This window comes from Hordeum vulgare, chromosome 2H, assembly GCF_904849725.1.
Source record: "Hordeum vulgare subsp. vulgare chromosome 2H, MorexV3_pseudomolecules_assembly, whole genome shotgun sequence".
Lineage (NCBI taxonomy): Eukaryota > Viridiplantae > Streptophyta > Magnoliopsida > Poales > Poaceae > Hordeum > Hordeum vulgare.
This window is the reverse complement of record NC_058519.1, coordinates 131,372,721-131,444,809: the sequence shown is the minus strand read 5'-3', so window position 1 is coordinate 131,444,809 and position 72,089 is coordinate 131,372,721. Positions and strand designations below refer to the sequence as shown.

The 72,089-nt window shown below is 45.0% G+C and overlaps 2 protein-coding genes across 12 annotated transcripts; one reads left to right on the top strand and one right to left on the bottom strand.

Moving 5' to 3' along the window:
* The first annotated feature begins 38,012 nt into the window (after window positions 1-38,012).
* On the top strand, window positions 38,013-38,683 carry LOC123425860 (inverted formin-2-like). Its single transcript, XM_045109603.1, has one exon. The coding sequence runs from the start codon at window positions 38,075-38,077 to the stop codon at window positions 38,681-38,683; it is 609 nt and encodes a 202-aa protein (XP_044965538.1). The 5' UTR covers window positions 38,013-38,074.
* Window positions 38,684-40,677: 1,994 nt separating this feature from the next.
* LOC123425518 lies at window positions 40,678-45,173 on the bottom strand. Of its 11 annotated transcripts, none has more exons than XR_006621852.1 (8): window positions 44,725-45,173; window positions 43,329-43,446; window positions 43,106-43,186; window positions 42,912-43,010; window positions 42,405-42,508; window positions 42,127-42,317; window positions 41,593-41,638; window positions 40,678-41,156 (listed from the first exon to the last, which is right to left on the bottom strand). XR_006621852.1 is itself a non-coding variant. In XM_045109210.1 (4 exons), exons 1-4 carry the CDS (start codon window positions 43,183-43,185, stop codon window positions 40,956-40,958), a joined length of 426 nt encoding a protein of 141 aa, XP_044965145.1. In that variant the 5' UTR covers window positions 43,186-43,321; the 3' UTR covers window positions 40,678-40,955. The 11 variants fall into 11 exon arrangements, 3 of the variants coding, with proteins under 3 accessions (XP_044965145.1, XP_044965146.1, XP_044965144.1); XR_006621851.1 differs by having other exon boundaries at window positions 42,127-42,251; window positions 42,342-42,508; window positions 44,725-45,172; XR_006621849.1 differs by having other exon boundaries at window positions 42,127-42,508.
* Window positions 45,174-72,089: the final 26,916 nt, after the last annotated feature.

Below are 72,089 nucleotides of genomic sequence, written 5' to 3'. Positions count from 1 at the left end.
AACAAGTGATTGTGTAGTGAGATGATTCATAGCAAGCAACAAGTAACAAAAGTAGCAACGGTGCAGCAAAGTGGCCCAATCCCTTTTTTACCAAGGGACAAGCCTGGACAAAGTCTTAAAGGAGGAAAAACGCTCCCAAGGACACACGGGAATTTCTGTCATGCTAGTTTTCTTCATGTTCATATGATTCACGTTCGTTACTTTGATAGTTTGATATGTGGGTGGACCGGCGCTTGGGTACTGCCCTTACTTGGACAAGCATCCCACTTATGATTAACCCCTCTCACAAGCATCTATAACTACGAAAGAAGAATTAAGATAAAGTCTAACCATATCATTAAACTAGTGGATCCAAATCAGCCCCTTACGAAGTAACGCATAAACTAGGGTTTAAGCTTCTGTCACTCTAGCAACCCATCATCTACTTACTACTTCCCAATGCCTTCGTCTAGGCCCAAATAATGGTGAAGTGTTATGTAGTCGATGTTCACATAACACCACTAGAGGAAAAACAACATACAATATATCAAATTACCGAACGAATACCAAATTCACATAACTACTATTAGCATGACTTGTCCCATGTCCTCGGGAACAAAAGTAACTACTCACAAAGCATAATCATCTTCATGACCAGAGAGGTAATGACTAGCATCAAGGATCTGAACATGAACTCTTCCACCAAGTAATCCAACTAGCATCAACTACAAAGAGTAATTAACACTACTAGCAACCTTACAAGTACCAATCGGAGTCGCGAGACGGAGATTGGTTATAAGTGGTGAACTAGGGTTTGGACATGAGATGGTGCTGATGAAGATGTTGATGGTGACGAGTCCCTTCCGATGAGAGGAGTGTTGGTGATGACGATGGCGGCGATTTCCCCCTCTGGGAGGGAAGTTTCCCCGGCAAGATCGTCCTGCCGGAGCTCTAGATTGGTTCTGCTCAAGTTCCGCCTCGTGGCGGCGGCGAAACCACGAAAAAGCACCTCCCTAATTTTTTTCCAGACGAAACCCTTCATATAGCAGAAGAGGGGGGCAAGTGGACCAGCAGGTTGCCCACAAGCCCTCATGGCGTGGCCTGGGGGGGTGGCCGCGCCGTGCAGGCTTGTGGCCAACCCCTAGTGCCCCTTGATGTTTGCTGTGTATCCCTTGCAACGGCGCCATAAATAGTTGTGTCGACGGCACCAGGAATCCTTCAGCTACGGCTACGCCTTAACGGACTTCCTAGCAAAGTATGCAAAGGATTTCCCCCGTGGCCTTGGAGCCTTGCGTTGGTGTTCCCTCGAAGCGGAAAGGGTGATGTAGCACAGCGACGGTAAGTATTTCCCTCAGTTTGAGAACCAAGGTATCAACCCGGCGGAAGAGTATCTCAAGATCCTGCACAAACACAAAAGCTTGCACCCAACGCTATGAAGGGGTTGTCAATCCCTTATAGATTGTTCACCAAGTGAGAACTGAAAACAACAAAGTAACAAAGCAAAGTAAAAGCGGAGGTGTAAACGATGGATTTGAATAGACCCGGGGGCCGTAGTGTTTACTAGTGGCTTCTCTCATGAAAGCAAGTAGATGGTGGGTGAACAAATTACTGTCGAGCAATTGATAGAACTGTGCAGAGTCGTGACGATATCTATGCAATGATTATTTCTATAGGCATCACGTCCGAAACAAGTAGACCGATACTTTCTGCATCTACTACTATTACTCCACACGTCGACCGCTATCCAGCATGCATCTACTGTATTAAGTCAATAAGAAGAGAGTAACGTCTTAAGCAAGATGACATGATGTAGAGGGATAATCTCAAACCAACGATAAAACCCCCATCTTTTTACCCTTGATGGCAACTGCTTGATGTGTGCCTTGCTACCCCTACTGTCACTGGGAAAGGTCACCACATGGCAGAACCCAAAACCAAGCACTTCTCCCATTGCAAGAATCATAGATCTAGTTGGCCAAACAAAACCCAAGACTCGGAGAGACTTACAAGGATATCAAATCATGCATATAAGAAATCAGCAAAGACTCAAATATATATCATAGATAATCTGATCACAAGAACACAATTCATCGGATCTTGACAAACACACCGCCAAAGAAGATTTCATCAGATAGATCTTCATGAAGATCATGGAGAACTTTGTATTGAAGATCCAAGAGAGAGAAGAAGCCATCTAGCTACTAACTATGGACCCGTAGGTCTGAAGTGAACTACTCACGAGTCATTGGAGGGGCGATGATGATGATGAAGAAGCCCTCCACCTCCAAAGTCCCCTCCGGCAGGGTGCCGGGAAGGGTCTCCAGATGAGATATCGCGGAAACAGAAGCTTGCGGCGGCGAAAAAGTATTTTCGAGGCCCCCCTGATTTTTTGCGGAATATTTGGGAATTTATAGGCCAAAGACCTAGGTCAGGGGGCGGCCAGGGAGGCCACAAGCCTGCCCACCGCAGCCTCCCCCCTGGTGGCGGAGTGGGGGCTTGTGGGCTCCCTGGAGCCCACCTGGCTTGGCCCAAAAGCCCCCTGGACTTCTTCCATTCAGGAAAAATCATTTCGAGGTTTTTCTTCCGTTTGCACTCCGTTCCAAAATCAGATCTGAAAAGAGTCAAAAACACGGAAAAAACAGGAACTGGCACTTGGCACTGAATTAATAAGTTAGTCCCAAAAAGATATAAAAAGGTACATAAAACATACAAAGAAGGCAGGATAACAGTGTGATAACATCAAAAATATAGATACGTTTGAGACGTATTAAGCATCCCCAAGCTTAACTCCTGCTCGTCCTCGAGTTGGGAAGTGATAAGAATGAATTTTTGATGGTTTCATGCTACCTAGCATAGGTGTCCTTTGTAATTCCTCTTATGTGACATGAATGTTCACATCCATTAGATTCAAAACAATAGTTTGCTATTGACGTGGAAACAATAATAATTCAAGCAAACTAGCAAAGTAATCATGAACTTTCAAAATAACAAGGCCAAAAGAAAGTTATCCCTACAAAAGCATATAGTCTGGCTATGCTTTGTCATCATTGCACAACGAACTTAAATCATGCACAACCCCGGTATTGTCCAAGTAATTGTTTCATACCTTTACTTTATCAAACATTTTCAACTCTCACACAATACATGAGCGTGAGCCATGGTTATAACACTATAGATGGTGTGGAATGTGGTGGGGGTTGCAAGACAAAAAGGAGAACATAGTCACATTAAATAGGCATATCAATGAGCTGTGGAGATGCTCATCAATAGATATCAATGTGAATGAGCAGGGATTGCCATACAAATGATGCACTAGAGCTACAAGTATGTGAAAGCTCTTAAAGAAAACTAGTGGGTGTGCATCCAACTTGCTTGCTCACGAAGACCTAAGGCAATTTTGAGGAAGCCTATCATTGGAATATACAAGCCAAGTTATATAATGAAAATTTCCCACTAGCTATATGGTGGTGACAAAACGAGAGACTCTCAATCATGAAGATCATGGTGCTCAATATGCACAACTATGGAAAAAGTGGTAGCATTGTCCCTTCTCTCTTTTTCTCTCATTTTTTTAATTTTGGTGGGCTCTTTGGCCACTTTTTTTTATGGGCTTCTTTGTCCTCTTTTATTTCCTCACATGGGACAATGCTCCAATAATGATAATCATCACACTTTCAACTCAAAACTTAGAGCAATTATGACTTTATATGGAATGCCTTCGGTAGTGTACCGTGGCAATGATCTAGCATGGCATAGACATCAAAGGAAACATCATGCTAGCTATCTTACGATCGTGCAAAGGCAATGTAGACGTGGTGGCACATATCATGGTGGTAGTTGCATGGCAATATATCTCGGAATGAGTTTGAAAAAGCCATAGTAGGTAGGTATGGTGGCTGTTTTGAGGAAGGCTAATGGTAGGTTTTGTGCACTAGCGAAAGTTGCACGTCACTAAGAAGATAGTGATGGTGGAAGGTGAAAGTGCATCTAAACCATGGACTCAACATTAGTCATGAATAACTCATATACTTGTTGCAAAAGTTTTATTAGTAATTGAAACAAAGCATTCGACACATACTCCTAGGGGAAGGGTTGGTAGGTATAAACCATCGCGCGATCCCGACCGCCACGCAAAGGATGACAATCAATAGACTAATCATGCTCAGATTTCATCACATAGCGGTTCACCATACGTGCATGCTACGGGAATCACTAACTTCAAAACAAGTATTTCTAGTTCCACAACACCTTACTAGCATGACTTCAATATTACCATAACCACAACTCAAAACTAATTGAGATGAATCAAACTTCTCTAACTATTCAATGCACATGAAGGTGGAAGTTTTCGTATCCCTTCGGATAACTACCCCTTTTGAGACTACTTTCAAAGCATAGATCAACTACCAAGCCATGCACCGTTGTTCTTTAAAAGATATAAGTGAAGCAAAAAGAGCAAAAGTATCTAGCTCAAAAGATATAAGTGAAGCACATGTGAGCTGAATTGTCTACCAAAAGATATAAGTGAAGCTCGACAAAATCACGGTGTGTGCATGTCTCTCTCTCTAGGTGTGCAGCAAGGATGATTGTGACACAACAACAAAAATAAAAGACTCCTACGATACAAGACGCTCCAAGCAAAAACACATAACATGTGGTGAATAAAAATATAGCCCCAAGTAACGTTACCGATGGATTGAAGACGAGAGAGGGGATGCCTTCCCGGGGCATCCCCAAGCTTAGGCTTTTATGACATCCTTGAATCTCTTGGGGTGCCTTGGGCATCCCCAAGCTTGAGCTCTTTCCACTCTTTATCTTTTTGTCCATAAGAACTTCACCCAAAACTTGAAAACTTCACAACACGAAACTTAAACAGAAACTCGTGATAACATTACTACAAGAAAGCAAACCACCACTTCCTTAGGTACTGAAGCAAACTTAAATTCTACTTGTGCTGATGTTGGGTTACTGTACTTTCAATCTTCCATGGCTAATACATGTTGGAAATATGCCCTAGAGGCAATAATAAAATGGTTATTATCATATTTCCTTGTTCATGATAATCGTCTATTGTTCATGCTATAATTGTATTAACAGGAAACAGTAATACATGTGTGAATAAATAGATCACAATGTGTCCCTAGCAAGCCTCTAGTTGGCTAGCTCATTAGTCAATAGATGATCATGGTTTCCTGGTCATGGGCATTAGATGTCATTGATAACGGGATCACATCATTGGGAGAATGATGTGATGGACAAGACCCAATCCTAAGCATAGCACTAGATTGTATTGTTCGTATGCTAAAGCTTTTCTAATGTCAAGTGCCTTTAGCTTCGGCCGTGAGATTGTGCAACTCCCGGATACCGTAGAAGTGCTTTGGGTGTATCAAACGTCACAACGTAACTTGGTGACTATAAAGGTGCACTACGGGTATCTCTGAAAGTGTCTGTTGGGTTGGTACGAATCGAGATCGGGATTTGTCACTCCGTGTGACGGAGAGGTATCTCTGGGCCCACTCGGTAGAACATCATCACGAGCTCAATGTGACTAAGGAGTTAGTCACACGATGACGTACTACGGAACGAGTAAAGAGACTTACCGGTAACGAGATTGAACAAGGTATAGGTATACTGACGATCGAATCTCGGGCAAGTTCTATACCGACAGACAAAGGGAATTGTATACGGGATTGATTGAATCCTTGACATCTTGGTTCATCCGATAAGATCATCGTGGAGCAAGTGGGAGCCACCATGGGTATCCAGACCCCGCTGATGGTTATTGTCCGGAGAGGTGTCTCGGTCATGTCTGCCTGTCTCCCGAACCCGTAGGGTCTACACACTTAAGGTTCGATGACGCTTGGGTTGTAGGGAATTGTTATACGAGGTTATTGTAAGTTGTTCGGAGTCCCGGATGAGATCCCGGATGTCACGAGGAGCTCCGAAATGGTCCGGAGGTAAAGATTGATATATAGGACGGATGGTTTCCGACACAGGAAGTGTTTCGAGCGTCACCGGTAACGTACCGGGACCACCGGGACCACCAGAGGTGGCCCCGAGGGACAACCGAAAGGGGGCAACGACCCCGGGAGGCTAGATGGGCCAAGTGGGGAAGGGAACCAGCCCCTATGTGGGCTCGTGTCCCCCCCCCCCACTCAGCCCATGGCGCTCGAAGAGGGGAGAGGGGGGAACTGTAGCGCAGGTGGGCCTAAGGCCCACCAGAGGGGTGCGCCACCCCTCCTACCTGCCCTGGCCGCCGCCCCCTCTCCCATCTGGGGCTGCCGCACCACCTAGGGGGGAACCCTAGGGGTGGTGCACCCCCCTCCCCTCCTCCTATAAATAGTGGGGGTTTGGGGGCTATTGGAGATAGACTTTTCCCTTTTCCTCGGCGCAGCCCTGCCCTTCTTTCTCCTCCTCTGTGCCGGTGCTTGGCGAAGCCCTGCCAGGAGACCTCGTCTCTCCATCAAAACCATGCCGTCGTGCTGCTGGAGTTCTTCCCCAAACCTCTCCCTCCTCCTTGCTGGATCAAGGTGTGGGAGACGTCATCGGGCTGCACGTGTGTTGAACGCGGAGGTGTTGTAGTTCGGCACTAGATCGGAATCACACCGCGATCTGAATCGCCGCGAGTATGACTCCATCAACCGCGTTCTAGTAACGCTTGCGCTTAGCGATCTTTAAAGGTATGAAGATGCACTCACCCCTCTCTCGTTGCTGGTCTCTCCATAGGAGGATCTGAATATGCATAGGAATTTTTTTGAATTTATGCTACGTAACCCAACAGTGGCATCCGAGCCAGGTTTTCTATGCGTAGATTCTATGCACGAGTAGAACAAAAAGGTTGTGGGCGATGATTTGTCAATTGCTTGCCGCTACTAGTCTTATTATTTTCCGGCGATATTGTGGGATGAAGCGGCCCGGACCGACTTTACACGTACGCTTACATGAGACTGGTTCCACCGACAGACATGCACACCGTGCATAAAGGTGGCTAGCGGGTGTCTGTCTCTCCTACTCTAGTCGGATTAGATTTTATGAAAAGGGTCCTCATGAAGGGTAAATAGCTTTGGCATATCATCGTTGTGGCTGTCACGTAGGTAAGAAGGCGTTCTTGCTAGAAACCCAAATCAGCCACGTAAAACTTGCAACAACAATTAGAGGACGTCTAACTTGTTTTTGCAGGGTTTGACATGTGATGTGATTTGGCCAAAGTTATGATGTTGCATGTATGATGTATGAGATGATCATGTTATTGTAATAGGTTTCACGACTTGCATGTCGATGAGTATGACAACCGGCAGGAGCCATAGGAGTTGTCTTAATTTATTGTAAAAGATGCAACGCCATGTGCTTACTACTTTTACTTCATTGCTAACGGTTAGCTATAGTAGTAGTGATAGTAGTAGTTGGTGTGACGACTTCACAGAGACACGATGATGGAGATCGTGATGATGGAGATCATGGTGTCACGCCGGTGACAATGATGATCATGCGATGCCTGAACTTGGAGATCGAAAGAGCAAACGTGATAATGGCCATATCATGTCACTATATTATTGCATTGTGATGTTTATCATGTTTTTCATCTTATTGCTTAGAACGACAGTAGCATAATAAGATGATCCCTCTTAAAATTTCGAGAACGTATTCCCCTAAGTGTGCACCATTGTGAAGGATCCTTGTATCGAAGCACCACGTGATGATCGGGTGTGATAGATTCTAACGTTCGCATACAATGGGTGTAAGCCAGATTTACACACGCGAAACACCTAGGTTGACTCGACGAGCTTAGCATGTACAGACATGAGCTCGAATACAAGAGACCGAAAGGTCGAACATGAGTCGTATGGTTGAATACGATCAGCATGAAGTAGCTCACCATGGTGTCTAGTCCGTCTCACGTGATGATCGTGCACGGGTTAGTCAACATGGATCATGTATCACTTAGATGACTAGAGGGATGTCAATTTAAGTGGGAGTTCATACTTAATTTGATTAAATGAACTTAATTGTCATGAACTTAGTTTAAAAGTTGTCTTTATAAATATTGTAGATGGCCAACGTCAACCTCAATTTCAACGCATTCCTAGAGAAACACAAGCTGAAAGATGATGGTAGCAACTATGCGGACTGGGTTCGCAACTTGAAGCTCATCCTTGAAGCAGCTAAAAAGGCTTATGTCCTTGATGCACCGCTAGGTGACCCTCCCGCTCCTGCAGCAGCCCAGGACATTCTGAATGTCTGGCAAACGCGGAGTGATGACTACTCTCTGGTTAGGTGTGGCATGTTATACAGTTTAGAAACGGGGCTCCAAAGGCGTTTTGAGCAACACGGTGCATATGAGATGTTCCAAGAGCTGAAGCTAGTTTTTCAAGCTCATGCCCGTGTCGAGAGATATGAAGTCTCCGACTAGTTCTTTAGCTGTAAGATGGAGGAGAACAGTTCAGTCAGTGAGCACATACTCAAAATGTTTGGGTTACACGGTCGTCTGACTTCACTTGGAATCGAACTTCCGGATGATGCTATAATTGAAAGAATCCTCCAGTCTCTCCCACCAAGCTACAAAGGCTTTGTGCTTAACTACAACATGCAAGGGATGGAGAAGACGATTCCTGTGTTGACTCGATGCTCAAGCCTGCAGAAGTAGAAATCAAGAAAGAGCATCAAGTGTTGATGGTCAACAAGACCACTAGTTTCAAGAAGGGCAAGGGTAAGAAGAACTTCAAGAAAGACGGCAAAGTCGTTGCCGCGCCCGGTAAGCCAGATACCGGGAAGAAGAAAAAGAATGGACCCAAGCGTGAGATTGAGTGCTTCTATTGCAAGGGAAAGGGTCACTGGAAGCAGAACTACCCCAAATACTTAGCGGACAAGAAGGCCGGCAACGTTAAAGGTATATGTGATATACATGTTATTGATGTGTACCTTACCAGCGCTCATAGTAGCTCCTGGATATTTGATACCGGTGCTGTTGCTCACATTTGCAACTCAAAGCAGGAACTGCGGAATAAGCGGAGACTGGCAAAGGACGAGGTGACGATGCGCGTCGGGAATGGCTCCAAGGTCGATGTGATCGCCGTCGGCACGTTACCTCTACATCTACCGTCGGGATTAGTTTTAAACCTTAATAATTGTTATTTAGTACCAGCTTTAAGAATGAACATTGTATCAGGGTCTTACTTAATGCGAGACGTCTACTCATTTAAGTCAGAGAATAATGGTTGCTCTATTTATATGAGTGATATGTTTTGTGGTCATGCTCCGCTGGTGAATGGTTTATTCTTGATGAATCTCGATCGTGATGTTACGCATATTCATAGTGTGAGTACCAAAAGATGTAAAGTTGATAATGATAGTCCCACATACTTGTGGCACTGCCGCCTTGGTCATATCGGCGTTAAGCGCATGAAGAAGCTCCATACTGATGGACTATTAAAGTCTCTTGACTTTGAACCATTTGACACATCCGAACCGTGCCTCCTGGGCAAGATGACTAAGACTCCATTCTCAGGAATAATGGAAAGAGCAACCGACTTATTGGAAATAATACATACTGATGTGTGTGGTCCAATGAACGTTGAAACTCGCGGTGGCTATCGTTATGTTCTCACTCTCACCGATGATTTGAGTAGGTATGGGTATATCTACTTGATGAAGCACAAATCTGAGACATTTGAAAAGTTCAAGGAATTTCAGAGTGAGGTCGAAAATCAACGTGACAGGAAAATAAAGTGTCTACGATCTAATCGTGGAGGAGAATATTTGAGTCACGAGTTTGGCACACACCTAAGGAAGTGTGGAATTGTTTCACAACTGACGCTGCCTGGCACACCGCAACGCAACGGAGTGTCTGAACGTCGTAATCGCCCTTTATTAGATATGGTACGATCTATGATGTCTCTTACCGACTTACCGCTATCATTTTGGGGATACGCATTAGAAACTGCAGCATTCACTTTAAATAGGGCACCGTCTAAATCTGTTGAGACGACACCGTATGAACTATGGTTTGGCAAGAAACCTAAGTTGTCGTTTCTTAAAGTTTGGGGCTGCGATGCTTATGTGAAGAAACTTCAACCAGAAAAGCTCGAACCCAAAGCGGAGAAATGCGTATTCATAGGATACCCTAAGGAAACTATTGGGTATACCTTCTATCTTAGATCCGAAGGTAAAACCTTTGTTGCCAAGAACGGATCCTTTCTAGAGAAAGAGTTTCTCTCGAAAGAAGTAAGTGGGAGGAAGGTAGAACTTGATGAGGTAATTACACCCCCTCTCGAACAGGATAGTAGCGCAGCGTGGGAAGTTGTTCGTGTGACGCCTACACCAACTGAAGAGGAAGTTAATGATAATGATCATCGAGCTTCGGATCAAGTTACTACTGAACTGCGAAGGTCCACGAGGGCACGCTCCGCACTACAGTGGTACGGCAACCCTGTGATTGAAATCATGTTGTTAGACAATGGTGAACCTTCGAACTATGAAGAAGCGATGGCGGGCCCGGATTCCAACAAATGGCTTGAAGCTATGAAATCCGAGATAGGATCCATGTATGAGAACAAGGTATGGACTTTGGTGGACTTGCCCAATGACTGGCGAGCCATAGAAAATAAATGGATCTTCAAGAAGAAGACTGATGCAGACGGTAATGTCACCGTTTATAAAGCTCAACTTGTCGCAAAGGGTTCTCAACAAATTCAAGGAGTTGACTACGAAGAGACTTTCTCTCCCCTAGCGAAGCTGAAATCAGTCCGAATCATGTTAGCGATTGCCGCCTTTTATGATTATGAAATTTGGCAAATGGACGTCAAAACAGCGTTCCTTAACGGGAACCTTAAGGAAGAGTTGTATATGATGCAACCAGAAGGTTTTGTCGACCCTAAGGGTGCTAACAAAGTGTGCAAGCTCCAACGCTCCATCTATGGGCCGGTGCAAGCATCTCGGAGTTGGAACATTCGCTTTAATGAGGTGATTAAAGCGTTTGGGTTCATACAGGTTTACGGAGAAGCCTGTTTGTACAAGAAAGTGAGTGGGAGCTCTGTAGCTTTCCTCATACTGTATGTGGATGACATATTATTGATGGGGAACAATACAGAAATGTTGGAGAGCATAAAGGCCTATTTGAAAAAGAGTTTTTCAATGAAGGACCTTGGAGAAGCTGCATACATATTAGGCATCAAGATCTATAGAGATAGATCGAGACGCCTCATAGGTCTTTCGCAAAGTACATACCTTGACAAGATATTGAAGAAGTTTAATATGGAAAACTCAAAGAAAGGGTTCTTGCTAGTTTTGCAAGGTATGAGATTGAGTAAGACTCACTCGCCAACCACGGCAGCAGATAGAGAGAAGATGAGTACTATCCCCTACGCTTCAGCCGTAGGCTCTCTAATGTATGCCATGCTATGTACAAGACCTGATATAAACCTTTCCATAAGTTTGGTAGGGATGTACCAAAGTGATCCCGGTATGGAACACTGGACAGCGGTCAAGAATATCCTTAAGTACCTGAAAAGGACTAAGGAAATGTTTCTCGTTTATGGAGGTGACGAAGAGCTCGTCGTAAAGGGTTACGCCGACGCCAGCTTCGACACAGATCCGGATGACTCTAAGTCACAAACCATATACGTATATGTTTTGAATGGTGGGGCAGTGAGCTGGTGCAGCAGCAAGCAAGAAGTCGTGGTAGCATCTACATGTGAAGCGGAGTACATAGCTACTTCAGAAGCGGCTCATGAAGGAATTTGGATGAAGGAGCTCATCACCGACCTTGGAGTGGTTCCAAGCGCGCCGGTTCCAATGACACTCTTCTGTGATAACACTCGGGCCATTGCCATTGCCAAGGAGCACAGGTTTCACCGGAAGACCAAGCACATCAAACGCCGCTACAACTCCATCCAGGACCATGTCCAGAGTGGAGTAATAGATATTTGTAAAGTACACACGGATCTGAATATTGCAGACCCGTTGACTAAACCTCTTCCACGAGCAAAACATGATCAACACCATAATGCTATGGGTGTTCGATACATCACAATGTAACTAGATTATTGACTCTAGTACAAGTGGGAGACTGTTGGAAATATGCCCTAGAGGCAATAATAAAATGGTTATTATCATTTATCCTTGTTCATGATAATCGTCTATTGTTCATGCTATAATTGTATTAACAGGAAACAGTAATATATGTGTGAATAAATAGATCACAATGTGTCCCTAGCAAGCCTCTAGTTGGCTAGCTCGTTAGTCAATAGATGATCATGGTTTCCTGGTCATGGGCATTAGATGTCATTGATAATGGGATCACATCATTGGGAGAATGATGTGATGGACAAGACCCAATCCTAAGCATAGCACTAGATCGTATTGTTCGTATGCTAAAGCTTTTCTAATGTCAAGTGTCTTTTCCTTCGACTGTGAGATTGTGCAACTCCCGGATACCGTAGGAGTGCTTTGGGTGTATCAAACATCACAGCGTAACTGGGTGACTATAAAGGTGCACTACGGGTATCTCTGAAAGTGTCTGTTGAGTTGGTACGAATCGAGATCGGGATTTGTCACTCCATGTGACGCAGAGGTATCTCTGGGCCCACTCGGTAGAACATCATCATGAGCTCAATGTGACTAAGGAGTTAGTCACACAATGACGTACTACGGAACGAGTAAAGAGACTTACCGGTAACAAGATTGAACAAGGTATAGGTATACCGACGATCGAATCTCGGGCAAGTTCTATACCGACAGACAAAGAGAATTATATACGGGATTGATTGAATCCTTGACATCGTGGTTCATCCGATGAGATCATCGTGGAGCAAGTGGGAGCCACCATGGGTATCCAGACCCCGCTGATGGTTATTGGCCGGAGAGGTGTCTCGGTCATGTCTGCTTGTCTCCCGAACCCGTAGGGTCTACACACTTAAGGTTCGATGACGCTAGGGTTATAGGGAATTGTTATGCGAGGTTATCGAAAGTCTTTCAGAGTCCCGGATGAGATCCCGGACGTCATGAGGAGCTCCGAAATGGTCCATAGGTAAAGATTGGTATAAAGGACGGATGGTTTCGGACACCGGAAGTGTTTCGGGCGTCACCGGTAACGTACCGGGACCACCGGGACCACCGGAGGTGGCCCCGGGGGTCCACCGAAAGGGGCAACGACCCCGGGAGGCTAGATGGGCCAAGTGGGGAAGGGAACCAGCCCCTAGGTGGGCTGGTGCGCCCCCCCCCCCACTCAGCCCATGGCGCAGGAAGAGGGAGATGGGGGGGAACCCTAGCACAGGTGGGCCTAAGGCCCACCAGAGGGGTGCACCACCCTCCTACCTTCCCTGGCCGCTGCCCCCTGTCCCATCTGGGGCTGCCGCACGACCTAGGGGTGGAACCCTAGGGGTGGCGCACCCCCCTCCCCTCCTCCTATAAATAGTGGGGTTTTTGGGGCTGTTGGAGATAGACTTTTCCCTCTCCCTCGGCGCAACCCTGCCCTTCTTTCTCCTCCTCTCTGCCGGTGCTTGGCGAAGCCCTACAGGGAGACCTCGTCTCTCCATCGACACCACGCCGTCGTGCTGCTGGAGTCCTTCCCCCAACCTCTCCCTCCTCCTTACTGGATCAAGGTGCGGGAAACGTCACCGGGCTGCACGTGTGTTGAACGCGGAGGTGCCGTAGTTCGGCACTAGATCGGAATCACACCGCGATTTGAAACGCCGCGAGTACGACTCCATCAACCGCGTTCTAGTAACGCTTCCGCTTAGCGATCTTCAAAGGTATGATGATGCACTCACCCCTATCTCGTTGTTGGTCTCTCCATAGGAAGATCTGAATATGCATAGGAATTTTTTTGAATTTATGCTACGTAACCCAACAATACCCCCCGATACTATCCATAGTTTCATCGAAATAAGCAACCAACACAACAAAAACATAATCTGTTAACAGCAGACCAGTCTGTAGCAATCTGTATGTTTCGTATACGTGTGGTACTTCAAAAATTCTGAAAAATTACGACAGTCTGAAGAATTTGAGTAGCAATCAGTAGAAAAAATAATCAACTCAAAAGCTCTTACAAAAAAAATGAAAATTCTTTTCGCGAGCAGAAAGTTTCTGTCTTTTCCAGCGTGACCAAACGATCATCCTCAAGACTAATCATAACGGTTTTGCTTGGCACAAACGCAAAAAGAAACACAAAAAACACAATCATAACAGAATTATGAAAGTGTGGAAAACACAAAACAGAAAGAAAAAGGATAGATTCGTTGGGTTGCCTCCCAACAAGCGCTTTTGTTTAACGCCCTTAGCTAGGCGAAAGTGATGGAATCACGTATAGTCATCTTTGGTGCTCAAACCATAAGTAGCCCTCATCATAGATTCATAAGGCAATCTTATTTTCTTTCTAGGAAAGTGCTCCATGCCCTTCTTTAACGGAGATTGAAATCTAATATTCCCTTCCTTCATATCGATGATAGCACCAATAGTCCTTACGAAAGGTCTACCAAGAATAATGGGATATGAAGGATTGCAATCTATGTCAAGTACAATGAAATCCACGGGTACATAGTTCTTATTTGCAACAATAAGAACATCATCGATCCTCCCCATGCGTTTCTTGACAGTAGAATCCGCAAGATGCAAATTAAGAGAACACTCTTCAATCTCATGAAAACCAAGAATATCACATAAAGACTTTGGAATCGCGGAAACACTAGCACCCAAATCACACAAAGCATTGCACTCATAGTTTTTTATCTTGATTTTGATAGTAGGTTCCCACTCATCGTGAAGTTTTCTATGTATAGAGACTTCTAGTTCGAGCTTCTCTTCAAGAGATTTCATCATAGCATCTACGATATGCGTGGTAAAGGCTTTGCTATGGCTATAAGCATGTGGAGAGTTTGCAATGGATTGCATCAAAGAAATGCATTCAAACAAGGAGCAATTATCATAATTGAATTCCTTGAAATCCAAAGTGGGAGTTTCATTACTACCCAAAATTTTGACTTCTTCTACTCCACTCTCCACACCTTTATCATCAAGATAGGTGGACTCCGAATCATTGGGGCATCTTTCAACCAAAGTGGATTCATATCCAGCCCCTCCATAAGTAGGTTTGACACGCGAAAACAAAGGTTCAAGAGGAGACACACCAAGCACTTTAAGATCTTCGTGATTTGCATCACTAGAACGCACCCATTTAAACCATTCATGTCTAGCGCGAATTTTGGCGGTTCTTTCTTTGCTCTCATTCATGGAGATACACATAGCTTTCAAAGTTTCATCCAAGTTGATCTTGGGAGGAGCGCATCTAACTTTCAAAGCATCAATATCACAAGACATCCTATCAACGCTCTTAGCCAAATCGTCTATTTTGAGTAGTTTTTCCTCTATGGACTCATTGAAAATCTTTTGAGAGTTGATGAACTCTTTGATATTACTCTCTAGATCAGAGGGTAATTTGTTATGATTTCCATAAGTGTTGCCGTAGGAATTGCCATAATTGTTAGAGGAGTTACTAGGAAAAGGCCTAGGAACATAGTTTCCTCTAAAAGCATTGTTGTTGCCAAAGTTGTTCCTACCAACAAAATTCACGTCCAGACTAGCGTTGCTACTCTTAATCAAAGAAGATAGTGGCATGTCCTTAGGATCTACGGTAGCATTTCTACTAGCAACCAAATTCATCAACTCGTCCATCTTAGCACTAAGCGAGTTAATCTCTTCTATAGCATGCACCTTTTTGCTAGCAGGCGACCATTCAGTGTGCCACTGAGAGTAGTTGGTCATGATATTGTCTAGGAGTTTTGTAGCGTCTCCTAACGTGATTTCCAAGAACGTTCCACCTGAGGCGGAGTCCAAGATATTGTGAGAAAGCGAAATTCAAGCCAGCATAAAAGATTTGTATAATCATCCACAAACTCAAGCCATGAGCGGGACAATTTCTAATCATAAGCTTCATCCTCTCCCAAGATTGTGCAACGTGTTCATGATCAAGTTGCTTGAAATTCATGATATCGTTACGTAAGGAGATGATCTTAGCCGCCGGAAAATGCTTGGATATGTAAGCATCTTTGCACCTATCCCAAGAATCGATACTATTTTTAGGCAAAGAAGAAAACCAAGTTTTTGCGCGATCTCGCAACGAGAAAGGAAAAAGTTTCAACTTAATCATGTCATTATCCACATCTCTTTTCTTTTGCATATCACGAAGCTCAATGAAGGTATTGAGATGGGATGCAACATCTTCACTAGGAAGGCCACAGAATTGCTCTTTCATAACAAGATTTAGCAAAGCTGCGCTGATTTCATACGATTCCGCACTAGTGGCAGGAGCAATCGGAGTACTAATAAAATCATTATTATTAGTGCTCGAGAAGTCGCAAAGTTTGGTGTTTTCAGACATGATGTCTTCAACAAACAAACAAGCACACAAGCAAGCAAGAAACGGGCAAAGGAAAACGGCAAGGGCAAAAGAAAACGGCGAAGGAGAAAGGCGAATGAAAACGGCAAATGTCAAGTGGGGGAGAGGAAAACGAGAGGCAACTAGCAACAAAAGTAAATGCAAGAGAAGAGTTTGTGAGACCTACTTGGATAGATCTTGATTTCTCCTCCCCGGCAACGGTGCCAGAAATACTTCTGATGTTTGTTGTGTATCCCTTGCAATGGCGCCAGAAATAGTTGTGTCGACGACACCAGGAATCCTTCAGCTACGGCTACGCCTTAAGGGACTTCCTGGGCAAGTCTGCAAAGGATTTCCCCCGTGGCCTTGGAGCCTTGCGTTGGTGTTCCCTCGAAGCGGAAAGGGCGATGTAGCACAGCGACGGTAAGTATTTCCCTCAGTTTGAGAACCAAGGTATCAATCCGGCGGAAGAGTATCTCAAGATCCTGCACAAACACAAAAGCTTGCACCCAACGCTATGAAGGGGTTGTCAATCCCTTATAGATTGTTTGCCAAGTGAGAACTGAAAGCAACAAAGTAACAAAGCAAAGTAAAAGCGGAGATGTAAACGATGGATGTGAATAGACCCGGGGGCCATAGTGTTTACTAGTGGCTTCTCTCATGAAAGCAAGTAGACAGTGGGTGAACAAATTACTGTCGAGCAATTGATAGAACTGTGTAGAGTCATGACGATATCTATGCAATGATTATTTCTATAGGCATCACGTCCGAAACAAGTAGATCGATACTTTCTGCATCTACTACTATTACTCCACACGTCAACCGCTATCCAGCATGCATCTAGTGTATTAAGTCCATAAGAACATAGTAACGCCTTAAGCAAGATGACATGATGTAGAGGGATAATCTCAAACCAATGATAAAAACCCCATCTTTTTACCCTTGATGGCAACTGCTTGATGTGTGCCTTGCTGCCCCTACTGTCACTGGGAAAGGTCACCACATGGCAGAACCCAAAACCAAGCACTTCTCCCATTGCAAGAATCATAGATCTAGTTGGCCAAACATAACCCAAGACTAGGAGAGACTTACAAGGATATCAAATCATGTATATAAGAAATCAGCAAAGACTCAAATATATATCATAGATAATCTGATCACAAGTCCACAATTCATCGGATCTCGACAAACACACCGCCAAAGAATATTACATTGGATAGATCTCCATGAAGATCATGGAGAACTTTGTATTGAAGATCTAAGAGAGAGAAGAAGCCATCTAGCTACTAACTACGGACCCGTAGGTCTGAAGTGAACTACTCACAAGTCATTGGAGGGGCGATGATGATGATGAAGATTCCCTCCACCTCCAAAGTCCCCTCCGGCAGGGTGCCGGGAAGGGTCTCCAGATGAGATCTCGCGGAAATGGAAGCCTGCGGCGGCGAAAAAGTATTTTTGAGGCTCCCCTGATTTTTTGCAGAATATTTGGGAATTTATAGGCCAAAGACCTAGGTCAGGGGGCGGCCAGGGAGGCCACAAGCCTGCCCACCGCCGCCTCCCCCCGGTGGCGGAGTCGGGGCTTGTGGACTCCCTGGAGCCCACCTGGCTTGGCCCAAAAGCCCCTGGACTTCTTCCGTTCGGAAAAAATCATTTCGGGGTTTTTCTTCCGTTTGGACTCCGTTCCAAAATCAGATCTGAAAAGAGTCAAAAACACGGAAAAAACAGGAACTGGCACTTGGCACTGAATTAATAAGTTAGTCCCAAAAAGATATAAAAAGGTACATAAAACATACAAAGATGGCAAGATAACAGCGTGAAAACATCAAAAATTATAGATACGTTTGAGACGTATCACCCCTCTGGCGCTTCTTCAGCCCAGTATTTATTATAAATCCGAAAAAAATCCTCGTTGATTTTTACTATGTTTGGAGTTGCGCAGAATAGGTATCTCAAACTTGCTCCACTTTCAGGCCAGAATTCCAGTTGCCGGCATTCTCCCTCTTCATGTAAACCTTGCAAAATAAGAGAGAAAAGGCATAAGAATTGTACCGTGAAGTGAAATAACAGCCCAAGAAGCAATAAATATCAACATGAAAACATGATGCAAAATGGACGTATGAAGGTATCTCGGGGCCCACTCGGTAATACAACATCACAACAAGCCTTTCAAGCAATGTGACTAAGGAGTCAGTTACGTGATCTTGTATTACGGAACAAGTAAAGAGACTTGCCGGTAACGAGATTGAACTAGGTATGGAGATACCGACGATCGAATCTCGGGCAAGTAACATACCGAAGGACAAAGGGAACAGCATACGGGATTAACTGAATCCTTGACATAGAGGTTCAACCGATAGAGATCTTCGTCGAATATGTAGGAGCCAATATGTACATCGAGCTCCCGCTATTGGTTATTGACCGAAGAATATCTCAGGTCATGTCTGGATAGTTCTCGAACCGCAGGGTTTGCACACTTAAGGTTCAATGACGTTTCGGTGTAGCTGAGTTATAGGTGTTGGTAACCGAAAGTTGTTTGGAGTCCCGGATGAGATACCGCACATCACGAGGAGCTCCGGAATGGTTCGGAGGTATAGATTGATATATAGGAAGTCCTGTTTTGGTCACCGAAAAAGTTTCGGGCTCATCGGTAGTGTACCTGGAGTGCCGGGAGGGTACCGGGGACCATCGGGAGGGGTGTCACGCTTCGAGGGGCCTTATGGGCTGTGGGAGGATACAAACCAGCCCCTAGTGGGCTCACATAAGCTCCCACTAAGGCACATGAGGTTTGAGAAGCAAAAATCGAAAGGTGGAAAGTGTTTCCAAGTGGAAAGGAGGAATCCTACTCCTAGTAGGATTGGAGTAGGACTCCTCCACCTCCAAATACGGCCAAACCTTGAGGGTTTGAAGCTGCCTCCACCCCTCACTCCCTCCTATATATACTAGAGGTACTGAGGGTTTTTGAGACACACAATTTCAGCCACGTGCTACCCTCTCCTCTAGTTTGTAGTTCTTCCTATAGATCGGATTTCTGCGGTGCTTAGGCGAAGCCGTGCAGGAATAGATCACCAGCATCACCGGCGCGCCATCACACTGTCGGAGAACTCATCTACTTCCATGTCTCTCTTGCTGGATCGAGAAGGCGGGGGTCGTCATCGAGCTGTACGTGTGCTGAACGCGGAGCTGTCGTCCGTTTGGCACTAGATCGGGATGGATCCTGGTGGGATCGCGCAATAGATCGTGATGAGATCGCGGGACGGGCTGTGATTTGAATCGTGAAGATGTTCCACTACATCAACCGCGTTATATACGCTTCCGCTTAGTGATATACAAGGGTGTGTAGATTCACTCTCCCCTCTCATAAAAGATCATCACCATGGATAGGTGTTGCGTGTGCGTAGGAAAATTTTGTTTCCCATGCTACGTTCCCCAACAGTGGTATCAGAGCGAGGTTCATGTGTAGATAAAATCTCGAGTAGAACACAAAAGAGGTTGTGGGCGTTGATGTTCGATTTGCTTCCCTCCTTAGTCTTTTCTCGATTCGGCGGTATTGTTGGATTGAAGCGGCCCGGCCAACCTTACTCGTACGCTTACAAGAGACCGATTTCATCGACTAACATGCAACTTGTTACATAACATGCAACTTGTTGCATAAAGATGACTGGCGGGTGTCTGTTTCTTCAACTGTAGTTGAATCGGATTTGACCGAGGCGGTCCTTGGAGAAGGTTAAATAGCAAATTGCATATCACCGTTGTGGCTTTGCGTAACTAAGATGCGATCATACTAGATACCCATAGCAGCCACGTAAAACATGCAACAACAAATTAAAGGACGTCTAACTTGTTTTTGCAGGGTATGCATGTGATGTGATATAGCCAAAGACATGATATGATATATTAGATGTATGAGATGATCATGTTGTAATAGTTAAATATTGACTTGCACGTCAATGCTACGACAACTGGCAGGAGCCATAGGGTTGTCATTAAACTAACGATTGTGCTTGCAGATGTGTTTACTATATTGCTAGGTAGTAGCTTTAGTAGTAATAGCATAGATAGCACGACAACCTCGATGGCGGCACAATGATGGAGATCATAGTGTGGCGCCGGTGACGATGAAGATCATGCCGGTGCTTTGGTGATGGAGATCAAGAAGCACAAGATCATGGCCATATCATGTCACTTATGATTTGCATGTGATGTTAATCCTTTTATGCACCTTATTTTGCTTAGAACGACGGTAGTATTATAAGGTGATCCCTGAATAAAATTTTAAGATAAAATTGTGTTCTCCCCGACTGTGCACCATTGCGACAGTTCATCATTTTGAGACACCACGTGATGATCGGGTGTGATAGACTCAACATTCACATACAACGGGTCCAAAACAGTTGCACACGCGGAACACTCGGGTTAAAGTTGACGAGCCTAGCATGTACACACATGGCCTCGGAACACAAGGGACCGAAAGGTCGAGCATGAATCATATAGTTGATATGATCAACATGGAGATGTTCACCACTGAAACTATAGTTAAGTCACGTGATGATCGGACTTGAGTTAGTGGATTTTGATCATGTTCTACTCGAATGACTAGAGGGATGTCTATTTTGAGTGGGAGTTATTAGTAATATGATTAGCTAAACTCAATTATCATGAACATAGTCAAAAGGTCTTTGCAAATTATGTTGTAGCTCGCGTTGTAGCTCTACTGTTTTTGATGTGTTCCTAGGGAAATTTAGTTGAAAGATGATAGTAGCAATTATGCAGACTGGGTCCGTAAACTGAGGATTGTCCTCATTGCTGTGCAGAAGGCTTATGGCCTTAATGCACTGCTCGGTGTGTTGAACCTCGAGCGTCGTCTGTCGATGTACACATTTTTTGATGACTACATGATAGTGCCTAATGCTTAAACGGTTTAGAATTGAGGCATCGAAGATGTTTTGAACGTCACGGAACATGAGAGATGTTCCAAGAGATGAAATTGGGATTTCATGCTCATGCCCTTGTTGAGAGGTATGAGACCTACGACAAGATTCTGTGTCTACAAAGTAAGGGAGAAAATCTCAATCGTTGAGCATGTGCTCAGATTGTCTGAGTGCTACAACCGCTTGAATCGAGCGGGAGTTAATCTTCCACATGAGATAGTGATGGTTCTCCAAAGTCACTACCACCAAGCTACCAGAGCTTCATGATGAACTATAACATATCAAGGATAGATATGATGATCCTTAAGCTATTCACGATGTTTGACATCGCGAAAGTAGAAATCAAATAGGAGCATCAATTGTTGATGGTTAGTAAAACCACTAGTTTCAAGAAGGGCAAGGGCAAGAAGGGATACTTCAGGAAATGGAAAACCAGTTGCTGCTCTAGTGAACAAACCCAAGGTTGAACCCAAACCCGAGACTAAGTGCTTCTGTTATGAGGGGAACGGTCACTAAGGCGGAACTACCCTAGATACTTGGTAGATGAGAAGGCTGGCAAAGTCGACAAAAGTATATTGGATATACCTGATATTGATGTGTACCTTACTAGTACTCCTAGTAGCACCAGGGTATTAGATACCGGTTCAGTTGCTAAGTGTTAGTAACTCTAAATTATAGCTGCGGATTAAATGGATACTAGCAAGGGTGAGATGACGATGTGTGTTGGAAGTAGTTCTAAGGTTGATGTGATCAAACATCGCTCTCCCTCTACCATCGGGATTAGTGTTAAACCTAAATAATTGTTATTTGGTGTTGCGTTGAGCATGAACATGATTAGATCGTGTTTATTGCAATACGATAATTCATTTAAAGAGAATAATGTTTATTCTATTTGCTTGAATTAATACCTTCAATGGTTTATTTTCATAATATTAATGCAAAAAAGATACAAAGTAGTAATGATAGTACCACTTACTTGTGGCACTGCAGCTTGAGTCATGTTGGTATAAAATGCATGAAGAAGCTCCATGCTGATGGATCTTTGTACTCACTCATTTTTGAAACATTTGAGACATGCAAACCATACCTATTGGTATAAACACATGAAGAAACTCCATGCAGATGGATCGTTTGGACTCACTTGATTTTGAATCACTTGAGACATGCAAATCATACCACATGGGCAAGATGACTGAAGGCCTCGTTTTCCAATGGGATGGAACTAGAAAGTAACTTATTGGAAGTAATACATTTGGATGTATTTAGTCCAATGAGTGCTGAGGCACGCAGTGGATATCGTTATGTTCTTCCTTCACAGATGATTTGAGTATATACTAGTGTATTTGCTTGATGAAACACACGTCTGAATTATTGAAAGGTTCAAGTAGTTTCAGTGTGAAGTTGAAGATCGTCGTGACAAGAGGGTAACATGTCTACGATATGATCATAGAGATGAATATCCGAGTTGCGAGTTTGGTACACAATTTAGACAAATGTGAAAATTGTATCACATCTCATGCCACCTAGAACACCATAGTGTGATGGTGTGTCCGAACGTCATAGTCGCGCTCTATTTGATATGGTGCATACTATGATGTCTCTTATCGAATTACCACTATCGTTTATGGGTTATGCATTAGACACAACCGCATTAAGTTTAAATAGGACACCACGTATTTCCGTCGAGATGACACCGTATGAACTATGGTTTGGAGAAACCTAAGCTGTCGTTTCTTAAAAGTTTTGGGCTGCGATGCTTATGTGGAAAAGTTTTAGCATGATAAGCTCGAACCCAAAGCGGATAAATGCATCTTCATAGGACACCCAAAACAGTTGGGTATACCTCCTATCTCAGATCCAGAAGCAAAGTGTTTATTTCTAGAAACAGGTCCTTTCTCGAGGAAAAGTTTCTCTCAAAAGAATTGAGTGGGAGGGTGGTGGAAATTGATGAGGTTATTGAACCGTCACTTCAACCAGTGTGTAGAAGGGCGCAGGAAGTAGTTCATGTGGCGCCTACGCCAATTGAAGTGGAAACTAATTATAGTGATCATTAAGCTTTAGATCAAGTTACTACAAACCTCGTAGGTAGACAATGTCGCGTACTGCTACAGAGTGGTATGGTAACCCTGTCTTGGAGGTCATGTTGTTGAACAACAATGAACCTACGAGCTATGAAGAAGCGATGGTGGGCCCGGATTCCGGCAAATGGCTGGAGGCCATGAAATTCGAGAGAGGATCCGTGTATAAAAACAAAGTGTAGACTTTGGAAGAACTTCTTGATGGTCGTAAGACTATTAAGTACATATGGATCTTTAAAAGGAAGACAGACGATGATGGTGAAAAGTCACCATTAAGAAAAGCTCGACTTGTCGCAAAGATGTTTCCGACAAGTTCAAAGAGTTTACTATGATGAGACTTTCTCACTCGTAGTGATGCTAAAAGTCTATTGGAATTTTGTTAGCAGTTGCTGCATTATTTATGAAATATTGCACATAGGATGTCAAAACATTGTTTCCTCGATGGTTTCCTTGAGGAAAGGTTGTATGTGATACAACCAGAAGGTTTTGTCGATCCTAAGGATGCTAACAAGTATGCAAGCTCCAGCGATCCTTCTATGGACTGGTTCAAGCATCTCGGAGTTGGAATATATGCTTTGATGAGATGATCACAGCTTTTGGGTTTATACAAGGTTTATGAGAAACTTGTATTTCCAAAGAAGTGAGTGCGAGCACTATAGAATTTCTGATAAGTATATGTGGTTGACATATTGTTGATCGAAAGTAATGTAGAATTTCTAGAAAGCATAAAGGGTTGTTTGAAAGGAGTTCTTCAAAGGAAACCCTGGATAGAGCTACTTGAAGATTGAACATCAAGATCTACAGAGATAGATCAAAACGCTAAATAGAACTTTCAATGAAATGCATGCCTTGACAAGTTTTTGAAGGAGTTCAAAATAGATTAGCAAAGAAGGAGTTCTTGGTTGTGTTGTAAGGTGTGAATTTGAGTAAGACTCAAAGCCCTACCACGGCAGAAGAAAGAGAAAGGACGAAGGTCGTCCCCTATGCCTTAGCCACATGCTCTAAAGTATGCCATACTGTGTACCGCACCTGATGTGTGTCTTGCCATGAGTTTGTCAAGGGGTACAAAGAGTGATCCAGGATTGAATCACTGAACAACGGTCAAAGTTGTCCTTAGTAACTAGTGGACTAAGGAATTTTTCTTGATTATGGAGGAGATTAAAGAGTTCGTCGTAAAGCGTTACATCGATGCAAGCTTTGACACTAATCTGAATAACTCTGAGTAGTAAACCAAATTCGTATAGTGGAGCAGTCATTTGGAATAGTTCCAAATGGCACGTAGTAGCATCAATAGGATGAGATAGAGATTTGTAAAGCACACATGGATATGAAAGGTTCAGATCCGTTGACTAAAACCTCTCTCACAAGCAAGACATGATCGAACCCCAGAACTATATGGGTGTTAGATTCATTACAATCACACAGTGATGTGAACTAGATTATTGACTCTAGTGCAAGTGGGAGACTGTTGGAAATATGCCCTAGAGGCAATAATAAACTGGTTATGATTGTATTTCCTTGTTCATGACAATCGTTTATTATCCATGCTAGAATGAATTGATTGGAAACTCAAATACATGTGTGGATACATAGACAACACACTGTCCCTAGTGAGCCTCTAGTTGACTAGCTCGTTGATCAAAGATGGTCAAGGTTTCCTGGCCATAGGCAAGTGTTGTCACTTGATAATGGGATCACATCATTAGGAGAATGATGTGATGGACAAGACCCAAACTATAAACGTAGCATATGATCATGTTAGTTTATTGCTACTGTTTTTCTGCATGTCAATGTATCTTATCCTATGACCATGCGATCATGCAACTCCCTGACATCGGATATCGGCGATGCTAGGTCGACACATATGGGAATCAACGTGATACACTTGTGATCGTAGGGCGAGGAAAGACAACGTCAAGAGCAGAGCTAACGATCAACACCTGGCAAGCCTTTTTACCCAGGTTCAGGCCACTTATGCGTAAAACCCTACGTCCTGCTCGTCTGATCGTATTAAGCTTTTCATTGTTTGTTACAGTGACTGATGATAACCGTCTTCTTGGCCAATCTCCAAAAAGTCTAACCCCTTGTGAATGAGCTAAGGGCCTCCTTTTATAGGCAAATGGGTCACCTACAGTGCTCGATGGTAGGTTCACGAGAAGTTACAGTGAACCTAGAGCGGTGCTTATCCATCTACCGCTATCAGGTGCATTAAATGTACATCTTGTCCTTGTCAGCAATGTGTTGGTGAAGACATGTGTCCAGGTGTTTCGACACCTGGAAGCTGCGCTGGCGCATGCGGAATGCGCTGGAACTTGGGGATGGCAATGTGGCAAGGGCGGTCGCCCACCAGTGCCTAGCTTCGTCATCCACGCAAGGGTACTTGCCGGGGCCTTGGGTCTTCGTCCCGGCAAGGAAGCTTGCCGGGGGCTTCGGTTGTCTTCCCGGCGAGGGAGGCTTGCCGGGGTCTTGTGTTTGGTGCGTTCATCACGTCCACTAAACGGGCGTCGCCTTGGATATCTTCCCGACAAGGCAGGCTTGCCGGGGCCTTGGTAATCTTGGGGGTGCATCTTGTCTGGATATCGCCATACCTTGCCGTCACGGACTCTTTCCACCCGTCCACAAGTCTGGGGCACTAGGGACCCCAGTCTTTAGTGCACTGATAGGAACCCCCGGGCCTGGGCCACACACGCGTGCGGAGCGTTGTTGGGCCAAGCCCAAAAAGGTGCATGAGCCTTCATGGCTGGATCTGCTGGCGGTTGCGTTTCCCCACGCCGCGCATCGGATGCGCAAAGTGGGAGGTCGTGCATGGAGTGGCCTCTCCGCCTCCTGAAACGCCTCTGCCACACGCGTGGCATGCGCAGTCATGGACAGACAGGTGGCAGGCGTGGCCTTGAAAGGCGCGGTAGTGGTTGGGCCCGCCCGTACATGCATTGGTGCAGCAGGGCGGTTCTCTGTTAGCCCTTGAGCTCGAGCGACTAGGCGAGGAGGGTGGTGGCTTCTGGAGTAAGGGAGGCTAGCCCCCACGCCCCGTCCTATAAATTGGGAGGGTTTGCGAGGGGTTTTGCTCACCCAACTCCTCCTGGATCTACCAACTCCTTGGCCTTGGTCTTCAGAATCTTCTTCTGTCTGCTGGTGGCACTTGCCCCTAACCATGGTTAGGGGACGGGGTCGTCCACCGTCGGCCATCAGGGCGGCGAGGGGACCCCGTTCGGATCATGCCACAGCTTCTGGTGGCGCCTCGGGGGAAGATGGCCCGACCGCCCGTGGCGGAGGAAGGACGAGGGGCCGCGGCCGTCGCGGAGGCCGAGGACGGGGAGGCGGAGCACTACTCCAATGCCTCCGCCTTCCCCGGGGCTTGCTCCTGAGGTGGCCCTCCATGTTGCTTTAGGGGGGGCCACGTGTACTTCTCGGCTGCTGTGAAGGTCGCTCGAGCGGCATTGGGAGCTCCGCTGCGAGCGGCGGTGATGAGGGGGGGCGACGGCGGTGACGGTGCCGGGCCTAGTCACAAGCCAGGGGGAATTGAATCGGATGGCGATTCCCCCGGGTGGGACTGAGTGATTCCTGCACTAACGTGGCCCGGTCACGCTCCTCCCCCGTCCCGGAGGGGGATCTCAACCGGATTCGTCGCCCCCTTCTCGCGGCATGACGAGGCCGAACCCGCTTCCATCGGTACAGCGTTGGGGGAGTGAGCGTGGATGCACCGCGGGCCTTGCCGAGCTTCGTCGTCATGAACTCCAATTCCTCCGCGTACGTCGATCCTTGTCAAAATAAAGAGTCATTAGGTTAGGATAACCATGCTTTGTAGGCGGAGTCAAATGTATCCATTCGAATGAATGAAAAGACTATTTTCCCTTTTTCCAATTCTGTCCTTTGTATGATTCGCCTTTGCATAATGTGGGAGCTTGCCGGCAACTACCGGCAAGGCTCCTTGCTACGTTCAGCGCAACCATGGAAATCGCCAAGCGCAGCTTGAGACGAAATCGGGTGCTACGTAGCTACTTGCTCTGTTGATCAGGTTCGAAACTGTTTGAAGGCGCTCTGTGGCCGTTCAGGTCGTTAGAACGAGTTCGAAACAAAGACAAGGTGCACTAAACTTTGGGAAGCTCCCAGTATGCGCAAACTCCACACACAAAGGTTGGAAACTTCCAAAGGGAAAGAGCAGAAAATCTATCTACCTCAAATCTGAATCTTAAGCTTAAAAACTTATATGTCCACGCCGTGGTTGCGAGGCGCTTGAACCTTTTGCCGGGGCGTCGGAGCCCTCGGCAAGCAGGAAATCACCGCTCCTGGCGGTCTTTTCTTCGGCAAAGGCTTCTTGCCGACGGTCCGTGACCGTCGCTTGGAGAAAGAGCCAGCGAGGGTGTAACCGATTTGCTTCTCTCTTGCTAGGCCGTGCTTGTGGAGCCCCCGAGCGCGTCCTTGGGCGACGATGCGACGCTCTTAGGGGTGCAACACTTGCGCTGGAGTGCGCACTGGGGCTTCGGGACCGTATGGCGCATACTCAACGACTGTGCATCGCTCCGCGGAGGTGCGTCCGCCGGAGTATGCGTCGAGGCCTCTATGAAGCGCCCGAGCGCGCCCTCGACAGCTGCGAGTTGGCCCCGAGCGACGCATCGGCCCGTCGGCGCTTCCCTTTGAGTCTCCGCCTCCCTTCCCCGCGCGCGCGTGTAGCAACGCGCTCACACATGCCTTGGGAAGCCATAGCAGAACAGAGCGTCCGCCGTGGTACCCCGTTTCCGAGGGAACGCGGCGTAGTGCCCAAACTTCGAAGAATCCAGTGTCGAGCATGCTCTAATTCACGCCCAAGTCCACCGCCCCCTACCTGGTGCACCAAAGATGTCGGCGATGCTAGGTCGGTACCTATGGGAATCAACGTGATACCCTTGTGATCGTAGGGCGGGGAAAGACAACGTCAAGAGCAGAGCTAACGTCAACACCCGGCAACCCTTTTTATACCGGCCACGGCGTGAGGACGGAAGAAATGGAGGTGCCGACGATGAAGATGGTAAGGTGGATCTTGAATACGTCATGCACGCACGCACACATCGGGGGATCATACCAAAACATGAGAGGCGACTCGGGGAGGATCAGGGATGGAGTTAATTTGATTTGGGTCAGGCGGGTAGCTAACCTTGGTGGCCTAGGAGGTGGTCGCCTGCTGCCGGCCATTGCACGGCGGCAGCACCGTCCAACCCACGAGGAGGGCGATTCGCTTCCTTGTCGTCACTATGAGTGCATGCCAGAGGGGAAGTGGCAGCCCCTACGATGGTGTGGCCGGCGAGGGACGACGACGTGAGAGATCCGGGGCTGGTGGTGGTTGGCGTTGCTGGTTGAGGCTGGGACTTGCGAACAGATCCGGGTAGGATCCCCGAGCGGCGAGATCCACGAGCACCTGGACGGGGAGGAGGGGATGAGCAGGTCCGCATGGATCTGGTGAGAGGCGCATCGGCAAGGAGCTGATAGCTGAGACCTATGGTGCGTGGATCTAGAATCGGGGGATTAGATTTGGGACCGAACAATCGGCGGCTAGGGGTGGAAGAAGAAGGAAGAGAGTGAGGGGCGAGTATGCCTATCGTTGGATCTAGGAGGGATGGACGGTGTTGGTGTGTGATCCGGGAGAGGGTCATATCAACCAATCAAAAATCACCTTTGGCAGCATGGAGGATAGATGGAAGCACCACACATCAACAAGGAACATCGATGACGGCCCAACGATGCCCACCTAGTCGATCCTTGACGGTTTTCATGACGGTCCGTCCATTTCTGTCATAAAGGAACTACCATCTTGCGTTCATTCGCAAGTTGCTCAATTGTGACAGTTTTCATGACAGATTCCTAAAATGTCACCATAAATCCGTCGTGGATTAACAGATTTCTTGTAGTGTATCCAGGTTCGGGCCACTTACGCGTGAAACCCTACGTCATGCTCGTCTGATCGTATTAAGCGTTTTGTTGTTTGTTATAGTGACTGATGATAACCGTCTTCTTGGCCAATCTCGAAAAAGTCTAACCCCTTGTGAATGAGCTAAGGGCCTCCTTTTATAGGCAAAGGGGTCACCTACAGTGCTCGATGGTAGGTTCACGAGAAGTTACAGTGAACCTAGAGCGGTGCTTATCCATCTACCGCTGTCAGGTGCATTAAATGCATGTCTTGTCCTTGTCAGCAACGTGCTGGTGAAGACATGTGTCCAGGTGTTTCGACACCTGGACGTTGCGTTGGCGCATGGGAAATGCGCTGGAACTTGGGGGCGGGTGACACTGTGGCAAGGGTGGTCGCCCTCCAATGCCTACCTTCGTCATCCCGGCAAGGGTGCTTGTCGGGGCCTTGGGTCTTTGTCCCAGCAAGGAAGCTTGCCGGGGGCTTTAGTTGTCTTCCCGACGAGGGATGCTTTCCGGGGTCTTGTGCATCGTGCGTTCATCACGTCCACTAAATTGGCGTGGCCTTGGATATCTTCCCGGCAAGGCAGGCTCGTCGGGGCCTTGGTAATCTTAGGGGTGCATCTTGTCTCGATCCCGCCATACCTTGCCCTCAGGGGCTCCTTGCGCCCGTGCACAAGTCTGGGGCACTAGGGACCCCAGTATTTAGTGCACCGACACCGGAGGAATACCTTATGTGTATCAAACGTCGCAACGTTACTGGGTGACTATAAAGATGCTCTACATGTCTCTTCAAAGGTATCTGTTGGGTTGGCATGGATCAAGACTGGGATTTGTCACTCCATGTGACGGAGAGGTATCTCGAGGCCCACTCGATATTACAACATCACAACAAGCCTTGCAAGCAATGTGACTAAGGAGTTAGTTATGGGATCTTGTATTACGGAACGAGTAAAGAGACTTGCCGGTAACGAGATTGAACTAGGTTTGGATATACCGACGATCGAATCTCGGGCAAGTAACATACCGAAGGACAAAGGGAACAACATACGGGATTAACTGAATCCTTGACAAAGAGGTTCAACCGGTAGAGATCTTCGTAGAATATGTAGGAGCCAATATGGACATCCAGATCCCGCTATTGGTTATTGACTGGAGAATGTCTCATGTCATTTCTACATAGTTCTCGAACCCGCAGGGTCTGCACACTTAAGGTTCGGTGACGTTTCGGTATAGTTGAGTTATAGGTATTGGTAACTGGAAGTTGTTTGGAGTCCTGGATGAGATCCCGGACGTCACGATGAGCTCCGGAATGGTCCGTAGGTAAAGTTTGATATATAGGAAGTCCTGTTTTGGTCACTAGAAATGTTTCGGGCTCATCGGTAGTGTACCAGGAGTGCCGGGAGGGTACCGGGAACCATCGGGAGGGGTGTGACGCCCCGAGGGGCCTTATGGGCTGTGGGAGGATACAAACCAGCTCCTAGTGGGCTGACATAAGCTCCCACTAAGGCCCATGAGGTTTGAGAGGCAAAAACCCAAAGGTGGAAAAGGTGGAAAGGGTTTCCAAGTGGAAAGGAGGAAGCCTACTCCTAGTAGGATTGGAGTAGGACTCCTCCACCTCCAATTTCGGCCAAACCTTGAGGGTTTGAGGCTGCCTCCTCCCCTCCCTCCCTCCTATATATACTAGAGGTATTGAGGGGTTTTGAGACACACAATTTCCGCCACGTGCTACCCTCTCCTCTAGTTTGTAGTTCTTCCTCTAGATCGGATTTCTGCGGTGCTTAGGCGAAGCCCTGCAGGAATAGATCACCACCATCACCCCCGCGCTGTCACACTGCCGGAGAACTCATCTACATCCCCGCTTCTTTAGCTGGATCGAGAAGGCGGGGGTCGTCATCGAGTTGTACGTGTGCTGAACGCGGAGGTGCCGTCCGTTTGGCACTAGATCGGGATGGATCCTGATGGGCTCGCGGGACGGGCTGCGATTTGAATCTCGAAGATGTTCCACTACATCAACCGCGTTATATACGCTTTCGCTTAGTGATCTACAAGGGTATGTAGATTCACTCTCCCCTCTCATAGATTATCATCACCATGGATAGGTATTGCATGTGCGTAGGAAATTTTTGTTTCCCATGCTATGTTCTCCAACAAAAGGTATCTCACATGAGTTCTCGGCAACGTACACAACTCAACAAAATGGAGTTGTTGAGAGGAAGAACCGGACTCTCATAGAGATGGCCACAACGATGCTTGACGAATAAAACACTCCAAAACACTTTTGGGCAAAAGCCGTGGAAACAGCTTGCCATGCCATAAACCTACTTTACATACACAACCTTCTTGGTAAAACGGCATACGAGCTACTCACCGGTAACAAACCCCAAGTTGGATATTTTCGAGTATTCGACTCTAAGTGCTATATTCTTGATAAGCATCATTGATCTAAATTTGCTCCTAAATCTTATGAAGGTTTCCTACTTGGTTAAGGATTGAACTCTCATACTTACCGTGTTACAGCAACTTCACTCAAAAAGTTGAAGAGACGGTAGATGTGAAGTTTGATGAATCTAATGGTTCACAAGTCGAACAATTGCCAAATGATGTACGAGATAAGGAACATTCGGAAGCCATCCAAGATTTATCCATTGGCAAGATTCAGCCCATGGAGGTGAAGGAGAGTACTTCATCATCTCAAGTGGAAGCTCCTACTTCACGTCTAGGAGAACCAGAAAACGACATGGAAGCATCCACAAGCAGTACACGACATGATGAAGAAGAGGAAAAGGTACATCATGATGATCCACCTCAACCTTCCTCACCACCACCTCAAGGAAACGACAACGTCAACGACAACGAGCAAGAAGATGATGATGAAAAAGCTCCACCATCTAACAAGAAGAAGCTGTCACAAGTTCGAGCAAGAGTGGACAAAGATCATCCGTTGAATCAAATCTACGGTGACATAAAAACCAGGAGAATCACTCGCTCTAAATCTAGTTTATCTAACTTTTGTGAGCATTATTCTTTCATCTCTATTATTGAGCTTTTGAAGGTATAATAAGCCCTTCAAGATCTGGATTGGGTGAATGCCATGCATGAAGAGCTACACAACTTCGAGAGGAGTGAAGTGTGGACACTTGTTGAGAAGCGCAACGAAGAGCACAACATTATCGGTAAAAGATGGGTGTTTCGGAACAAGCAAGATGAAGATGTACAAGTCGTATGCAACAAGGCACGTCTCGTAGCCCAAGGATACATGCAAGTCGAAGGTATGGACTACGGTGAGACTTATGCCCCCATTACTAGACTTGAAGCCATTCACATTCTTCTCGCTTATGCCAATCACCATGATATTACTCTTTACCAAATGGATATCAAAAGTTCTTTTCTAAATGGTGAAATTGAGGAGGAAGTTTATGTTAAACAACCTCCCAGCTTTGTGAACCCTAAGAAACATAATCATGTTTACAAACTTCATAAAGCTTTATATGGTCTTAAACAAGCCTCTAGAGCTTGGTACAAATGCCTAACGAAGTTTCTCATTGAAAAGGGTTTTGAGATTGATTCGTAAAATTGACGCAACCTTATTAACTAAAAGAGTTAATGGTGAGCTATCTGTGTGCCAAATTTATGTGGATGATATTATTTTTGGTTCTACTAACCCACAATTTAGTGAGAAATTTGGAAGATTGATGTTAGAGAAGTATGAGATGTCAATGATGTGTGAGCTGAAATTCTTCCTTGGGTTGCAAATCAAACAATCAAGAGAAGGTACATTTATCTCTCAAACCAAGTACACCAATGACTTAATCAGGAAGTTCAACATGTAAGAATGCAAAGGTATGAGAACCCCCATGCCTACTAGTGGACATGTTGACCTCACTAAGGAGGACAAAACAGTTGACCAAAAGGTTTATCGGTCAATGATCGGTTCATTGCTATATTTATGTGCCTCCCGTCCTGACATCATGTTGAGTGTTTGCATGTGTGCCCGATATCAAGCGGCACCTAAAGAATGTCATCTATTGGCTGTTAAAAGAATCGCGAGATACCTCATACATACACCAAACTTTGGCATTTCGTATCCCAAGGGATCTTCTTTTAATATTGTTGGCTATTCTGACTTGGACTATTGCTGGAGAGAAGGTTGATAGAAAATCCACCTCGGGTACATGTCAATTTCTTGGGAGATCTCTTATGTCTTGGTCATCCAAGAAACAAAACTCGGTATCTTTATCTACTACTGAAGGTGAATATATAGCCGTCGGATCATGTTGTGCGCAATTACTATGGATGACTCAAACTCTTAAGGATTATGTCATTCATGTTAGAAAAGTTCCATTGTTATTTGACAATGGAAGTGCTATTAAAATTGCCTACGATCCTATGCAACATTCTCGACCAAAACATGTTCAAGTGCGACATCACTTCATTCGTGATCATGTTGGTAAAGGAGATATAGATCTCAAGTATGTTCTAATGATAAACATTTAGCTGATATCATTACCAAACCACTTGATGAGAAAGTGTTTTGTCTTTGAGGAGTGAGTTGAACATCATCGATGCTTCAAACTTGAGCTAGACTCACTCGGATGCATGGAAGGGCATGAGCTTGATTGCCTACTTCATGATGCTATTGATTTGACACTATCTTATGTCTTGGAAAACTATGTTCCCTTGTATTGTCTCTAACCTTTTTGTAGGTACTTGGAAGAAATACACTACACAATATTGCAATAAACTCTCATCACAAGCAATCTTTTCATGGCCAAGTAGCGACAACCCCTTCTTCGTAGATGGAGGAAGAAGACGGCAAAATCATATCCTTGACTATCATTTGATGAATTCATTCACTCATATCATTTGGATATGTATGGTCTTCCTTGCTTGACTAACCATTGGAGGTGAAAGTGAACCAAAATGATAAGGATTTCTCCCAAGTCAAGATGATATTCATCAACATTGAGCATCCACAACAAGTTCACCTACATGCAATGTCATCAACATCATTCGAAGGTATGTACTCATATCCTTGATAAAGCTTTACACCAATTCATGAGGTAAAGCAACTCAAGTGATATGAAGACATGGAAAAGCTTAATCTAAAAAATGGTAACCCCATTTTTGTGTTTAACGATGAGTATGACCAATGATCAAGCATTCTTGCTTGACTCCTCAAGTCAAATACTCTAAGATAGGTGACCTAGTCGTCGCCCCACATCTAGATGGAGATTCTTGTATGATTCACATTTGTCATTGCATACTTCCTTGGAACCATTCACCCCTCATCTATATGTATGTATATACATATTTCGAAAAACACAAAAAAATATTGGTATTATTTCTTGTCTCGATTTCATTTATCAATTGGTATCTTATACAATTGGTAACTCTTCACTTGGATTTTCACAATTGGTATCTATTCAAGGAGTTGATTGGCAATACAACTGGGTTTCACCAATTTCTTTGAGAGGCCTTATTTCACATACTCGGTTCTACCGGACCTCATTGCCTCGGTGACTCTGAATTTATCACTCCCTATAATTTTCAGATATTTTTCTGGACGTTTTGCCTTGGGGGAGAAAGATTTTCAATGATCCCAAGTTTCATTACCTTCTAAGATCTTATTGAACATTTTGGGAAACAAAATTAGTTTTATCACTATCTTTGAGGGGGAGCGAACTTCTCTAGGGGAGAAAACCTCAATGATCCCATACAATATAAGAGGGAGAATCATCTAGGATCCCTAACATAGGGGGAGATAGTTCAAGGAACTCTTATTCATATTAAAGGGGGGAAATATTCAATGAACCCTTACCTACTATAAAAGGGGGAGAAAAGTCAAATTCGAGGAACCCTTACCAAAGAGAGAAGACTCAAGGATCCCATTTCTCTCAGTGAGCACTTACCTTGTGACCTTTTTGGAAATTAATGCCAAAAGGGGAGAAATATCAAAGCTTCCAATGAACCTATATAAAGGGGAGAAATATCACTAATAAGCTTACACAAAAGAGGGAGAAATATCAATAGGGGAGATATTTGTTCCTAAAGGAAGGTTTACCTAAGGGGAGATCCACCTAAGGGGAGATGTATCAAACCTTACATATTAAGGGGAGAGAGATAAAATTGTTTTAGATATCATTGCTATTGGTTCTTGCCATCCTCTGTTTGAACTTGACTTACCCTATCTACTCCCACTATATTTAAACGCTCTGATTCAGGGGGAGAGGAAATTCTTACATATTCATCCTTAGGGGAGAAAGTTCTAAATTCTCTTGGAGACATATCTATCATCAAATCATATTTGCTCATATGTTCTCCATATCTTGGTATTTTTTAAGCTCTTTGCATCCTTACAATACTATACTCTTGTGTTATCTAACAACTGTTTTCTCAATTGTACTTCTACTGCTAAGATGCTCAAGATCCTCAAGGTAAGTATATGCATCATATCCTTGTTCATGATGATCTCTTGTTTCTTGCACATATTGTTTGCAAGAGGGAGTCTTGAACATGGAAGCTCTTCATTTTCATATGTTTGATGCATGTAGCCAAGATTTATATGACGTGTCTTGTCCTTTCTACTATGTGTGTGCCCATGCATTCCAATGCAACTATCATTTAAAAGGGAATTGCACACACTTAGGGGGAGCTTGTACTAGTCATGCATCTTTCAAAGCTGTCATATTCTAATGCCTATCTTTATTTGAAGATTTGATTGTATGTTGTCATGAATTACCAAAAAGGGGGAGACTGAAAGCACATATGCTCCCTTGGTGGTTTTGATAATTCATGACAACATACATTGTCTCTTGCACTAACACTTTTACCTGGTATATTTCAAGAATAGTCCATAAAGAGCATTGGCTAAAGGCTTATGTGGAGATGCCCCTTGATGCAAGATAGGAATAAGATTGGCTCCTGAATCAATTGGAAAGCCAATACAATTAAAAGGGGGTGAGGTATTAAAATCAACTGGTTGCTCAAGTGCTCAGAGAAAGCCACCAAAAATACTCAGTCATTTTCCCATATAAACTTTATGTCCAAAGCCTCATACACAAAATCGGTACCACCAACTTTCTCATTTTGGCCCTACCGATTTTCATCCCAGACAGAACCCTAGCCAAAGCAACCAAATCGGTGCAACTGAAACCGTGTCGGTGCTACCGAGTTTAGGTGACCAATTTTTTGTTCGCTTGGTACACAAAATTGGAATTTCCGAGTTTGGGTATCGGTGTCACCGAGTTGTGTCATCTGACCGTTGGCCACCTTTTCGGTGTCACCGAGTTGTATATATCGGTTCCATCGAGATACAAAAGTTGCCGCCTTTAGTACAAATCGGTACCACCGAGTTCACGACTTCGATGTCACCGCGTTGGCCACTTTAGGTGTAACGGTTGGATTTTGGCTGCTGCCTATATATATATAGCCCTCCACCCATATCTCATTCGAGGGAGAAGCGCTCCGATTATACACTTGATTACCAGATCCATTTTTCTGATAGAGAGCCACACACTCATGTGTTGATATGAAGATACTCCAATCCAACCATTTGAACCTTGATCTCTAGCCTCCCCAAGTTGCTTTCCACCAAATCAATCTCTCCTACCCATGCATATTCTGTGAAAGAGTGATTTTGTGTTGAGGAGACTATCTTTAGAAGCACAAGAGCAAGGAGTTCATCGTTCTACCACATCTATTATCTTTTGGAGTGTGGTGCCTCCAAGATTGGTTAGGTGTCGCTTGGGAGCCTCCTACTTCGTGTTGTGGAGTTGAACCAAGATGTTTGTAAGGGCAAGGAGATCGCCTACTTCGTGAAGATCTACCGTGAGTGGGGCTAGTCCTGTGTGGACGGAAGTCGTGTTTGAATAGACAAGGCCATTTCTTCGTGGACCCCTTGTGGACTCTTGCAGCCGTTACCCTCCGTGGGTTGAAGTCTGCACTAACATGGACGTACGGTAGCGCCACCTATCGGAACCATGCCAAAAGTCGCCGTGTCAGCCTCTTTGCGTTTGATCTCCTAAACTCTATTCCTTACTACATGTGCAAAGTCTTTATTTTTCCACTTTCATATTTGTTGACTAGCATGTGTAGGATGTACTAGAATTGTTAGAATCGCTAAAATCTGCCAACCATTAATTTGGGAAAAGGCTAAGATTTTAATCTTGTCAAGTAGTTTATTCACCCCTCCTCTAGACACACCTTCTATCGACCCTTCACGATGACCTGTCTGGTTCTTTATCCTAGACCATCGACGACCCCGTCTGGGCTCCACAAAAGCGAAGGAGCCCCCTCCTCGCCAGCTAGAGCACCCTTTTTGCCACTCCAGCAAATGGCACGGCCGGCCATATGGAAGATACAGGGGAATAATATGCCTCCGAACAGGCCGTCGGACATGAGACTAGTGTAGGACACCCGTGTCGTGAGAGTGAAGCTCCGCGCGATCCGTATGTGCACGTACCTTTATTTTTAGTTAAAACATATTTAAAATGTAAATGTTTTCGTCCAGTTTATATGAGATACGTCGTGTTTGCACGAATTTATGTGTAAATAGTGCTGAATGACGACCTCTTGCATCAATGTTTATGGATTGATCTTTTCATGTCCATGAAGAAATGCGGAAGAAAATTTACTGAGTTACCGATGTCCTTACCAACTCTGTACGAGGGGAACCTGAAAAGAAACGAGTACAAAGAACGCGTCAGCGTGTGGTCCAGATAATAAGGAGTGACGAAAACGCATGAATTGACGCCCGAAGCCGCTATTAAATTGACAGCAAGAACTGAACCAACGCAACGCCACGTACGTGACTTGACTCAAGTTGACCACACTTCGTGATGGCGCCAACCAGATCACTAGTTTTGCTCGTGGCGTACACCGTACTCGCTGCGGTGATGCTGCAACCATCAGAAGAGAGGGTACAGACGGCCAAGGCGCCATCAGCGCCACATCTCGCCGGAGGCAAACAAGCTGAAGCAGTAGTGGCTACCTCCTCGCCGGCTTCACCATTCACTGGCGTCCCGCAACTGCCCCCTCTCCCGGGCTTGCCGCCTCTAGCTGGCCTGCCCGCGTTACCGCCGTCGCCCGGCTTCCCGGGCATGGCAGGCACGCAGCCGTCTCCTTCGCCTTCGCAGCAGCCGGCCATAACATCATGCTTGGGACCGCTGATACTTGTGGCACCGTGCGCCCGTTACCTGACGAATTCCAGCGTGCGAGCGCCGCCCAGAACGTGCTGCGACGGCCTCAGGTCGCTCGTCGGCGGCGGCAACAGGATTTGCCTGTGCCACGCCATCATGGGCGACCTGGGCACATTTGCAGGCGGGACGATCGACCAGCTGCGCATGTTGGTGCTGCCTCTAACGTGTAGCACGTTCGTACCGCCGGATCTTCTTCTGATGTGCATCGGCAAGTCGAAATCGTCGTTTGTTTTATTTCACATTAAATAGATTAATTTGTACCATATGTACTAACGAAATGAACTGCCATGCGTTTGCACTTTGCAGTGAACCCAGTTCCGCCGATTCTGCCGGAATGAACCATTAGCGCGCGGGTGTCGGAGAAATGTTGGATGCTCTGTGCGGCAGCTGCTACATGCTACCCGTTTTTTCTTTTTCTTTTCCTTGTGCTACATATATCTGGGCACCACATCAGTATCTGTTGTAAGCTCGTGATCTAAATAGGTTATATTAGTTTATAGAGGGAGTAGTTGGCAGCACTAGTTGCAGACGTGTGACTATTCACTTACCACTTAAACACAGCCGATATCAAAACAAAAATTCACTTAACTAGATATAACCTAATCATATGTCAAATTTGACATATTCCATTTCTGATCATTTCCAGAACTCGCACTTTCAAAACAGAATATCTCTAATTAAATTAATAAATTACAAAAAACATCTCACAAAAAAAATAAACAGAGGGGAGGGGGTCCCACTGGCAGTGTCGTCAGGCCCCCCTTAGGGTGACAAGTGGGGCCAAGGCCCACTGTCAGTGCTATATATATCTGGGCACCACACCAGTATCTGTTGTAAGCTCGTGATCTAAATAGGTTATACTTCCTCCGTCCCAAAAAATTCTTGTTTTAGCTTTGTCTAAAAATGGATGTATCTAAATACTAAAATTTAACTAGATACAATCACATCTAAACAAATTTAAGACAAGAATTTTGGAACGGAGGGAGTATTAGTTTACAAGGGGTAGTTGATAGCACTTGTTGCAGACGTGTGACTATTCACTTGCCACTTAAACACGACTCATGTGAAAACAAAAATTCACATAACTAGATATAACCTAGTCATATGTTAAATTTGACATATTCCATTTCTGATCATTTTCAGAATTCACACTTTCCTAAAACAGAATATCTCTAATTGAATTAATAAAATACACAAAACATCACACACAAAAATAAACAGAGGGGTGGTCCCACTGGCAGTGACACCAGGGACCCCTGAGGGTGACAAGTGGGGCCAGGGCCCACTGTCAGTGCCCCACCAACAGGAACAAAAAAAATTAAGGATTAAAGGGCGCCCGAAGGGGATCAAACCCGGGTATCCCCGGAAGGAGACAGAGGGCGCAACCACTAGGTGGGGTGGGTTCGATACTAGCGGGCGACTCTGGCCTTTTGACCCAGCCGCGGAGCGGGGTCCTTTTCTTGCCGACGGCAGGGAAGATGACTGTGCTGCCGACGAGCACTACGGCCACGAGCGAGGCGGGGGAACCACGGCGGGGCTGCGGGTTTCCACGAGGGATCCATTCCCGTGGTGAACGCAGCTGCGGGGCAAGCACAGGGAGCCGCTCGAGCTCGAGCTTGACTCGGCTCGGGCATAACGCTGCGGGGCGATGGGAGGCGAGCTAGGCGAGCGCGGCGCGAAGGGGCGCGAGCCCTGGCGTGCCTGGGGCTGAGATACGACGCGGAGGGCACGGGCGCGCGCGGACACTAACTCAACACACAGCAAAAAAAACACGGGCTTGCAGAGCACCGATAGCACGACAGTGGCACGAACAAGGCGGCACTTACGAGGAACGACGAACGCGGGGAAGGAGCGGGGTGCGAAGACTGGTCACCTAGTGTCCACAGCACATGTAGGCGACGTAGGGGACGGGATGGAGACGACGCACACGGCGAGCTTTCTGGATCGCGAAACAGGGGAAGAAGAGCTCGGGGCCGAGGCTGATCTGCGCCTTGGAGACCTCCGTGACGTCGAGGAAGCAGATCTATACGGGGGCGCCCTTCCCGCGGCACCAGAGAGCTGGAGGCGAGACACGGAGGTCAACCCAAGCACGAGCGCGAGCTCGGCCGGAGCACTGCGTGTTAGGTTTCAAGCAGCGATCTACCCTTTCTCCCCTGAACTTTTCTCTGAAAAACACAACGCACGCACGAGGCTAAAGGAAAACAGGCTAAAGGAAAACAGAGAAGAGAAGAGAGACGCCGTCAGGAGAGAAGGATCTTTTGCGACCCTTAAATCGTGCATCTTTTCTTTCTTTCCTTTTATTCCATTGCATAACCGAAGGGAATCGTTTCCAACCAGCGCGCCGGCCGAACCGACGCGCCGGTCGCGGGTCCGGCTCCTCTGCAGTGCAGCTATTACAGCACCGGTGTACATCAACCGTTAATTTCAATCTGACCGCTCTTATTTCCTCCTTTAATTCTTTTATAATAAATGACAACAAACACCTGAACTGTTGGCTGCAAAATCTCCTACGGCAGATCCCCTAAAAAAACTCGTACGGCAAGTTGGCGCTAAACAGAACGCAGGTTGGCGCCAAATATCTCCATGCCTTCGCGCCGCCCGTCTTCGTCCTCCTTGTAACCAGAACACACGTTGGCATAGAGATCTCCCTTTTGTCTATCTCTGATCGTCCTCCTGTCGCTGATTTGTAAGTGGTGTTGTTGATCTCCCCTTTGCCATTCTCCTAGCAACAAAAAAGAAGCGGATCAATCTCTAGGGATCTAACATGTGGTCTGATTCTGTTCATGTTCTGAAGGCAACAAGACAACTCCTATACTGAATTTGTGCAAGGTCTAGTGGAGCATATGACCAACTCCAATGAAGATTCAAACAGGTACCATCAATTTTGATAAATTCAGCAGTAGCGAAATTGCAGAGGAGTCGAACCCTCCGAACAACCCGAACAACTAGTAGAATATCAGAAGTGATAAAGAACGGATGAGATGTAAAATTTATTTCTACATCTTCTAGATGATGTTAGTGGAAAAAAGTGATTATAGCAGAAGTGATCTCTATTGTTTTGGACAACCTCAAGATAAAATACATGAATATAGTCAGATCTGTACGTGGAAGTTGTACCATAGGTGCTTTGCTCATGAAATGTTTGGGATTTCCATTACCTGACAGGAGATTAATGTAGATGATCTCCCTTTTACCTTCCTTCTCCTAGCAACAAAAAGGAAGTCGATAAATCTCAAGGTATGTGACATATGCACTGATTGTATTCATGTTCTCAAGGTAGCAAGAGATTTCCTCTAGGCTGAGTTTGCTATGCAATCACAGATTACAAAAAGGAGAAGACAAGGTTTGATGGAGAGTATGACCAACTCCAATAAAGATTCGAACAGGTACACGCAATTTTGTTAAATTCTCAGGCTATGTCATCATATTCTTATAGTGTGACTAGACAAATAAATTAAGATATGCCTTTACATGACAAATAATATGATTCCTAGTTGGATGCCTCAAATTGGTATGAAATTTAATTCCACAAAAGAGGCTTGGAACTTTTGGACTTGTTATGGAGGTCATATTGGTTTTGACGTAAGGGTAAATTATGAAAATAAGAGCAAACTTGATGGTGCAATAACTTCCGCGAGATACGTTTGTTCCAATGAAGGCTACAGAAGAATAGACAAAAGAGATCATAATACCAAGCGTCCTCGTGCAGAAACCAGGACTGGTTGCAAGGTTCGAATAGGAATCACCATCGACCGAGAAACGGGAAATTATGAAGTACATGAGTTAGTCACTGATCATAACCATGTCTTGCAGTTGCCTGGAACATGCCACTTGATGCCATCACAACGAAAGATATCAACCTTGCAAGCTTTTGATATTGAAACTGCAGATGATTCGGGAATTGTACCGAAAGCAGCCCATGAGTTGGCAAGTCGGCAAGTTGGTGGATCAATAAACCTGACGTACACACCTCGTGATAACAAGAACTATTTGCGAACCAAGCGTCAAAGGGAGTTGATGTATGGTGAAGCTGGAAGTATGCTTAAGTACTTTCGAGAAAAAAAAATGAGAATCCTGCATTTGAATATGATGTACAACATGATTGTGAGGAACAAATAGCAAATATCTTCTGGGCCGATGCAAAGATGATCATTGACTATTCTCATTTCGGTGATGTTGTTACGTTCGATACTACATTTGGGACAAATAAAGAGTACAGACCCTTTGGTGTATTTGTTGGCTTCAACCATTTTAGAGAAATGGTCATTTTTTGGTGCCGCGCTTTTATACGATGAGACATTTGAATCCTTCAAATGGTTGTTCAACACTTTCTTATCCATACATAACAAAAAGCAACCTAGAACTATCTTTACTGATCAAGACGTAGCAATGGGTAATGCAATTCAGGTGGTATTTACAGAAGCATGGCATGGATTGTGCACTTTACACATAATGCAAAATGCCATCAAACATTTACCTGCTAAGAACAAAGATGAGGATGGCCCAAATGTACTTGCTGATTTCAATGCTTGCGTGTACAAATATGAGGATGAGGAAGCCTTTGAAGAAGCTTTCACTGCCATAAGAACCAATGTGGATACACAGATTTGGTTGGACAGTATCTATAAAGTAAAAGAGAAATGGGCAAGATGTTACATGAGGAATGCTTACACTCTAGGCATGAGAAGCACACAATTAAGTGAGAGCTTGAATAGTGACTTGAAAGACCATTTGAAGTGTGATCTTGACATTCTTCGTTTTTTCAAGCATGTAGAAAGGATTGTGCAAGGAAAGAGAGACAAAGAGGTAAATGAGGAATATGAGTCTAGAAAAAAATTACCTAGAGTTAGAATAAGAACTCCTACAATAATACAAGCTAGCAAAGTTTACACACCTCAAATATTTGAAGATTTTCAGAATGAATATGTAAGATCCATCTCAGCGTATCTCAAGCCATCGGAGGAACACAATGTATATACTGTTGCAATTGCCAGTCTTGACCCAAAATGCTCCTATGAAGAAGAATGCAAAGTTGTAGTTGATGAAGAGAAAAACGTTCTATGTAGTTGTGGGCAATTTGAAAGAGTTGGTATATTGTGTAGTCATGCTTTGAAAGCCCTTGATGTTATGAATATTAAGTATTTTCCAGGCCAATATATTTTGAAGCGATGGACTCGAAAAGCACGAAGTGGCACTATTCAAAACAGCCATGGAAACATTGTTTTGGAAGATCCTACATCGGAAGATAGGCATCAATTGAAGTTTTTCATGCATGACTTCCTTGACATAGCTTCCCAAGCAGTTGCATCAGAAGAGTGCATAAAATTAGTAGACGATACTTTGAAGATTCTTAGGAAGCAAGTTGAAGACAAAACACCTACTACTGTGTGCAGAAATGAAGCTATATATCAAGAACCAGACATTTATTTGCAGACTGCTTGCCTAAAGAAAAAGGAAATTCAGAAGAAGACTTCAAAAAGAAAGAAATCATGGCTTGAGAAGCAACATCCGAGTAAAAGGAAAAAAGGGACAGCTAAAGTCATACCCCCAAAACAATCTTCTTCTGTAAATTTCTTATCACATGTCTCAACAACCTACAAATTTACTAGTAACTCAGCTAATATTTATTATGATTTATTTTTTGCATAGAGAGGAGCAAAACATATTCCAGTAACACAATGCGAAACCCCTATACAGAAAATGAGTGAAACAAATGCAGATGGTTTGCAGGAATATGGGTACTATGCTCGTTTATTGATGGTATTCCACTTATCATGTCCAAAACTCCTAAAATGCATTGGTAAGCAATATGGTTTTTTGTCTAATCAGTTATATCTCTCTTTAATTTGCAGAGTGAAGCTGATGACATTTGGGACTTAGAAAATAATTCATATTTTCCAAGGATATGACAATACTTTCATAGAGATATGAGAGGACAGTCATGCATTTGTGATATGTTGTCTTGCTAGATCAACCTCAACTACAGCCATGAACTGCAGCTAGTAATTCATTTTATTTGTGATGTGTTTAGCACTTAAGGAAAAGACAGAGACAACATCCTTTGTATCTGTTTAACTGTTTTAAAGTGAGGAAAAATAAAAGGATAGTAGCACTTAGTTTTGTTGATGTGCGAAGCAACAACGACTTGAGCAATAGATTTAAGATCATCAAAAACTGATTTACATTATTCTGGAAATTTTCTAGTCAGAACCATGCCAAAATCCATATGAAGAATGAGACCACGACTGTACTGCTACACACTACAAGGTAGAAGGCAGCCACGTACTTACATGTGCCTCTAGCGAGCTCCAGAAGCGCCCGCAGGGGCGGGCACCCACGCACCAGAGAGAGGGAAGAATAGCTCGCTCCTCTTTGACGGCGGCGACATGGGTGTCCGTCAGATCCCCGTCGCGGGAGGAATCGTCCAAATTTCGTCGAGGTGGATGGCGGCGCAGCCTACGAGGGGTTAACGGCGCCCAAGTAGCCGTCGTCCACGACATCGGCCGGTGAACCCAGGGGACGGCGGTGGATCCTGGGAAGTTGGAGACAGGCCGCGGCGCAGCACGCGGGCATGGAGGTCCAGCCGTCGGACCGTCGCTCGGGGAGGGAGTGGGTTTGGCCGGAGAGCCGAACCTTTACCGGCGGCGAGGCCGTCTACTCGCCCCTCCCTCAATCTACCTGCTCTCTAATCCAGTTAGTGTGTGGTGTGCAGTTTCTATGGAAGTACTTATCCGGAAACATAAAGCTTTATTCTTAAAAGAATCAAGGGAGAAAATAAGAGCGGTCAGACTGAAATTAACGGTTGATGTACACCCCTACAACACGCGTGCTGTAATGGCTCCACTGCAGAGGAGCCGAACCCGCCGGTAGCCCCCTCGCGCGCTGGCCCATGCAACATTTTTTCCATCCCGCGCGCTTCGTTGGTCAATGGATGCAACATTTTTCGTCTAAATTTGTTGCTACCAGCGTCATTTTTGCTGCAAGCATTTTTTTTACTATATTTTGTCCCAATATAAAAGTTGCATATACGTTTGGTCGCAACTCCAGTTCGTCGGATTTTTCATTACAATCGATGTTTTTTTACTTTTGTTACAACCGTGTTAATTTTTGCTACAACCGGCATCATGTATTGCTGCAACCGTTCACTAAAAAAGTTGCATACACGTCACGTAAATATTTGTTACAACCGGCATTTGACTTTTGCTACCACGTACCATCAGCTTCTTTTTTTGCTAGAATCACGTAGATATTTTTTTTGCTACAAATTTTGTTTTTTGTTGCAACCGTTGAAAAAATTGCTCCATCGAATCGAAATTTTGCTGCATAGAGAAAAAAATGTTGCATGCGGATCCAACGGTGCGGACGCGCGGGGGTTGGTGGATCGTGCGGCCCGCGCGCGGCCGGCCGAAAGTTTGGGTGATCACTCCCCATAACCGAAACACCGAAAGTCCTGCCACGATACAATAGTTGAGCGCGTCATCCCACGAGCTTGGATCGTGCCGGGTCTACACCTAACTAACGAGCTTGGATCGTGCCGGGTCTACACCTAACTAACGAGCTTGGATCGTGCCGGGTCTACACCTAACTAACGAGCTTGGATCGTGCCGGGTCTATACCTAACTAACTGAACTAAAAAAGTGGGCCGGGCCACAACGAGAACGCAGCTCGCTTCAGGCTTATTCAGTTAACATGTACAGCAATATGTAACTGAACTTAACTTATTTAACTACTAAGGGCATGTACATCTGCACAGACGACTGGTGACTATAACATATGTACATATCAACTTTATAGACTGTCAAAAATATAATGCTAAAATAATGGTATCTGTTAGGCCGGCTGTAATAGTTCAACTATCCGTAAATATCTCATTCACGAACCTGGTCTAAAAGCCCAATACATCCGACGAACTCGTACAACGGGAAATAAGCAATCTAGAGGCAGCGTTTTGTGCGAAAACAGACCGTCGATATTTGGACAGACAGCCTAGATAGTTTTTACCTTTATCTCTCTTCCACGTCATGTATTTTCTTACGTGGCCTGTGTTACAGACAGCTGACTAGATGCCTTTGTACATGCCTTAAAGGAAATAAGCAGCAAAACTACGGATACGTCGAGGTTAACCTGACATTCACCTCCTTAAGCTTGATGTATCTGCTCTTGCATATACACACCGATCCTCTCTCTTAGCTTCCTGAAATTTTATTCTTCCAAGAGGCTTTGTGAGTATGTCAGCCAACTGATCACCACTACGGACATGCTCCCCAGACACTGATCCCGACTCCACCATGTCGCGGATGAAATGATATTTAATATCAATATGTTTACTCCTGTCGTGGTAGACCGGGTTTTTGCACAGAGCTATAACTGACTGGTTATCAATTTTCTAAAGTACTTGATCAACCTCCTGCCCGAGTACATCAACTAATAGCCTCGCCAACCATATTCCTTGACAAGCAGCACATGCGTCCGCCATGTATTCAGCTTCACATGACGAGATAGCAACGACTTTCTGTTTCTGAGAGAACCAAGTGATCGGACAAGAACCAAGATAGAACATAACTTCACTTGTGCTTTTCCGATCGTCAACGTCTCCAGCCATATCACTATCGCTGTAGCCATACAGGCGCAATGTTGTTCCTTCCTTCCTCTCATAGCAGCACCCATAATTCAGTGACCCCTTCACATATCTAAGGATGTGCTTGACAGCAGCCAAGTGTTCACTGGTTGGTTTCTCCATGAACCTACTGACAACACCGACAAGGAAAGCAATAGTCGGTCGTGTATGAACTAGATATCCGAGACTTCCAATAATGTTATGGTATTCAGTAGCATCTACTGGTGGAGCTGTACTAGTTTTTCTCAATTTCAGTTTGGGTTCCATCGGTATCAGTGTTGGGTAATAGTCCATCATTCCTGTCTTTTCAAGAATTTTTGTAGCATAACCCGACTGACAGAGAAAGATGTTCCTTGGACTTTGACGTACCTCTATTCCAAGATAATATGACAACAACCCCAGATCACTCATGCTGAATCTGTCTTTCATTTGCTTTTTGAAAGAAGCCACTTCTTCGGTGCTTGTTCGAGTAATGATTAAATCATATATATATACTCCAACAAGCAACCTGGATGTACCATGACACTTCTTGTACAAGGCGTGTTCCAAAGGACATTTTCCAAAACCCAGCTGCATTAAAGTTTTATCCAACTTTGAGTTCCATGCCCTTGGGGCCTGCATCACACCGTACAAAGCTTTGCTCAGTTTCAGAACTTTTCCTTCCTCTCCATTCACTTCAAACCCTGGTTGCTGTGACACAAACACTTCCTCAGCAAGTTCACCATATAAAAATGCTGACTTTACATCCATATGATGTATTTCCCAACCCTCCTGAGCTGCAAGTGCAATGATAAGTCTGATGGTTTCCAACCGAGCAACAGGTGCATACACCTCCTCAAAGTCAATTCCATGCCTCTGAACATATCGCTTGGCTACTAATCTAGCCTTGTGCTTCACTATGTTGCCATGTGAGTCCTTTTTCAATTTAAAACCCCACTTTACGACCAATTGGTTTTGTACCTGGTGGTAGATGCGTGAGCTTCCAAGTCTTGTTTTCTTCAATGGAGCTCAACTCGTCTTGCATTGCACGCCTCGAGCATGCATCTTTGCTTGCCTCCAGGTATGAAGTTGGTTCAGCCATTCCCAGCATACACAAGCTATCCTCATTACCATCAACATCAAGAGTTTCATCATAAATATCGTCGAGCAACCGGTACTTTCGCGGTCCTTCTGAAACTGTTGGTTGTGAAGCATTTGTTGGTGGTGATACAAAGTTTGAGGGTGACTGCACCGCCGTCATCGGGGTTTCTGGTTCAGCTGTACTTTCAGAACTTCTCGCCTCGTGGTCAACCTGCAATTTGCCACGTGTTGGAGATGGCATGGGCATGCCAATGTCGAGATGTGCACCATACTGAACTGTGAAGGTAACACTACTCGACTGTGTCGGTTCAGTCTTCTCTGAACCCCAATCCCACTGTCCATCTTCTTCAAATACTACTTCTTGACAGATGTGTAGTTTGTTTGTCTTTGGATCATACATTCTATATGCCTTTGAATTTGGCTCATACCCAATGAAGATCATAACCGAACTGCGATCAGCCAGCTTGGGAAGATGTGCACCAATTTTCTTTACATGTCCAAGGCATCCAAATGTGCGCAGAAAATGCACATCCGGTTTCTTCTTGTACAAAGCCTCATATGGGGTCATACCTGGGACACTCTTAGTTGATGCACGCTTGAGCAGGAAAACTGTAGTGGCTACAGCTTCACCCCAGAAAATACCCGGAAGATGTTTGTTTTTTAACAGGCTCCGCGCCATCCCCTCGACTGTTTGGTTTCGGCTTTCAACAACAGCATTTTGTTGCGGCGAGTACGGAGCAGTGAGATGGTGCTTGATCCCCAAATCTTCACAGAACTGAACAAAATCCCTTGAGGTGAATTCGCCTCCCCTGTCTGTTCGAAGTGCCCTTACAGTGAGTTTTAGTTCAGTCTCAACTGATGCCTTGATCTTCTTTACTGCACCTAGTGCCTCATCCTTGCTTTTTATGAGCACAACCCACATATAGCGAGTGCAATCGTCCACTATCAACAAGAAGTACTTTTTCCCGCCAAAAGTTGCCGGAGAAATTGGGCCACAAAGATCTCCGTGCAATAGCTGCAGAGCTTCATCGGCGCGAAAGTTAGCTTCGGCAGGAAATGGTATTTGACGCTGCTTAGCGACTAAACATCCATCACAAGACCGATCACCTTGATCTATCAATGGTAAACCTATCACCATCTTCTTCTGACCCAAATTTCTTAGCGCTGAGAAGCTCACATGACCATATCTTGCATGCCAAAGCCATGCATCATCACCTAACTTGGACAACAAACACTGTGGCAATGTGATGTCAATATGAAACACATACATCCGTTTTTTGGTTCTTCTCACTTTAGCTAGCACCTTGCGCTTTCGGTCTTGCACCACCATCGCGCCATCCTCAACTGAATATTTGCACCCTATCTCGTCAAGCTGGCCGAGGCTAATGATATTGTTTCTCAGCCTCGGTATGTAATACACCTCAGTCAAGATATGGTGATCACCAGTGTATGCCTCAAACAAAACTGAGCCTCGACCCTCGATCTCAACAGTGGAGCCATCTCCAAATTTAACTAAACCATGAATGGAGTGATTGATCTCTGCAAATTTGTTTAAGCACCCAATCATATGGTTTCTAGCCCGAGTCTCCAAATACCAGACCTTATCCATGGTTCCCTGCAGCTTGGGTTGTACTTTGTCCTCGTGCAGCATCACAGTTTCACTCACCGTCTCTGTCACCTCAGCCAGAGTGCACATCTCTGTCAACAACAGTATTGGATCCTCATCGACCTGCTTCTACACAAGATTGGCCTTCTCTCGCTTTGGCTCCAGGCAATCAGAGGAGAAATGACCATGGACATTGCAGTTAAAACACTTAACTTTTGAAATATCAAACTTACGGTAACTTTTCTGCTTCCCCTTCCCGTTCTGGCCACGATCACCACGACCTTTGTCCTGGTCGCCGCCTTGACCTCCGCCTTTCCTTGCACCGGAACCAGAGGCGCCGCCACTGTTAGCCGCTTTCTTTCTTTTCATCAGCGACTCTAGGGCACGTGTGACAAGAATCAACTGCTCATCCTTGTCGCCGTGGTTCTGCCGACGCCCGCGCTAGTTCTCCTCAAACGCGCGCCCTGATACGTCTCTAACGTATCTATAATTTTTAATAGTTCCATGCTATTATCTTGTCAAACTTTGGATGTTTTATATGCCTTTTATATCTTTTTGGGACTAACTTATTAACTCAGTGTCAAGTGTCAGTTTCAGTTTTTTCCGTGTTTTTGACCCTTTTCAGAGGAGAATATTAAACAGAGTCCATACGGAATAAAACCTCTCAAAAGATTTTTTCCGGAGCAGAAGATACGCAGGGGGCGTGAGAACCAAGGCAGAGGCCACCAGGGGAGGCCACAAGCCCCATAGGCACGGCCAGAGGGGGCCCGCGCCTAGCAGGCTTGTGGGCCCCCTATGGCTCGTCTGCCCTACCTCTTCCGCCTATAAATTCCCGAAAAATCCAATACTACGCGAGAGATCCACGAAATTACTTTTCCGCCGCCGCAAGCTTCTGTCTCCGCAAGATCCCATCTGGGGCACGTTCTGGTGCCCTGCCGGGAGGGGGGGGGGGATTCAGATACGGAGGGCTTCTTCATCAACACCATGACCTCTCCGATGATGCGTGAGTAGTTCACCATAAACCTTCGGGTCCATAGCTAGTAGTTGGATGACTTCTTCTCTTTCTTGGATCTTCAATACAAAGTTCTCCATGATCTTCATGGAAATCTATCCGATGTAATCTTCTTTTGCGGTATGTTTGTCGAGATCCGATGAATTGTGGATTTATGATCAGATTATCTATGAATCTTATTTGAGTTTCTTCTGATCTCTCTTATGCATGATTTCATATCCTTGTAATTCAATTCGAGTTGTGGGTTTTGTTTGACCAACTAGATCTATGATTCTTGCAATGAGAGAAGTGCTTGGTTTTGGGTTCATACCGTGCGGTGACCTCTCCCAGTGATAGAAGGGGCAGCGAGGCACTCATCGTGTTGTTGCCATCAAGGGTAAAAAGATGGGGTTTATATCTATTGCATGAATTTATCCCTCTACATCATGTCATCTTGCTTAAGGCGTTACTCTGTTCGTCATGAACTCAATACACTAGATGCATGCTGGATAGCGGTCGATGTGTGGAGTAATAGTAGTAGATGTAGAAAGTATCGGTCTACTTGTCTCGGACGTGATGCCTATATGTATGATCATTGCCGTAGATATCGTCATGACTTTGCGCGGTTCTATCAATTGCTCGACAGTAATTTGTTCACCCACCGTAATATTTTCTATTTTGATAGAAGCCTCTAGTGAACACTATGGCCCCCGGGTCTACTTCACATCATATTTTCCGCCTTACACTTTTACTTCTTTGCACTTTACGCCTTCAGATCTCACCTTGCAATCAATCGTGAAGGGATTGACAACCCCTTTGTAGCGTTGGGTGCAAGTTTGCTATTTTTGCGCAGGTACTTTGGAAACTTGGCTTGATACTCCTACTGGATTGATACCTTGGTTCTCAAAACTGAGGGAAATACTTACTACTACTGTGCTGCATCACCCTTTCCTCTTCAAGGTAAAAACCAACACAAGCTCAAGAAGTAGCAAGAAGATTTTCTGGCGCCGTTGCCGGGGAGGATCAAGTCAGGAATAGTCTCCCGTCAACGTGTCAATCTCTGGTACCGGGGATTATTCTAAGTGAAGCTTATCCAAGTAAGTGTCGCAAACTCATCTTTTGCATTTACTTTTTTGCCTCTCGTTTTCCTCTCCCCCACTTCCGAAAAACAAAAATCTACAAAAATGTTTGCCTTTTTCGTTCGCCCTCCTTTTTCGTTTGCCTTTCCTTTGCTTGTGTGCTATGTGCCTTCAATATGCTTGCATCTTCGCTTGTTGAAAATCTATTGATATGGATCCTCATCCACTTGCTAATCTCTTTAAGAGATCCAATTATGTTGATCCAATTGCTAGTGAGTTGAGTGCGCTTGACTATCTTTTTGGAGTTTTGCTTGAGATGCGTGAATCTAAAAATCGTGATGAAGAAATTTATGAAGTGATTCACGAGGGCTCCTTGAATGAAAAGCATGATTGCAATGATTTCATTATAAATTCTATTAATGACAATCATGCTAAAAATATGCAAAACGCTAAGCTTGGGGATGCTAGTTTTGCTATGTCCACTACTTGTTGCAATGATCATGATTGGGGTAATGATTTTTCTTATGATCTTGAAAATTTGTTTAAGCCTCATGATGAATATGATATTTGCAATATTATTGAAAGTGGGTTTGGAGAATTCATGACTTTAGTTGATGATAATCCCACTATTTTTGAAGAGCGTCAACTTTGCATGCATGTGGATCATGAAAAGAATATCCTATATGATAGCTATATTGTTGAATTTGAATATGATCCCACATGTAATTGTTATGAGAGAGGAAAATATTGTGGTAGAAACTTTCATATCACTAAATCACCTCTCGTTATGTTGAGATTGATATTGTCTCTTTCTTCTTCCTTGCATATGGTAGCTATTGGTTGTCTTGACAATTTGTTCTCCTATAAAATGCCTATGCGTAGGAAGTATGTTAGACTTAGATATGTTTGCCTTATGCCTAGCTAAAGGGCGTTAAAGAATAGCGCTTGTTGGGAGGCAACCCGATGAATTTATCTTTGCTTTTTTGCTTTATATTTTGTTGCGTCCACACCATCATAATTCTATTATGATTGTGTCTTTTGTGTTTCTTTTTGTGTTTGAGCCAAGTAAAACCTTTATGACTAGTTTGGTAATGGTTGTTTGATCCTGCTGGAAAAAGACAGAAACTTTTCGCTCACGAAATTATTTTTCATTTTTATCCAGAAAGATCTTTTGAGTTGATTCTTTTTTATCCTAAGGCTTTTCCATTCCTATAGGTTACGTCCTACGGTCAGCATGTGCTCTGATACCATTTCTGTAGCGACCTGACTCAAGACGAATCAAGCCTCTGGTGTTTCCGTACCATCGCAAGATCATGCTGGTACACACTCAGTACATCAATGTATATATCAAGAGTTCAATCACAGAGCTTTATTAATCCAAATCTCATATCGAGTACTTTATTACAATAATGGATTACAATAAAGCGGCTGAAGGCCATCTCATGAGATATCTAACGAAGACTAGCGGAAGCATCAGGTAGACGAGTCCATCCGACTCCAGGGCATGTCGCTGAGCGTAGATCGTAGCCTCACTCCTGGTCGGAAAAGTACTTTGCAACATGATACGTTTGTCACGCCCAAGATGCGACCCTATCCTCGATTTGGCTCGAGGGCCTCGTCAGGGATAGAAGCGCATCTCGTCGTGTCACAAGAATGGATATCGTTACAAGTACATGTAGTGAAAAGAAGAGATAGATAAAGAGTTGGCTTACACTCGCCACAAGCTACATCAGAGTCGCATCAGTACATACATAAACATCAAGAGTAAGAGCAGGGTCCGACTACGGACGAAAACAACGACAAAAGAAGAACAACGTCCATCCTTGCTATCCCAGGCTGCCGGCCTGGAACCCATCCTAGATCGATGAAGAAGAAGAAGAAGAAGAAGCAACTCCAAATGAACAATCAACGCGCTCGCGTCAAGTAACCTTTACCTGTACCTGCAACTGGTGTTGTAGTAATCTGTGAGCCACAGGGGACTCAGCAATCTCATTTCCAAAGGTATCAAGACTAGCAAAGCTTAATGGGTGAGGTATGGTTAAGTGGTGAGGTTGCGGCAGCAGCTAAGCATATATTTGGTGGCTAACTTACGAGTACAAGAAATAAGAGGGGGAAGATCTACGCAAAGCGGACGTGAACTACTGATGATCAAATGAATGATCCTGAACACCTTCCTACGTCAGACATAACCCCACCGTGTCCTCGCTCGGAGAAAGAACTCACGAAAGAGACAGTCACGGTTACGCACACAGTTGGCATATTTTAATTAAGTTAACTTCAAGTTATCTAGAACCAGTGTTAAACAAAGTTTCCACGTTGCCACATAACCGCGGGCACGGCTTTCCGAAAGATTTAACCCTGCAGGGGAGCTCCAACTAGTCCGTCACAAATTACCACAAGCCGCATAGAAATCCTCAATCACGAAGCTCGCGAACTCGTCGGATTCCCTAGTGGAAAACCTCAACTCTGAGATTACCCAAAGCATCACCGGAATCCCCATGCACAAGATATCTCATCGAAGGTAAAACTAATCCAGCAAGGCCGCCCGACGTGTCGTCATACCCGATAGGAGCCGCGTATCTCGTTCTCAGGACACGCCGGATGGAACTAGCTACGAGTGCCAAACCTCGAGTTTCCTCGCGGTGGCCCCGCAGGCAGACCGTTTGGGACCAACACCATCAGCACTGGCCCCCCCGTGTTTATGTAAAATTACTCCTCGGGTAGCGCTAACTCCCTATGCATTTCAATTTAACAGAATTATTATGTTGGGCAAATGTAGAACCAAAGTTGGGCCTTGCCAGACCAGCTTTAACCTAAAACAAATTATCAAGGGGGTCCCCATAACAACCCCGATCGTGTTAGGAGCGCTCAATTATGGAACATAACACCGGTAGCCGAAAACTAAGGGGGCAAAGGTGGAACAAAACACCAGGCTAGAAAGGCCGAGCCTTCCACCTTCTACCAAGTATATAGGTGCATTAAATTAAATAGCATTAATATATGGTGATATGACAAGGAACCCATGTTATCACATGGAAGCATCTGCACCTGCAACTAGCAACGCTAATACAGGGTTAAGCAAGCGGTAACATAGCCAATCAGTGGTTTGCTAGGTTGAACATGTTGAAGGTTTTCATGGCATTGTTGAGAGGCTGATATTTAACATGTGGTAGGCAACGAGACATAAACGGTAGAAGCGGTAAAACTAGCATGGCAATGATAGTAATGGTATCTGGGGAAATGATCATCTTGCTTGAGATCCCGCTTGGAAGAAGAATGCCTCCGTGAAGCAGACGAATCGACGTAGTCGAACGGGTCCTCACAATCCGGCACGCTGCGGATCTCTATCGAGACGAAGCAAACCGGAAACACAAATCAACACACAAAATTCACCACATGATGCACAACACATATGATGCATGAGCTACTGAATACATGCAAGTCACGGCATGACAAATCACACAATCAGACACTACACATTAAGTGAAGTTCAATATGCAACGAGTTGCATATTGACGAAACTCCACATATGAATTATTTAGTTCACTCCCAGTTAGTTACACGGCAATATTAAAGTTGTCAAACATGCAAGAGGTGAAGCGGAAATTAAACTACCTATCTAGACATTTTAAATGAGGTCGGAGATGACATATAGCACCTCCGAAACGACCTCACATGTTAATTTACAATTCTGTCCAGATCTGAATTAATGCATTTAATTGGTTGTTAAACAGCAAAACAAATAGGTTCACGTGATTCTACGCGTCAAGGCAAGCAATCTAGACATAAAGAACATCTCCAACGGAGCTACGGATCAAAAGTTACGAGCACCGCAAGATATGATGGCATGAATGCAAAATGTGTGCAACGGCGGCTACGAGCACTTCAACACATTCAAACAGCAAGAGAAAATGAAACTACACGAGATTCTAAGCAAGTTTCATGTAGGTCACGACCAAATCGGAGCTAGGGTTCAACATCTACGAGCAAAACAGGAAATCACTACAATCTGCCAAAAATAGCCACATAGCACTTTCTACGCCCCATAACTACGGCTACACAACTCCGGTATGCTCAAGCAAGGCATGGCACGGAAGAGGGCAAGAAGCTCTACTACAAACAACTAACAACAACTAGCATGGCAGCAAGGAGCACTAGGAAAAGAAGACACAAAACGGCATCTCACACACTATTTCAGACTTAGTGAAAATTACACCTCACGAAAGTGCAGTTTTCAGCCTGAAGCAATATTGACAGCAGAAAAACCTATATCTACAGGTCTCCAAATAGCATGAAACTTAACAGCATGCTAGAGAAACACAAGGGGTACAACTAACTCCATTGGACCAACTCCAAAAAAGCTACAGATCACAAGATGCAAGCAAGACAAGACAGCAACAAAATAATAACAGATTCCAGACTTAGAAATATTTCAGCTCCTCTAAAACAGCACTATTCCTAGCAACTTGAGAGCACGCAAACAACACCTAAACATGCATCTCTATTGCAACCAAAAATACCAGGGGCTAAACAAAACATCCAAGAACAAATTCCGAGTTGACAACTCCGTCAAACAACGCACGGAATAAATCCTACGAATTAAACAAAAGGGCATCACGGCAAAATATCTCGCGAACTAACTTCCTCAAAAGCTAAAACTAATTGCTCAGAAAAATCCATGGGATTTTTCTACCCCGGAAACATATAAAATATGTGGGGTTTGCAACACCAACTAAAGCCACACATTAATGCGGGAGAATAAACCTAGGCACGAAAAAAATAATCTAGCGGCAAATCCCTACACGCAAAAATATCAATGACCGCTCTAAAAAATACATAGAAAATAGCTCCCTAGAGCATGGACATTTATTCTACGTCATACGAACAACCCGGACACGCGCGAAAAATAACTATGGATCGAAACCTACTGTAACAGCACGCAAAACAAAGCATTATGCACCCTAAACGGCGTTAAACAATTATGCATGTTTCAAATTCGTATTCTACGCGCGAAACTACCACAAAACCATATATAACATGTCTCGAACCGGCTTACGGTTTAAAAGTTACGGGGGTTTAAATAAATAGCTAAATCCTGAAATTAACTAAACCGAAAATAAATAAAAAACTAATCTGTAACGGGCCGAATCTGGTGGCGCAACATAGCAATAACACGCCTGGGGCGAGGGGTAGGGCTTGCTGGCTCACCTTGCGGGCCAAGGCCTAGATCTGGAGGCAGCAGGCCGGCTTGGCGGCGGCTGGATCGGGCCGACTGGAGTCGGTGGCCGACTGGGCCAGCGAGCGGGCAGGGAGGCGGTTGGTGGGCCGAGGCGCTGCGGGACGTGGCAGGCCTGGCGAGCGTCGCGCTGGGCCGCGGGGCTGCGGTCAACGCTCGGGCGAGCGCTGGGCCGCTGCGGGACGCCGACCTGGGCCCCGGCGTGGGAGGCCGAGCGAGGCCCAGGAGCCAGGCTGCTCGCGCTGCACCTGGTCGTGCACCTGCGCCCGAGCTGCCAGCCATGGAGGCGGCGGCCGGTGGCGAGGGCACACGGTCGAGGCGCGGAGGCGGCCGGGAGGGGGCGGATCCGGGTGGATCCGGGTCCTCCGGTCCCATTCCGGCCGGTGGCGGCACGAGCCGGGGGCCGGTGGAAGAGATCGGGGCTTGGCTTCCATGGTGGTTTCCTGCTAGCACACACAAATAAGAAGAGTTAGAGGGAGGCCGAGATGGGAAGGAAGAGGGCGGTGGGCTCAACCCGGTGGTCGCCGGCGGCGGGATCTCGCCGGAGTGGCGCGGCGGCGGGGCCGGACGGCGTCGACGGGGCATCTCGGAGCAGCACGGGGAGGGCTCGGGAGGAGCTGGCCATGGCATGGAGCTCCTGCGGTCGCCCGGACATGTCCGATTTGACCACGGACATGTCCGGTAGGTGAGGATTTGGGCGAATCTGAGCCCCATATCTCCGATCCGAGGGCTGAGAAAGACTATGGAGCTTGGGCTGCGGGATTTAAAGGGTGTGGCTAGCAGGTGGGGATTTCTAAGGGGGGTGGCTGCAAAAAATGACTAGGAGGAACCCTAGTGGAGTGAGAGAGGTCTCTCCATGGTGGTGGAGCTTATATAGGGTTGGTCTAAGGTGGGGTGGACCTCATCCGTCCGATCGAGATCCGACGACCACGAACGGAGGAAGTGGCTAGGTGGCACTACTGACCTGTGCAGAAGGGTTATGTAGGGATGAGAGGGAAAATGGGCGGCACGACAATGGATTTTAAAACACCGACAGACATCCGACGGTAGACCGAATACGGTGCCGCTACGGGCGACGGTTCGGGTACCAGACGGTCTCCGATCGCGACGAAATTCGACAGGCGGCCTAGCTATATCTAATCGCGACCGCGTGCCAAGTTTCACCTCGATCAGAGAGAGTTTTACACGCACTTTTAAAAACAGGGTTTAGACGGTGCCGCGGGCTCGTGCGAGTGCAGTCGGGCTCAGAACGGACAACGGCGCGAACCGGCAACTAACAACGGATGCAAGTTTTGAAAACGGGCGGCAACGGGGTGCCGATGCAATGATGATGATGCGCATGATGCGATGATGACGCGACAAATTAATCAAGTCACACGACGAAAACGGAAAGAAAAGGGGAAGCTTCTGGAACGTCGGCATCGGGCTGTCACAACGTTGCAGTCGTGTAGGTCAGCATATGGAATATGTCGGCAAGTCATCAAAGAGAGGGGTAAAAATAATAATCAACTATCTCTACATGGATATTTGGCAGGTGGGGCTATAAGTTTTGCATAAAGCCAATTTTCTCCTACAACAAGAGGGGCTGGAAGCAAAATATTACTACATTGTTTGTTGTTAACGAGATGGTTCCGCCAACCAATTCTCGTACCCGAGTTGTTGTTAACACCCACATCATTATTAAGTTGTGTCGAGAGTTCAGGGGAATTTCAATGCCTTCGGCTCAAGTTTTCCATGACCGTGGACACGACTAATCAATTAGGTTGGGCACTCTGCAGAGTTTTGCACACGTTCCCCACAAGATTTGATCGCCTCCGAGTATGTCCTCGCACTTCAGAGTGTTTGAAGACCGGATGATCAAAACATGGTCTTTCAACGGGTCCCTCTGAATCCCTGTCGGTGCCCATCCATTCCTATCGTTCTTCTACATCTGCTAGCACCGCCTGTCCAGAGTCGCCGCGTTGTCCAACCAAGCCAGAGCCCATAATGACTTGTGGCTGTGCAGGTAAGCCTTGGGTCTTGAAGCCTCCGTCCGTCTCTTCGAGCCTGTGTGAAGCTTTCCACAAGATGTCATGGCCGTCTCCAGCATCCCGGGTCATCCACTGGTTTCTCCAGGGAGCCGATCAACCGTCCTTCACCCAGAGTTGCATTGCATCACGAGGTCTTGAAAATCTTGTCTTAACCGGTCTTGGTTATTTAATCAACCTCGCATCACTCGTGTTATGCACTCAACCGAAAAATCCCGTCTACTCAAGCATAGCAATATGAAATTTGTCGTCCCAGGCCAAGTATCGGGGTTATTGTGTGCCTACTACATGATACTACAACCTATACTAAAATTTCCAAGTACCTAAGTAGCATGCAATTGGGCAAAAAAATGTGAAACTACCATGCATCGAAAAACATAGGAGATAGTATGATCAAAATGACTTGCCTTGATGATAGTTGTCTTGATCGAGCGCTTCTAAGTAACAAGCTTCGCACTCCGGGTGATCTACCGATACAAACAAATACACACCATAAGCACTACAATCAATCAACAAGTAAAAATATCATCAGAAGTAATAAGTGGCTATGGCCTAAGTGAAAGAATTCACTACACGTCACTAAGGCAGAAACTTGTTTCTGTTAAAACCCCAATTAAAATTTTTAAAAACATTTGAAACTTATACCACAGTAAGATATAATCACTAGGAAGCAGTAGCAAAAATAATCAAATACAAATATTTTTTTAAACTCCTGGAATAAGCAAAACAAGGTTTAAACTAAATCTGATCTAATTCAAATTTGAAAATTTCAAACATAGACAAATTATATGTTTTTAAAGACTACAGAAAAATTGTGATCTACCGGAAAAAGAATCAACCTCATTCGATCTCTAGATCAAAAGTTATAGGGGAAACAAGATTACAACTTTCTCTGTTTTTGAATTAAACAGAAAAAAGAAGATTTGCTACTAATCAGAGGTACAAGTGGCAGTCTCTGGTTGGCTGTGGGGTGTTTGCTGCGAGGGATACTAGCACACGGCTGCAATCTAATGAGAACTACTCGGCTCAGTTTAAGTGACAGAAAAACCGATCCGGTTTTTTGTAAGACCCGAAGGGGTATGCTGGATCTAATCTAACCCATTGATCTAAGATCCTACGGTGGAAAAACAGCAAAAAGAAAAACTAGAGGAGGGAGAAGATCTCACCGTGGACACAGGAGGCTGGGAGCTCCGGTGGCTGCTCCGGCGAGGGTGGAGAGGCACTCCGGCGAAGGGGCTGGTCGCCGGCAGGGTGGGGCGGCGGAGGAGGGGGCGGTCGGCTCCGGGGCGTCGGGGAGGCAGCAGGGGAGGCGTCCGGGGCGACGGGGAGGCAGAAGGATCTTCTGTTGGTTCGAGCAGGGCGGAGCTCCGGCGACGTCGAGGGGGCGGCATGGGGCTCGGGCAGGGCGGCGTGGGGGTGGAACGGGGCGAGGGCGGCTCGGGGGTTCGGTTTTTATAGGGGGAGGGGGGTGGCCGAGGGGGAAAGGAATCGAGCCAGCCATGGAAGGTGCGAGCTTGCTGGAGAAAGGAAGTCACGGGAGAAGAAAGGAGGAAGGAAGAAGAAGAGGGAAGGAAAGAGAGAGAGAGAAAAAAGAAAGAAAAGAAAAGGGGAAAAAAGGAAAGAGGAGGTGGGCGTTGCGGTTTGCGAGAGATCCTGGCTTCCTGGCGATGGGGATCTCGCCCCAGAAATATCTCCTGCTTTTTTTTAACAGAAACTAAAACGAAATAAAAGGAAACAAATAAAATAATTAATATAGGGTATTATATACCAAAATGATCAGAAAAATATCCTCTACCCGATTAACATTTTTCCAAGGCAAAAATAAAAACTTAAAAAAATGTTTTTTTTTCAGAAAAAAAAATCCCTTATGCTATATTTTCTTTTTGCAATTATTTTCACAATAAAACTTTGGCTTTCTTGGCTCAAAATATTTCAGAAATGCCTCACATTTTGGAGGGTCATTTTCCTCCGCTCTCTCTTGCGTTCAAGAGGTTATTTCCCGGCATTTCTCGTGTGAAGAAAAAAAAAATAGAAATGCAAAAGCAAAAGTCGAAAGAATTCAAATGCAAACTTTATTTAAATCAATATGCATAGATGCTTAGCTACAATGTAAAACATTCCAAATTAGGAAATTTGGGATGTTACACCAAGCTAGATCGTTGCACATCCCAATACATTGCCGGAGGCATTTCCTATAGAGTCATCATCGTTCTAAAGCTTCGAGCTGTGAGTAAATTAAAGTGTGATGATCATCATTATTAGAGCATTGTCCCATGTGAGGAAATAAAAAAAAAGAGGCCAAAGTTGCTCACACAAAAAAGAGAGAGATATGGAAAGAGGCCAAAGTGCCCAAAAAAAGAGAGAGAAAAAGAAAGAAGGGACAATGCTACTATCTTTTCCACACTTGTGCTTCATAATAGCACCATGTTGTTCATGATTGAGAGCCTCTTGTTTTGTCAACACCACGTGCTAGCGGGAATCTTCATTATATAACTTGGCTTGTATATTCCAATGATGGGCTTCCTCAAAATTGCCCTAGGTCTTCGTGAGCAAGGAAGTTGGATGCACACCCACTAGTTCTCCTTTTGAGCTTTCACACACTTATAGCTCTAAGTGCATCCATTGCATGGTAATCCCTACTCTTTCACATTGATATCTATTGATGGGCATCTCCATAGCCCTTTGATACGCCGAGTCAATGTGACCATCTCCTCCTTTTTTCTCAGAACCTCCACCACACTCTATTCCACCTATAGTGCTATATCCATGGCTCACGCTCATGTATTGCGTGAGAGTTGAAAAAGGTTTGAGAAAGTAAGAGTGCGAAAACAATTACTTGGCCAATACCGGGGTTTTGCATGATTTAAATTTGTTGTGTGGGGATGATGGAGCATAGCCAGACTATATGATTTTGTAGGGATAATTTTCTTTGGCCTTGATATTTCGAAAGTTCATGATTACCTTGCTAGTTTGCTTGAAGTATTATTGTTTTCATGTCAATAGCAAACTATTGTTTTGAATCTTATGGATCTGAACATTCAGGTCACATGAAAGAAGTTACAAAGGACACATATGCTAGGTAGCATTCCACATCAAAAATTCATTCTTTATCACTTCCCTACTCGAGGACGCTTGATACGTCTCCAACGTATCTATAAATTTTGATAGTTCCATGCTATTATCTTATCAAACTTTGGATGTTTTATATGCCTTTTATATCTTTTTTGGGACTAACTTATTAACTCAGTGCCAAGTGCCAATTCCTGTTTTTTCTGTGTTTTTGACCCTTTTCAGAGGAGAATATTAAACGGAGTCCAACCGGAATAAAACCTCTGAAAAGATTTTTTTTCCGGAACAGAAGATACGCAGGGGGCATGAGAACCAAGGCAGAGGCCACCAGGGGAGGCCACAAGCCCCCTAGGCGCGGCCAGGGGGCTCGCGCCTAGCAGACTTGTGGGCGCCCTGTGGCTCGTCTGCCCTACCTCTTCCGCCTATAAATCCCCGAAAAATCCAAAACTACGCGAGAGATCCACGAAAATACTTTTCTGCCGCCGCAAGCTTCTGTCTCCACAAGATCCCATCTGGGGCACGTTCTAGTGCCCTGCCAGAGGGGGGATTCGGATACGGAGGGCTTCTTCATCAACACCATGACCTCTTCGTTGATGCGTGAGTAGTTCACCATAGACCTTAGGGTCCATAGCTAGTAGCTAGATGACTTCTTCTCTCTCTTGGATCTTCAATACAAAGTTCTCCATGATCTTCATGGAGATCTATCCGATGTAATCTTCTTTTGTGGTGTGTTTGTCAAGATCCGATGAATTGTGGATTTATGATGAGATTATCTATGAATCTTATTTGAGTTTCTTCTGATCTCTTGTATGCATGATTTCATATCCTTGTAATTCTCTTTGAGTTGTGGGTTTTGTTTGGCCAACTTGATCTATGATTCTTGCAATGGGAGAAGTGCTTGGTTTTGGGTTCATACCGTGCAGTAACCTATCCCAGTGATAGAAGGGACAGCGAGGCACGCATCATGTTGTTGCCATCAAGGGTAAAAAGATGGGGTTTATATCTATTGCATGAATTTATCCCTCTACATCATGTCATCTTGCTTAAGGCGTTACTCTGTTCGTCATGAACTCAATACACTAGATGCATGCTGGATAGCGGTCGATGTGTGGAGTAATAGTAGTAGATGCAGAAAGTATCGGTCTACTTGTCTTGGACGTGATGCCTATATGTATGATCATTGCCTTAGATATCGTCATGACTTTGCGCGGTTCTATCAATTGCTCGACTGTAATTCGTTCACCCACCGTAATATTTTCTATTTTGAGAGAAGCCTCTAGTGAACACTATGGCCCCCGGGTCTACTTCACATCATATTTTCCGCCTTACACTTTTACTTCGTTGCACTTTCCGCCTTCAGATCTCACCTTGCAATCAATCGTGAAGGGATTGAAAACCCCTTTGTAGCGTTGGGTGCAAGTTTGCTGTTTTTGCGCAGGTACTTTGGAAACTTGGCTTGATACTCCTACTTGATTGATACCTTGGTTCTCAAAACTGAGGGAAATACATACTGCTACTGTGCTGCATCACCCTTTCCTCTTCAAGGGAAAAACCAACGCAAGCTCAAGAGGTAGCACACCCAACCGCCTCGTACAGTGTCATTGTCGACACGTCGCCCCACTTCTCAATGGTGTGGATGATGTCGGTGAAGCGGTCCGGGACAGCGCTAAACAGACGATCCACCACAGCCTCCTCGTCAAGAGTGACACCGAGGGAGCAGATATCGCCCACCAACGGGGTGAGATTCCTAGCGATCTCTAGGATCGACTCCCCATCCACCATGTTGAGTCGATCGAACTGCCTCTTCAGTTGTCGCCCGCGCGCCTTCTTCATGCGGTCCTCGTCGGCGTGCGCACATCGTATCATCTCCCACATCTCCTGTGTGGTGTCACAGTCCGCAACCTGCAGCATGACATGATCTGGGATGGACTGGGGAGCGCCGCGAAGGACCCCTTGTCCGCTGCTTGGTCATACTCACCGGAGCCGTCAATCGCCGACCAGACGCGTAGCGCCTTCATCAGCACTTTCATCTTGATGGCCCACAAAGAGTAGTTCGTGTGTGTCAGCATCGGGTACTACATGGGCACATTGGTGGCTATTGACGGAGCAGCCAGCACCACGACGCTTTCTTCGCTGCCTGTGCTCGACCTCCTCGCCGCCGGCGGCGTGTACTTTCCGCCACCGTTGCTGCTGCTCTTCCCATCGCTCTTCTTAGGAGACGTATCCCCCATCGTCACCGCCAAATCTCCTCCGATCACCGCCGCCAAACACCCAAGGTACCAACCCTGAAGCTCTGTATACCAATTGTTAGGTTTCAAACAGCGATCTATCCTTTCTCCCCGTGAACTGTTCTCTGAAAAACACAACTCACACACGAGGCTGAAGGAAAACAGAGAAGAGAGACGCTGTTAGGAGAGAAGGATCTTTTGCTACCCGTAAATCGTGCGTCTTTTCTTTCTTTCCTTTTATTTCATTGCATAAGAGTAACACCAAAAATCCAGCCACGACCCAATAGTTGCGTGCGCCATCTCACGATCTTGGATCGTGCCGGGTCTACAGCTAACTAACTGAACCGAAAAAGTGGACCGGGCCACAGCGAGAACGCAGCTCGCTTCAGGCTTATTCAGTTAAGATGTACAACACCACATGTAACTGAACTGAACTTATTTAACTACTAAAGGAAATAAGCAACAAAACTACAGATACGTCGAGGTTAACCTGACACTACGGATATGGCAACGATGAGGCACGCGGCGAACTTACCTAGCGGCGGCGAGGGAAGGAGGAGGTGGGAATGGAGCGAGGATGGCTAGGGCTATGTCGGGGGCATTCTATATAGGGATCTAGGAGCTTCCCCGGACGTCAAATCATTGGCTTGCCGACGTGAAGCCCTTGGATGCATAACCGTAGAGCAGAGGGAGACGACACTGCATAGCTGGGCCACTAGCGCTGCACGTTGGGCTGCTGGTTGCGTGTGGGAGTTGCTGTTGGGCCGCGAGGAGAGAGGAGGACGGCCTAGGTGAGACTCTCTCCCAGGGAAAAACCCTTTCCTATTAACTTAAAATCAGAGAAGGCAAAAAATAAAACACAAAATTATAGTCAGGTTTTTAACCAAAAGATATATGTTTTGCACTCACAAAATTATGCCCTAATAAATGAAATTGATTGGAAAAAATTTAAAGGCAGAAAAATACATGCTCTTATATCACCATCTAACACTATTTGCAAGTTTAATAAATATGACACACTTGAAACTTGATTCTAATTTATGCACATAATATTCACATCATTTTCGAAATTTTTAACATGGTGTTGGTCAAAACAATATTTCATCATAGACCTAGATTTTAAATAAATAGAGATGGGGTTGACACAAGCATTTGGGGGAGAAGTTTTGCACATAACCATCACTCTTGCAATCTCAACACCACCAACACACACTTTAACATCACACAAGCAACAAGGAGCAACATTAAAAAATGCGCGGAATGATGAAAGGATTATGATGCCAAAGAAAGTCATCAAGCTAACTTGATTTGATCAAACTCATGAGGCACACCATGAAGGTTCACTCATGAAATACGTCAAAGACTTGGAAACTGCACTTGGGCTGTTACATAGAGCGACATTAATTTCTAAAGTGACGGTTTGTTTGTCAGTGTACTATGCCAACAAATGGTGTGATGGTCAATACTTCTACCAACACATTTGCTGCCAGGGCTCTACATTTTAGCACAAATGTAAATGTACCATATTTTGAATGAAAATATATTCATAATATTCAATTCATGTTTAGTGCACAATACATATACAACAATTGCACTCTTCTATTCATCACAAGATCAATTGACCAATAAATTTGTTCAACATATATAGAAGATTTGTTTAGTTTCCTTCACTCAAGTTAGCAACAACCATTGAGGAAATACATAGGCCAGCATGCAAGTCATGTCCTCTTACAAAATACGATTGTCAAGTTCCTAAGAGACCAACTATTCGATCACTCAACTACTACCAAATAATATGGAACAAGAGAAGTCTTCTACCACAAAACCAACATCAACTTCGTGTGAACCAAAGAGAGTCAACCATGTCATGAACAAAAGTGATCACAGAAACATTCTTGATCAAATTGTGGACTTGCTATTTTGTTCCATTTGTCCCTGCAAAAGCACTCATGTTTCAACAATCTTTGAAAGTATAGCATTCGTTCAAAATATGAGAAAGGAATTAGCTTTGAACCTTCCAGACAAGTCAACTTTATGCATATTTACACAGTGTTCTTCACTTACTAAGTCATCTTTGATTGACAGCCGGCATTATACTCAGCTCAATTATAACAAAGATTTTTACATTACTTGAAGGATACTCATCTAGATTCATCAAGTTGCTGTTGGGGAACGTTGCATGGGAAACAAAAAAAATCCTACGAACACGAAGACCTATCATGGTGATGTTCATCTACGAGAGGGAGATCAGATCCACATACCCTTGTAGATCGCTAAGTAGGAAGCGTTAAGAAACACGGTTTATGTAGTGGTACAACTTCGTGATTCAACTCACCGTTGTCCCGATCTAGCACCGAACGGACGACACCTCCGCGTTCAGCGCACGTACAACTCGATGACGATCTCTGCCTTCTTGATCCAGCAAGAGAGATGGGGAAGTAAATGAGTTCTTCGGCAGCGTGACGACGCGCCGGTGATGGTGATGATCTATTCGTGAAGGGCTCCGCCCGGTCTCCACAGAAATCTAATCTAGAGGAAGAACTACGTGGTATAGGTTTGAGTTGCACGTGGCAAAGTTGTGTATCAAAAGCCCTAAAACCACCAATATATATAGGAGGAGGGGAGGGGCTAGCCTTGGAGCGGGTGCCGGCTGAGAGGAGGAGGTGGACTCCCACCCCAATTCGGTTTGGGGAAAGGAGTCCGCTCCTTCCTTCCCACCTCCCTCTTTCCTTTTTTCCTTTCCTTTGGTTTTTTCTCCTTGTGGAGCCATAGACCACTTGGGCTGGACTCACCAGCCAACTAAGGGCTGGTGCGCCACCCTAGTGCAATTGGGCTCACTCCCGGGTGGGTCGGCCCCTCCCGGTGAATACCCGGAACCCATTCATCACTCCCGGTACACTGCCGGTAATGCCCGAAATCTTTCTGGTGACCAAATCAAACCATCCTATATATCAATCTACGTTTCCGGACCATTTCGGAAGCCCTCGTGACATCTGCGATCTCATCTGGGACTCCGAACAACCTTCGGTCAGCAACAAATATAACTCAACTATACTAAAACGTCACCGAACCTTAAGTGTGCAGACCCTGTGGGTTCGAGAACTATGCAGACATGACCCGAGACACTCCTTGGTCAATATCCAATTGCAGGACCTGGATGCCCATTTTGGATCCTACATATTCTACGAAGATCTTATCGGTTGAACCTTTGTGCCAAGGATTCATATAATCCCGTATAACATTCCGTTTGTCCTTTGGTATGTTACTTCCCGCGATTTGATCGTCGGTATCTCTATACCTATTTCAAGCTCGTTACCGGCAAGTCTCTTTACTCGTTCTGTAATACAAGATCCCGTGACTTATACTTGATTAACATTGCTTGCAACGCTTATATGTGATGTTGTATTACCGAGTGGCCCGGAGATACCTCTCCGTCACACGGAGTGACAAATCCCAGTCTTGATCCATGCTAACTCAATGAACACCTTCGAAGATACCTGTAGAGCACCTTTATAGTCACCCAGTAACGTTGTGATGTTTGATACACACAAGGTATTCCTCCGGTGTCAGTGAGTTACATGATCACATGGTCATAGGAATGAATACTTGACACGCAGAAAACAATAGCAATAAAATGACACGATCACATGCTACATTTATAATTTGGGTCTTGTCCATCACATCATTATCCTAATGATGTGATCCAGTTATCAAGTGACAACACTTGCATATGGTCAGAAAACCTTAACCATCCTTGATCAACTGGCTAGCCAACTAGAGGCTTACTAGGGACATTGTTTTGTCTATATATCCACACATGTATCTATGCTTTCATTCAATACAATTATAGCATGGATAATAAACGATTTTCTTGAAACAGGAAATATAATAATAACTATTTTAACATTGCCTCTAGGGCATATTTCCAACAGTCTCCCACTTGCACTAGAGTCAATAATCTAGTCTCACATCGCTATGCGATTTACATTGGAATGAATCTAACACTCATACAGTTCTGGTGTTGATCATGCTTCGCTCGTGGAAGAGGTTTAGTCAGCGGATCTGCTACATTCAGATCCGTGTGCACTTTGCAAATATTTACGTCCTCTCCTTCGACGTAGTCGCGGATGAGGTTGAAGAGTCGTTTGATGTGTCTGGTCTTCTTGTGAAACCTTGGTTCCTTTGCTAAAGCAATGGCACCAGTGTTGTCACAGTCGTGTGCGTAGTTATTGGATTTAGTGCGCTTGGCACAACTCCAAGATCCGTCATGAAATGCTTCATCCAGGTACCCTCCTTAGCTGCCTCCGAGGCAGCCATGTACTCCGCTTCACATGTAGAACCTGCTACGACGCTTTGCTTGGAACTGCACCAGCTTACCGCACCCCCATTAAGAATAAATATGTATCCGGTTTGAGACTTAGAGTCATCCGGATCAGTGTCAAAGCTTGCATTGGCGTAACCCTTTACCACAAGCTCTTCGTCACCTCCATAAACGAGAAACATTTCCTTAGTCCTTTTCACGTACTTCAGAATATTCTTGACCGTCGTCCAGTGATCCACTCCTGGATTACTTTGAAACCCGCCTGCTATACTTATGGCCAGGCTGACGTCCGGTCTAGTGCACAACATTGCATACATGATAGACCCTATGGTTGAAGCATAGGGGACGGTACTCATCTTTTCTTTATCTTCCGGAGTTACTATACACTAAGTCTTACTGAACTTTATACCTTGTAATACTGGCAAGAACCCCTTCGTGGATTGTTCCATTTTGAAATTCTTCAAAACTTTACCAAGGTATGTGCTTTGTGAAAGTCCTATTAGGCGCCTCGATCTATCCCTATAGATCTTAATGGCTAATATGTAAGCAGCTTCTCCTAGGTCCTTCATTGAAAAACATTTGTTCAAGTAATCTTTTACGCTCTCTAAAAACTCCACGTTGTTTCCAATCAGCAATATGTCATCCACATATAATATTGGAAACGCCAGAGAGCTCCCACTCACTTTCTTGTAAATACAAGATTCTCCAAGGAGTTGTATAAACCCAAATGCTTTGATCACCTCATCAAAGCGCTTATTCCAACCCCGAGATGCTAGCACGAGTCCATAAATGGATCGCTGGAGCTTGCATACTTTGTTAGCATTCTTTGGATCGACAAAACCCTCGGGTTGCATCGTATACAACTCTTCCTTAAGAAAACCGTTAAGGAACACCGTTTTGACATCCATCTGCCAGATTTCATAATCGAAAAATGCAGCTATTGCTAACATGATTCGGACGGACTAAGCATCGCTACCGGTGAGAACTTCTCATCGTAGTCAACTCCTTGAACTTGTGAAAAACCCTTTGACACAAGTTGATCTTTATAAACGGTCACATTACCGTCCGCGTCCATCTTCTTCTTAAAGATCCATTTGTTCTGAATAGCCTTGCGACCTTCAGGTAAGACTTCCAAAGTCCATACTTTGTTTTCATCAATAGATCCTAACTCGGACTTCATGACCTCCAGCCATTTTTTGGAATTTGGGCCAACCATTGCTTCTTCATAATTCACAGGTTCATTGGTGTCTAACAACATGATTGATAATACAGGATTACCATACCACTCAGGAGCAGTACGTGATCTTGTCGACCTGCGAGGTCCGATAGAAACTTGATCCGAAGCTTCATGATCATCATCATTAGCTTCCTCCTCAACCGGCGTCACTTCGACAGAGGTTTCCCCCTACCCTACGCCACCATCTAGAGGAAGTAGAGGTTCTACAACCTCATCAAGTTCTATCTTCCTCCCACTCAATTCTTTCGAGAGAAACTCCTTCTCAAGAAAAGCTCCATTCTTAGCAACAAACACTTTGCCCTCAGATCTAAGATAGAAGGTATACCCAACTGTCTCCTTTGAGTAACCTATGAAGAGGCACTTTTCCGCTTTGGGTTCCAGCTTTTTAGGCTGAAGCTTTTTGACATAAGCATCACATCCCCAAAGTTTAAGAAACGACAACTTTGGCCTCTTGCCATACCATAGCTCATATGGTGTCATCTCAACGGATTTTGACGGCACCCTATTTAAAGTGAATGCAATTGTCTCTAATGCATAACCCCAAAACGATAACGACAAATCGGTAAGAGACATCATAGATCGCACCATATCTAACAAAGTACGATTACGACATTCGGATGCACCATTACGCCGTGTTGTTCCAGGTGGTGTTAACTGTGAACCGATTCCAAATTGTCTTAAGTGAGCACCAAACTCGAAACTGAGATATTCACCCCCTCGATCAGAATGCAGGAACTTGATCTTCTTGTTACGATGATTTTCAACTTCACTCTGAAATTGCTTGAACTTTTCAAATGTTTCAGACTTGTGCTTCATCAAGTAGGTATATCCATACCTACTCAAATCATTAGTGAAGGTGAGAAAATAACGATATCCGCCGCGCGTGTCCACACTCATTGGACCGCATACAACGGTATGTACGATCTCCAACAAGTCACTTGCACGCTCCATTGTTTCGGAGAATGGAGTATTAGTCATCTTGCCCATGAAGCATGGTTCGCACGTGTCAAGAGTTCAAAATCAAGTGACTCCAAAAGCCCGTTGGTATGGAGTTTATTCATGCGCTTTACACCAATATGACCTAAGCGGAAGTGCCACAAAAACGTGGCGCTATCATTGTTAACTCTACATCTTTTGGTCTCAATGTTATGTATATGTGTGTCATGACAATCAAGATTCAACATGAACAAACCTCTCAGATTGGGTGCATGACCATAAAAGATATTACTCATAAAAATAGAACAACCATTATTCTCTGACTTAAATGAGTTACCGTCTCGCAATAAATAAGATCCATATATAATGTTCATGCTTAACGCAGACACTAAATAACAATTATTTAAGTTCATAACTAATCCTGATGGTAACTGAAGTGAGACTGTGCTGACGGCGATTGCACCAACCTTGGAACCATTTCCCACGCGCATCGTCACTTCATCCTTCGCGAGCCTTCATTTATTCTGCAGTTCCTGCTTCGAGTTGCAAATATGAGAAACATAACTGGTATCAAATACCCAGGCACTACTACGAGATTTGATTAAGTACACATCAATAACATGTATATCACATATACCTAATTTTTCTTTGGCCGCCTTCTTATCAGCCAAATACTTAGGGTAGTTGCGCTTCCTCTCACCCATCCCCTTGCAATAATAGCACTCTATTTCCAGCTTAGGTCCAGCCTTGGGTTTCTTCATCGGATTGGCAATAGTTTGGCCACTCTTCTTGGAGTTACCCTTCTTGCCTTTGCCGTTTCTCTTGAAACCAGTGGTCTTATTGACCATCAACATTTGATGCTCTTTCCGGAGTTCTGACTCTGCGACTTTCAACATCGCGAATAACTCGCCGAGTGACTTATTCATCCCTTGCATGTTATAGTTCAACAGAACGCTCTTATAGCTAGGTGATAGTGATTGAAGAATTCTGTCAGTGATAGCCTCTTGTGGGAGTTCAATCCCCAGCTCAGCTAGACGGTTTGAGTACCCAGACATTTTGAGCACATGTTCAGTGTCAGACGAATTATCCTCCATCTTGCAAGCATAGAATTTATCGAAGGTCTCATACCTCTCGATCCGGGCGTTCTTCTGAAAGATAAACTTAAACTCCTGGAACATCTCATATGCTCTATGATGCTCAAAACATCGTTGAAGTCCCGGTTCTAATC

Excerpts from the sequence above, each read along its gene's own strand:
- LOC123425860 (XM_045109603.1), top strand. The coding sequence starts at position 38,075 with ATGGCGCCAACCAGATCACTAGTTTTGCTCGTGGCGTACACCGTACTC.
- LOC123425518 (XM_045109209.1), bottom strand. The coding sequence starts at position 44,934 with ATGTCGTGGACGACGGCTACTTGGGCGCCGTTAACCCCTCGTAGGCTG. Across the intron at positions 41,639-44,724 it reads GGAGCTCGCTAGAGGCACAT|GAGAAGGAAGGTAAAAGGGA; the intron begins GTAAGTACGTGG and ends TTTTGTTGCTAG. Across the intron at positions 41,157-41,592 it reads CTACATTAATCTCCTGTCAG|GAGAATGGCAAAGGGGAGAT; the intron begins GTAATGGAAATC and ends TTTTGTTGCTAG.